This window comes from Bufo bufo, chromosome 5, assembly GCF_905171765.1.
Source record: "Bufo bufo chromosome 5, aBufBuf1.1, whole genome shotgun sequence".
Lineage (NCBI taxonomy): Eukaryota > Metazoa > Chordata > Amphibia > Anura > Bufonidae > Bufo > Bufo bufo.
Genome location: NC_053393.1, coordinates 553,314,251 through 553,386,339, shown reverse-complemented (window position 1 = coordinate 553,386,339; position 72,089 = coordinate 553,314,251). Strand labels below are relative to the sequence as shown.

The 72,089-nt window shown below is 43.9% G+C and overlaps 1 protein-coding gene across 1 annotated transcript; it reads left to right on the top strand.

Moving 5' to 3' along the window:
* Window positions 1-21,572: 21,572 nt before the first annotated feature.
* Window positions 21,573-70,080, top strand: MYL3 (myosin light chain 3). The gene is made up of 7 exons (XM_040433338.1): window positions 21,573-21,785; window positions 51,593-51,620; window positions 60,410-60,559; window positions 64,224-64,397; window positions 64,494-64,571; window positions 69,712-69,744; window positions 69,865-70,080. The coding sequence occupies exons 1-6, from the start codon at window positions 21,666-21,668 to the stop codon at window positions 69,738-69,740; spliced, it is 579 nt and encodes a 192-aa protein (XP_040289272.1). The 5' UTR covers window positions 21,573-21,665; the 3' UTR covers window positions 69,741-69,744; window positions 69,865-70,080.
* Window positions 70,081-72,089: the final 2,009 nt, after the last annotated feature.

Genomic DNA, 72,089 nt, shown 5'->3' with positions numbered 1-72,089 from the left:
ACCGACTGCAACACAATCCTAATACTACACACCGACTGCGACACAATCCTAATACAACACACCGACTGCAACACAATCCTAATACTACACACCGACTGCAACAAAATCCTAATACTACACACTGACTGCAACACATTCCTAATACTACACACCGACTGCGACACAATCCTAATACAGCACACCGACTGCGACACAATCCTAATACAGCACACCGACTGCGACACAATCCTAATACTACACACCGACTGCGATACAATCCTAATACTATACACCGACTGCAACACAATCCTAATACAGCACACCGACTGCAACACAATTCTAATACAACACACCGAATGCAACACAATCCTAATACTATACACCGACTGCAACACAATCCTAATACTACACACCGACTGCAACACAATCCTAATACTACACACCAACTGCAACACAATCCTAATACTACACACCGACTGCAACACATTCCTAATACTACACACCGACTGCAACACAATCCTAATACAACACACCGACTGCAACACAATCCTAATACAGCACAACGACTGCAACACAATCCTAATACTACACACCGACTGCAACACATCCCTAATACTACACACCGACTGCAACACATTCCTAATACTACACACCGACTGCAACACATTCCTAATACTACACACCGACTGCAACACAATCCTAATACTACACACCGACTGCGACACAATCCTAATACAGCACACCGACTGCGACACAATCCTAATACAGCACACCGACTGCGACACAATCCTAATACAGCACACCGACTGCAACACAATCCTAATACTGCACACCGACTGCAACATAATCCTAATACAGCACACCGACTGCGACACAATCCTAATACTACACACCGACTGCAACACAATCCTAATACTACACACCGACTGCAACACATTCCTAATACAGCACACCGACTGCAACACAATCCTAATACAACACACCGACTGCAACACATTCCTAATACTACACACCGACTGCAACACATTCCTAATACTACACACCGACTGCAACACATTCCTAATACTACACACCGACTGCAACACATCCCTAATACTACACACCGACTGCAACACATTCCTAATACTACACACCGACTGCAACACATTCCTAATACTACACACCGACTGCAACACAATCCTAATACTACACACCGACTGCGACACAATCCTAATACAGCACACCGACTGCGACACAATCCTAATACAGCACACCGACTGCGACACAATCCTAATACAGCACACCGACTGCAACACAATCCTAATACTGCACACCGACTGCAACATAATCCTAATACAGCACACCGACTGCGACACAATCCTAATACTACACACCGACTGCAACACAATCCTAATACTACACACCGACTGCAACACATTCCTAATACAGCACACCGACTGCAACACAATCCTAATACAACACACCGACTGCAACACATTCCTAATACTACACACCGACTGCAACACAATCCTAATACTACACACCGACTGCAACACAATCCTAATACTACACACCGACTGCAACACAATCCTAATACTACACACCGACTGCAACACAATCCTAATACTACACACCGACTGCAACACAATCCTAATACTACACACCGACTGCGACACAATCCTAATACAACACACCGACTGCAACACAATCCTAATACTACACACCGACTGCAACAAAATCCTAATACTACACACCGACTGCAACACATTCCTAATACTACACACCGACTGCGACACAATCCTAATACAGCACACCGACTGCGACACAATCCTAATACAGCACACCGACTGCGACACAATCCTAATACTACACACCGACTGCGATACAATCCTAATACTATACACCGACTGCAACACAATCCTAATACAGCACACCGACTGCAACACAATTCTAATACAACACACCGAATGCAACACAATCCTAATACTATACACCGACTGCAACACAATCCTAATACTACACACCGACTGCAACACAATCCTAATACTACACACCAACTGCAACACAATCCTAATACTACACACCGACTGCAACACATTCCTAATACTACACACCGACTGCAACACAATCCTAATACTACACACCGACTGCGACACAATCCTAATACTACACACTGACTGCAACACATCCCTAATACAACACACCGACTGCAACACAATCCTAATACAACACACCGACTGCGACACAATCCTAATACAACACACCGACTGCGACACAATCCTAATACTACACACCGACTGCAACACATTCCTAATACTACACACCGACTGCGACACAATCCTAATACTACACACCGACTGCAACAAAATCCTAATACTACACACTGACTGCAACACATTCCTAATACTACACACCGACTGCGACACAATCCTAATACAGCACACCGACTGCGACACAATCCTAATACAACACACCGACTGCGACACAATCCTAATACTACACACCGACTGCGATACAATCCTAATACTATACACCGACTGCAACACAATCCTAATACAGCACACCGACTGCAACACAATTCTAATACAACACACCGAATGCAACACAATCCTAATACTATACACCGACTGCAACACAATCCTAATACTACACACCGACTGCAACACAATCCTAATACTACACACCAACTGCAACACAATCCTAATACTACACACCGACTGCAACACATTCCTAATACTACACACCGACTGCAACACAATCCTAATACTACACACCGACTGCGACACAATCCTAATACTACACACTGACTGCAACACATCCCTAATACAACACACCGACTGCAACACAATCCTAATACAACACACCGACTGCGACACAATCCTAATACAACACACCGACTGCGACACAATCCTAATACTACACACCGACTGCAACACATTCCTAATACTACACACCGACTGCGACACAATCCTAATACTACACACCGACTGCAACACAATCCTAATACTACACACTGACTGCGACACAATCCTAATACAACACACCGACTGCAAGACAATCCTAATACTACACACCAACTGCGACACAATCCTAATACTACACACCGACTGTGACACATTCCTAATACAGCACACCGACTGCGACACATCCCTAATACAGTACACCGACTGCGACACAATCCTAATACAACACACCAACTGCAACACATTCCTAATACTACACACCGACTGCAACACAATCCTAATACTACACACCGACTGCAACAAAATCCTAATACTACACACCGACTGCAACACAATCCTAATACTACACACCGACTGCAACAAAATCCTAATACTACACACCGACTGCAACACAATCCTAATACTACACACCGACTGCGACACAATCCTAATACAACACACCGACTGCAACACAATCCTAATACTACACACCGACTGCAACAAAATCCTAATACTACACACCGACTGCAACACATTCCTAATACTACACACCGACTGCGACACAATCCTAATACAGCACACCGACTGCGACACAATCCTAATACTACACACCGACTGCGACACAATCCTAATACTACACACCGACTGCGATACAATCCTAATACTATACACCGACTGCAACACAATCCTAATACAGCACACCGACTGCAACACAATTCTAATACAACACACCGAATGCAACACAATCCTAATACTATACACCGACTGCAACACAATCCTAATACTACACACCGACTGCAACACAATCCTAATACTACACACCAACTGCAACACAATCCTAATACTACACACCGACTGCAACACATTCCTAATACTACACACCGACTGCAACACAATCCTAATACTACACACCGACTGCGACACAATCCTAATACTACACACTGACTGCAACACATCCCTAATACAACACACCGACTGCAACACAATCCTAATACAACACACCGACTGCGACACAATCCTAATACAACACACCGACTGCAACACAATCCTAATACTACACACCGACTGCAACACATTCCTAATACTACACACCGACTGCGACACAATCCTAATACTACACACCGACTGCAACACAATCCTAATACTACACACCGACTGCAACACAATCCTAATACAGCACACTGACTGCAACACATTCCTAATACAACACACCGACTGCAACACAATCCTAATACAACACACCGAATGCAACACATTCCTAATACAACACACCGACTGTGACACAATCCTAATACTACACACCAACTGCAACACATTCCTAATACTACACACCGACTGCAACACAATCCTAATACAACACACCGACTGCAACACAATCCTAATACAGCACACCGACTGCGACACAATCCTAATACAACACACCGACTGCGACACAATCCTAATACTACACACCGACTGCGACACAATCCTAATACAACACACCGACTGCGACACAATCCTAATACTACACACCGACTGCAACACAATCCTAATACTACACACCGACTGCAACACAATCCTAATACAACACACCGACTGCAACACATTCATAATACAACACACCGACTGTGACACAATCCAAATACTACACACCAACTGCGACATTATTCCTAATACTACACACCAACTGCGACACATTCCTAATACTACACACCGACTGCAACACAATCCTAATACAACACACTGACTGCAACACAATCCTTATACTACACACCGACTGCAACACAATCCTAATACAGCACACCGACTGTGACACATTCCTAATACTACACACCAACTGCGACACATTCCTAATACTACACACCGACTGCAACACATCCCTAATACTACACACCGACTGCAACACAATCCTAATACTACACACCGACTGCAACACAATCCTAATACAGCACACGGACTGCAACACAATTCTAATACAACACACCGAATGCAACACATTCCTAATACAACACACCGACTGTGACACAATCCTAATACTGCACACCGACTGCAACATAATCCTAATACAGCACACCGACTGCGACACAATCCTAATACTACACACCGACTGCAACACAATCCTAATACTACACACCGACTGCAACACATTCCTAATACAGCACACCGACTGCAACACAATCCTAATACAACACACCGACTGCAACACATTCCTAATACTACACACCGACTGCAACACAATCCTAATACTACACACCGACTGCAACAAAATCCTAATACTACACACCGACTGCAACACAATCCTAATACTACACACCGACTGCAACAAAATCCTAATACTACACACCGACTGCAACACAATCCTAATACTACACACCGACTGCGACACAATCCTAATACAACACACCGACTGCAACACAATCCTAATACTACACACCGACTGCAACAAAATCCTAATACTACACACCGACTGCAACACATTCCTAATACTACACACCGACTGCGACACAATCCTAATACAGCACACCGACTGCGACACAATCCTAATACAGCACACCGACTGCGACACAATCCTAATACTACACACCGACTGCGATACAATCCTAATACTACACACCGACTGCAACACAATTCTAATACAACACACCGAATGCAACACAATCCTAATACTATACACCGACTGCAACACAATCCTAATACTACACACCGACTGCAACACAATCCTAATACTACACACCAACTGCAACACAATCCTAATACTACACACCGACTGCAACACATTCCTAATACTACACACCGACTGCAACACAATCCTAATACTACACACCGACTGCGACACAATCCTAATACTACACACTGACTGCAACACATCCCTAATACAACACACCGACTGCAACACAATCCTAATACAACACACCGACTGCGACACAATCCTAATACAACACACCGACTGCGACACAATCCTAATACTACACACCGACTGCAACACATTCCTAATACTACACACCGACTGCGACACAATCCTAATACTACACACCGACTGCAACACAATCCTAATACTACACACTGACTGCGACACAATCCTAATACAACACACCGACTGCAAGACAATCCTAATACTACACACCAACTGCGACACAATCCTAATACTACACACCGACTGTGACACATTCCTAATACAGCACACCGACTGCGACACATCCCTAATACAGCACACCGACTGCGACACAATCCTAATACAACACACCAACTGCGACACATTCCTAATACTACACACCGACTGCAACACATCCCTAATACTACACACCGACTGCAACACAATCCTAATACAGCACACCGACTGCAACACAATCCTAATACTACACACCGACTGCAACACATCCCTAATACTACACACCGACTGCAACACATTCCTAATACTACACACCGACTGCAACACATTCCTAATACTACACACCGACTGCAACACAATCCTAATACTACACACCGACTGCGACACAATCCTAATACAGCACACCGACTGCGACACAATCCTAATACAGCACACCGACTGCGACACAATCCTAATACAGCACACCGACTGCAACACAATCCTAATACTGCACACCGACTGCAACACATTCCTAATTCTACACACCGACTGCAACATAATCCTAATACAGCACACCGACTGCGACACAATCCTAATACTACACACCGACTGCAACACAATCCTAATACTACACACCGACTGCAACACATTCCTAATTCTACACACCGACTGCAACATAATCCTAATACAGCACACCGACTGCGACACAATCCTAATACTACACACCGACTGCAACACAATCCTAATACTACACACCGACTGCAACACATTCCTAATACAGCACACCGACTGCAACACAATCCTAATACAACACACCGACTGCAACACATTCCTAATACTACACACCGACTGCAACACAATCCTAATACTACACACCGACTGCAACAAAATCCTAATACTACACACCGACTGCAACACAATCCTAATACTACACACCGACTGCAACAAAATCCTAATACTACACACCGACTGCAACACAATCCTAATACTACACACCGACTGCGACACAATCCTAATACAACACACCGACTGCAACACAATCCTAATACTACACACCGACTGCGACACAATCCTAATACTACACACTGACTGCAACACATCCCTAATACAACACACCGACTGCAACACAATCCTAATACTACACACCGACTGCAACACAATCCTAATACAACACACCGACTGCGACACAATCCTAATACTACACACCGACTGCAACACATTCCTAATACTACACACCGACTGCGACACAATCCTAATACTACACACCGACTGCAACACAATCCTAATACTACACACTGACTGCGACACAATCCTAATACAACACACCGACTGCAAGACAATCCTAATACAACACACCGACTGCAACACATTCCTAATACTACACACTGACTGCGACACATTCCTAATACTACACACCGACTGTGACACATTCCTAATACTACACACCGACTGCGACACATTCCTAATACTACACACTGACTGCGACACAATCCTAATACTACACACCGACTGCAACACATTCCTAATACTACACACTGACTGCGACACAATCCTAATACTACACACCGACTGCAACACAATCCTAATACTACACACCGACTGCAACACATTCCTAATACTACACACTGACTGCGACACAATCCTAATACTACACACCGACTGCGACACAATCCTAATACAACACACCTAGCAATAGAGATGGCCTTGCAGTTTGCTCGGTGGTTGTTTCACGGCGAACTTTGCGCGTTCGCGATTCGCACAACATGCGAACATAAGGCGATATTCGGGCCTGCCATATTTTTTTACAGTGTGAAGAACTTTGACCCATGACACATCCATCAGGTGGTACAGGACAGCCAATAGAGACGTTTCCGCACATGGACACACCCCCTACCTTATAATTAAACCTGATCTGGCCGCCATTTTACGTTCAGTGTTTTGCCAGTGTAGGGAGAGGTCGCTGTGTGGAGCAGGGACAGGCTGTTAGTGACACCAAACGCTGGGTAATAGGGCCACAAAAGTACTTTTAGGACTGGTATAGGTGTGCTATCGATATGTGTGATACACAGAGGGGTGCGATATACTTATAATATACTTTCTAACACAGAAAGTATATTATAATGGATTTGTATTGTGCGGTAGTCATGTGCGGTTCTGCTGCGATACTGCAGGTATATAGAGGGACAAGCGTTATTGGAACCAATCATTTCTACTGGTGTCATATGCGAGTTGCCCCCCCAAAAACCTGATTAAGGCAGGGGTGTTATATACCAGTAATATACTTTCTATATAGTGCAGCATTTGTCTGCGGTTTTGCTGCGTTACCTCAGATACACAGAGTGACAAACGCTATTGGAACAAATAAAGGGGGCTCGTGACCGATAAGCGCACTCGCCTAGCGCCCCGACAGTGTGGACTACCTCACATTTCTAAAAATGAATGAGGCATGGATCTCTGAGGAATTCAACACCTGTGACGACCACGTTTGATTGAATTTCCTCATGCCAGCCCACACATATCCGCCACCACCCAGAACAAATCATGGTCCCTGTCTTAGGTAAATACAGCGGCATAAAAGGCCTTTTATGTCCGTTGAATGCCTCATTTTTGGGGCCTGTACTGGACGACAGGTACATATTTATCCTGTGACCGCCTAATGTCCCTCCAGACACAGAATCCTACAAAGTTCTTTGCTGTCAGGTGAATGCCTGTTGGCTAATTTTTGGGGCCGGTACTGGCAAGTTCTCACAACAATACTAGTGCACCAATCACTAATATCTCATGAGACCTTATAAAATGTGAAGTTGTGTGTACCGCGGAAAAAAAAAATCGCATCATTAGGGATTTTTGCAATGTCACTTTTTTCTCGATCTGCACGTACAGCGATTGTTCTAACACGCATGTGACATGAAATCAAATACACGGCTTTAATGTCAAATTCTTCCTCAACGTAGCAAAAATTGTTGCCAACCATCTTTTCTGATCGCATCCAACTTCGTTCTGGGGGAAACCCAGTTGCTGTTGTAGGCCGCGCCTATTTTGCGCGTACGCAAAAAATTACATTGCCGATATTTCGCATTGAAAAAAATTATATGAATGGAGATCGCAAATTCGAATAATACATCTGGTGTGTCACCGTCCATGTCTTTGTCCACTTCTAGTAATTATTTGGTGGCTGCAAATATGAGCTGACGGTTTTTCAGGTTCGCCTGCCATTCAAGTCTATGGGGCCTGCTGTGAACACATGGTCCGCGAACATTTGAGCGCGAACATGCATTCGTGTTCGCGAGCCGTCCCGGGCAATGTATTCACATGCACAATCTCTCTCTCTCTCTATATATATATGTATACAGGGTGGGTCAAAAATCTCAGGGCACCCTTTTATTTCAGAAATTAGTACCCCAGCAAGTAATGGTTGAAGAGGCCTATCTTTTAGGCTATGTCTGGAACATGGCTGCCATCTTGAAAGCCGCCATGTTGGATCAAGGGCAAATTTTTCCAGTTGTAAGGGGGGCATGTATCATATAAAAAAATATCTCTTGTGGTTCAAAAGTTATCAACACAGAAAGTTCAAAACGTTTGTTCGTTACAGGTGACTGCGTTCTGCACCACGGACAACGCGTTGAACACGTCAAATAGCCGTACATCACGGGGAACGTTGCAACTTTCTGTGTTGATAACCAGGAGATATCAGTGGCACCAAACACTCAGACATCAGTACAGTCTCCCTGTCACACCGTCCTCCTGTCCATCAGAACAGACATTTTCCCCGACTGTCGCCAGAAACCATCGTCTTCTATTAAAAACCAATATGGCAAACTGGGCCCCTGCATAGGGCCTCATGGTCCACGCAGTTTAATATGTAGATGGGGGTGGATTTTCCTGTCTTTGTGGTTATTGACTTCTCCAAAGAGCTCATTCACGATGTGTTCACACACAAGGCCGGGGCAGCAGTCTTGGCTGGTTGGTATTTTTTGGTTTGGGAAGGTGGCGATCCCAGCGATATTGCGCCGCTTTCATAAATGTTACCCAATAAGACAAATGTGAAGACAAACTTGTGCCTTGTTCATAAATCGGGGCCTTAATGTTTCACCCGGAAGCCCAGCAGATCTCACGATTTAGGGCACGGCTGACTCCACGACTGGGGTGGGGACAGTTCTACACAATGTGGCCTGTGGGGCTCAGGAGTAATGCTACTTCTACAGTGACGGATATGCGATGTACACAGTGACACAGATAATACGTATTGAGGCTTTCACTACCCCCACATTTAGCCTCTAGTGCCCCCCTGAGTGCCAGCCATAGATGCCTCCATACACAGGTATGTGCTGTATCTCCAGGGCACAACCTGCCCTCAGCTTGGGCCCCCCAGACACCCGAGGAGTGTGATTGCTGCCAGTACGTCTGCCCCCATGCATTGCTCCAGATCATAGTGCCCACCAAAGATGCCCAAATACACATCCTCAGGCCTACGGTCTCCTGCTGCAGCCACAGAGAGGGGGCACGTCTGGACCCCCTGCTGCAGGGAAGCATCTACCCCCATTCCTGCCATAAAAGTCTGTGCCATGGAAGTCAACCCAGGAAGACTGTGGGACTACACATGCCAGCACGCCCTCTGCTGCAGATCCATCGTCCGTAGTGTTCTGTGCTTTCATATTTAGCGCTGCCATGTGTCTCTGGAGCAGGTGCTGTTACCAGCAGGAGGACAATACGAGCGTCTGTCAGCGCTGTCAGCAGATTGGTAGCCCAGCTGCCGGAGCCTCACGTGCAGACAGCGGCGCCTCGTAACAATGACGGCCACTGCCAGGAGCCGAGACAATGAGGTCGCGAGAAACTCCAGAAATAGCGCGTACAGTATAGTCTTTGATCAGTGATTCATGTATCTTTTTATTGGATATGCGGCTGTTATTGTAACGTTTCGACCAATCTTAGTCTTTGTCAAACTATAACAGAACAAAAGAAATATCGTAGATATCGTCTTCCAAGTGCATGATGGCAGCGGTCAGCGACACTAGACATATATTCCCTATCTTCAGGTACAACAGAATTATACACAAAATAACGAAATGAGGGTACAAAACACATAATACAATAAAATAAAAACATGCAAAGAATATATATTAGCATCGGAAATCAAAAATCAAGAAGAGGAAAAGAAGTAAATTCTTGCAGTGACATCTCCTCGTGTCAATATAGTTGGTATTTAGCCCTGAGTTATATATGTTCTGCATTAGGACTGTCAAGGAAACTCCCGTATCGTAGTGTAAATATATGTACATCAGCATATAAAAGCATTGATATCTAGATGCAGAACCCCTTATATCGACATAGGATAAATATAGGAGATAGATAATATCATGGGGTGATGTAGAAGGAGTAGTTGTCCGGTAGCATGATGTATATTAGGGGTTAACTTCTCCACAACGTTTCCACCAACTGAGTCATGAGGTCAGCCGACTACCTGAACATACTGAATGACCAGGTTATTCCATCAATGGAAATGTATAGGCATATCATAGGGATTAGTGTTGAGCACAAATATTCGAAAAGCAAACTTTTATCTCGAATATCTCCACTTCGAGAATTCGCAAATATTTCGAATATAGTGCTATATATTCGTTATATCGAATATTCAGAATTTTTTCCATCTGAACACATGATTCCTCCCTGCTTCTTGCTTGTGGGCAAATGAGTCATTGGCCCACAAGAAACTTAAGCAGGGAGGAATCCTGACTTCAGATGGAAAGAAATGACAAATATTCTAAAAACGAATATATAGCATTATATTCTATACTGCTATATATTCGTTTTTAACACACACACACATATTGTGCGATCATTACCTTGCCGATTTTCGAGTAAAAAAGAAAGACGAATATTTTAAAAAATATTTGCGAAATATCACAAATTTGAATATGACCCCTGCCGCTCATCACTAATAGGGATAGGGTAGCCAGGTATATAAGAGATACATAGTATCTACACTGCCTGTCCAAAAAAAAAGTCGCCTCCTGGATGTAACTAAGCAGATAGTTATGAGCCTCCTATTGGATAATTACTACATGGGCGATTATCTTTCAGCTGGCAATAAGTTATTTAACCCCAACTGGTGCAATGAGTTGCTTCTCATTTCTTAAACAACCATGTCGAAAGACACATCTCGTGGTCGTGGAAAAGATGTTATTCTGTTTGAGAAGGGTCAGATCATTGGCATGCATCGAACAGAGAAAACATCTAAGGAGATTGCAGAAACTACTAAAATTGGGTTAAGAACTGTCCAACGCATTATTAAAAACTGGAAGGATAGTGGAGACCCATCGTATTCGAGGAAGAAATGTGGCGGGAAAAAATCCTGAATGATCGTGATCGGCGATCACTTAAATGTTTGGTGAAATCAAATCGAAGAAAAACAACAGTAGAACTCAGGGCTATGTTTAATAGTGAAAGTAAGAGCATTTCCACACACACAATGCAAAGGGAACTCAAGGGATTGGGACTGAACAGTTGTGTAGCCGTAAGAAAACCACAAATCAGTGAGGCAAACCAGAAAAAAGGCTAGGGAGCATAAAGACTCTGGAGCAATGGAAGAAGGTCATGTGGTCTGATGAGTCCAGATTTACCCTGTTCCAGAGTGATGGGCGCATCAGGGTAAGAAGAGAGGCAGATGAAGTGATGCCCCCATCATGCCTAGTGCCTCCTGTATAAGCCTGTGGGGGCAGTGCTATGGTCTGGGGTTGCTGCAGTTGGTCAGGTCTAGGTTCAGCAACAGTATGTGCTCCAAGAATGAGGTCAGCGACCACCTGAACATACTGAGTGACCAGGTTATTCCAGCAATGGATTTGTTCTTCCCTGATGGCACGGGCATATTCCAAGATGACAATGCCAGGATTCATCGGGCTCAAATTGTGAAAGAGTGGTTCAGGGAGCAGGAGACATCATTGTCACACATAGATTGGCCACCATAGTCCAGAGACCTTAACCCCATTGAGAATCTTTGGGATGTGCTGAAGAAGACTTTGTGCAGACTCCACCATCATCAATGCAAGATCTTGGTGAAAAATTAATGCAACACTGGATGGAAATAAATCTTGTGACATTGCAGAAGCTTATCGAAACAATGCCACAGTGAATGCGTGCTGTAATCAAAGCTAAAGGCGGTCCAACGAAATATTAGAGTGTGTGGCCTTTTTTTTTGGTGGTGACTCTTTTTTGGGACAGGCAGTGTAGTATATATAGTATATATGTGGATATAGATATATGTAGGTATTGAGGGAGTAGGAGGAAGTACCCGGTGCCGCTTGTGTGACGGAAAATGGGAAGATCAGCTGCCGATGCTCAAATGGAGGAGCGTGCGTCCGCACTGTCTACTCTGTCTGTGCTCCATTCTAGTCCCCAGCCTGTCTACTCTGTCTGTGCTCCAGTCTAGTCCCAGCCTGTCTAATCTGTCTGTGCTCCAGTCTAGTCCCCAGCCTGTCTACTCTGTCTGTGCTCCAGTCTAAATCCCAGCCTGTCTACTCTGTCTGTGCTCCAGTCTAGTCCCCAGCCTGTCTACTCTGTCTGTGCTCCAGTCTAGTCCCAGCCTGTCTACTCTGTCTGTGCTCCAGTCTAGTCCCCAGCCTCTCTACTCTGTCTGTGCTCCAGTCTAAATCCCAGCCTGTCTACTCTGTCTGTGCTCCAGTCTAGTCCCCAGCCTGTCTACTCTGTCTGTGCTCCAGTCTAGTCCCCAGCCTGTCTACTCTGTCTGTTCTCCAGTCTAGTCCCCAGCCTGTCTAATCTGTCTGTGCTCCAGTCTAGTCCCCAGCCTGTCTACTCTGTCTGTGCTCCAGTCTAGTCCCCAGCCTGTCTACTCTGTCTGTGCTCCAGTCTAGTCCCCAGCCTGTCTACTCTGTCTGTTCTCCAGTCTAGTCCCCAGCCTGTCTAATCTGTCTGTGCTCCAGTCTAGTCCCCAGCTTGTCTACTCTGTCTGTGCTCCAGTCTAGTCCCCAGCCTGTCTGCTCTGTCTGTGCTCCAGTCTAAAATATAGTCTGTCTGCTCTGTCTGTGCTCCAGTCTAGTCCCCAGTATGTCTATACTGTCTGTGCTCCAGACAAGTCGCCACCCTGTCTACTCTGTCTGTGCTCCAGTCTAATCCCCAGCCTATCTACTCTGTGCTCTAGTCTAGCCCCCAGCCTGTCTACTCTATCTATGATCCAGTCTAGTCCCCAGCCTGTCTGCTCTGTCTGTGCCCCAGTCTAGTATCTAGTCTGTGTGCTCTGTCTGTGCTCCAGTCTAGTCCCCAGCCTGTCTATTTTGTCTGTGCCCCAGTCTAGTCCCCAAACTGTCTACTCTGTCTGTGATCCAGTCTAGTCCCCAGTATGTCTATTATGTCTGTGCTCCAGTCTAGTCGCCACCCTGTCTACTCTGTGCTCCAGTCTAGTCCCCAGCCTGTCTACTCTGTCTATGTTCCAGTCTAGTCCTCAGTCTGTCTACTCTGCATGTGCTCCAGTCTAGTCCCCAGCCTGTCTACTCTGTCTGTGCTCCAGTAAAGTCCCCAACCTCTCTACTCTGTCTGTGCTCCAGTCTAGTCCCCAGCCTGTCTACTCTGTCTGTGCTCCAGTCTAGTCCCCAGCCTGTCTACTCTGTCTGTGCTCCAGTCTAGTCCCCAGCCTGTCTACTCTGCCTGTGCTCCAGTCTAGTATCTAGTCTCTCTGCTCTGTCTATGCTCCAGTCTAGTCCCCAATCTGTATACTCTGTCTGTGCTCCAGTCTAGTCCCCAGCCTGTCTACTCTGTCTGTGCTCCAGTCTAGTCCCCAGCCTGTCTACTCTGCCTGTGCTCCAGTCTAGTATCTAGTCTCTCTGCTCTGTCTGTGCTCCGGTCTAGTCCCCAATCTGTATACTCTGTCTGTGCTCCAGTCTAGTCCCCAGCCTGTCTACTCTGTCTGTGCTCCAGTCTAGTCCCCAGCCTGTCTACTCTGTCTGTGCTCCAGTCTAGTCCCCAGCCTGTCTACTCTGTCTGTTCTCCAGTCTAGTCCCCAACCTGTCTACTCTGTCTGTGCTCCAGTCTAGTATCTAGTCTCTCTGCTCTGTCTATGCTCCAGTCTAGTCCCCAATCTGTATACTCTGTCTGTGCTCCAGTCTAGTCCCCAGCCTGTCTACTCTGTCTGTGCTCCAGTCTAGTCCCCAGCCTGTCTACTCTGTCTATGCTCCAGTCTAGTCCCCAGCCTGTTTACTCTGCCTGTGCTCCAGTCTAGTCCCCAGCCTGTTTACTCTGTCTGTGCTCCAGTCTAGTCCCCAGCCTGTCTACTCTGTCTGTGCTCCAGTCTAGTCCCCAGCCTGTCTACTCTGTCTGTTCTCCAGTCTAGTCCCCAGCCTGTCTACTCTGTCTGTTCTCCAGTCTAGTCCCCAGCCTGTCTACTCTGTCTGTGCTCCAGTCTAGTCCCCAGCCTGTCTACTCTGTCTGTTCTCCAGTCTAGTCCCCAGCCTGTCTACTCTGTCTGTGCTCCAGTCTAGTATCTAGTCTCTCTGCTCTGTCTATGCTCCAGTCTAGTCCCCAATCTGTATACTCTGTCTGTGCTCCAGTCTAGTCCCCAGCCTGTCTACTCTGTCTTTGCTCTAGTCTAGTCCCCAACCTGTCTACTCTGTTCTCCAGTCCAGTCCCCAGCCTGTCTACTCTGTTCTCCAGTCTAGTCCCCAGCCTGTCTATTTTTTCTGTGCTCCAGTTTGGTCCCCAGACTGTCTGTCTTGCGTTTGCTTCATTCCTACTCCACCCAAAAGTCTGTCCTGTGTCTGCATTAACTGTGCACTGCCCGAATTTCTAAAAAAAAAAAACATTCTAGTCTTTGTAACTGTTCAGACCATACCTGTATTTTCTTGCTTGCATCGGAGTCTCTGACATCCGTGGGCCGTACTGGCCCCCCTTCCTTTGCATTCTGCAGTCAGAGCTAAATAATTTTTCTTTATGAGGTAAAGGAGAAGTCATAGAAATGAAAGCTATGATTTTGGACTCTGAAATGAACCTGTAGTCCTGGGAGAGAAAAACAGAACCATGCATAGGGAAAAACCAAATCTACTCCATTCCAGGGCAGGAACAAGAGCAGAGCCCAGAAATCCAGTTCTTCATCTATCTCCTTTATAAGCCTGGCTGGAAGGCCGACACGTTTCAGACCATTTCCCTATAACTATGGTCTGGACTTGGAGTCCGAGTCGCGCCAGGATTAAAATTTATTTTAATCTTTGCTTCCTGTTATAAATCCTCATATACAGGTGAAACTCGAAAAATTAGAATATCACGCAAAGTTAATTTATTTCAGTAATGCAACTTAAAAGGTGGAACTAACATATGAGATAAACTCGTTACAGGCAAAGCGAGATATTTCAAGCCTTTATTTGTTATAATTTGGATGATTATGGCTTACAGTTTATGAAACCCCAAAGTCTCAATCTCAGGTCCCCTTTGCTCAAGGGGTATGGATTAATTAGCGGACTAGAGGGCGACACTTTGAGCCGAGAATATTCGACCTTTTCACAAAATTCTAATTTTAATTTGCATTACTGAAATAAATAAACTTTTGCACGATATTCCAATTTTTCGACTTTCACCTATACAACGTTCATGTGGAATATATGGCAGACCTTCTATGTGAGTGACCGTGACTCTCATCATCCTCTTACCCACAAGTGTCTCTGAGCGCAGGGGTCAGGGAGCGACTGCCAGCTATCTCATGTCAATTAATGGAGCCTGTCATATGAGCCCTGCAAATAGAAAGTGTCTGAGCTGCCGATGATAGGATCTGTCCAAACTCCGCACGTGGGACTTGCTAATGGACAAACACTGGGCAGGCGACACATTCCGGGAACGCCGCCTCGCGCGTTTCCTGATAATAAGGTTAGCGTCCCCCAGCCACTGTAGGATGTAATCAATAGACTGCGTCCTGCCGCGCCGGACCTGAACCTTGTGCTTTCAGCTCCGTCCACTGTATAGTTTCCGCTATCCAAAACAGCTGATCGGATGGGGGTGTCGGACCCCCACCAATCTGATACTAATAACCTACCCTGAGGAGAGGCCATCAATATCTAAGTACCAGATAATCACTTTAAAGTCTCTTAAAGGCACATTACGCATATTAGTTCTCCAGAGTCAGTAATGACAATATCACCACTAACATGGCGGGCCTCCCTGATCGAGGGGCAATGCTCAGCCTCTAGGCCTTAAGGCTTTAGCCTGGGGATTCTGCAACAAGGCCCTCTATCACGCGACCCAGGTGTAGGAATGCCGAGTGGTTTAGTGCAGCCAAAAATGTCTCCTTATGTGTGTCACGGTGCTCCTACCTGGATACGGCTGGACCCCAGGCTTTGGCTCCGAAGCAATAAATAGGGGGAATAATAATCGTTTCCACGCTGATACCATACTGTGGGATAATATTTATCTCACAGAATTAAAGTCGATTGGACAAAAAATTTGGGGGAAACATGGAATATATAAAATAGGCCAGGTATGGGAAGAAGGGGATATAATTCCCTACGAAAAACTTAAAGATAACTGTCAACGGAAAAATACAGAGTTGAGTTTTTTTTATATTTTCAACTAAAACAAGCACCGAATAAGACGCTAGGAAAAGGTACACAAATAATTGCCTTTAGTCAACATCATTAATTTAACACCAGGGAAGAAATTGGTTTCATTTAAGAATATATCAATGCTTGCTATACCAAAAGACCAAGAGAAGAGCAGTTGATAGTTTAAGGTGTAAATGGCGAAAGGACCTAGATTCTCAAGGGGAAGATTTTTGGGAATTGGCCATACAGGCCAAAAATAAGGTCTCAAGGAATTTTTCTCATAGAATTATTCAATTTAATATACTGTACCGCCTCTACTACTCCCCCAAGACGCTAGTGAAGTGTTATAAGTCTAAAGAGTTTAAGTGTCCAAAATGCGGTGAGGTAGGAGCGGATGATATACATGTATTATGGACATGTGTAAAGATCCAAGAGTACTGGGAAAAGGTTTATGAAAAAATAGAGGATTACCATCAGTTTAAAGTGCCAAGGCAATTAGAAAAATGTATTTTGGGGGTGATGGATGGAATGGATGTCCCCCAACACAGAGAGATAGCTTCCAAACTTTTATTCCAGGCCAGGAAATGCATTGTTGGACGCTGGGGTGGGGGGGGGGGAGTGCTGCTCCCACGGTTAAGGAGTGGGAGGGCTCCGTTGGTGTCTCGCTGGCCAGGGAGGAATTTCATTTGGTAGGAAAGAAAAAAAATCAATTCGCTAGGCTATGGCACAAATGGTTAAAAAAAAATTGAGTGGTCTTGGGGAGGAAGAGTAGGGACCAGGGGCCGTGGGGGAGTTGGTGGGGTGGCTGAGGATGGTGAAAAGAAGAGAAATTATTATTTATTTATTTATATTTATTTTTTCTCCTTCTTTGGGAGGAGCAAGCGGCGCGCAAAGGGAGGGGGGTGGTAATATATAAAAATGTAATAATTGAATATGAACAATTTTTGATATGGCTGTAAAAATGTTATTTATTGAAATTTTGCAAATGGTTGGAAAAAGGTAATAAAAATTTACTAAAAGAAAAAAAAAAAAAAAAAGATCTCGGATGGAAATTGTTAAAACGGATGCCAAATGTGCATAACTTATGCACTGGATCCGTTTCGTTTTTTTTTCTTTTCTTTTTTTTTTACATATCCGTTTTTGTTTTATTATTTTCAGTTTTTCTGATAGATAGCATCAGTTTTCCTGAAACCACCATGGCATCCGTGTGCCATCCGCATTTTTTTCACAACCATAGAAATGAAAGGGTCCACATCCAAATCACAAATAAAAAGCCAATTTAACCCAAATTATGGTGGTGTGCATGAGCCCTTAGACAGGACTAATACTTTAATGGATCTTTATCTTCTGTAAAGGTGCTTTCACACATGGCGGAATCCAGTTGTGGAAAAATCTGCATTGTAAATAGTTTGCCATGTATATTCCTACTGAAAGTAAACTTGTCTACTCGAAAAAAAAAAAAAAGGGGGAATAATTGAGGGATAAAAGAGTCTGGATAAAAGATAACTGGAGTCCAGGCCTTGAGATGAAGTTCAATGGCAGCTTTATTTTGCATAAACGTTCTGCAAAACGGTTTACAGGCTTTGTCTTGGTTCCAGCAGGCTTTAGCATGAAACTGGTAGGCAAACTCCACACTGCTATATCTGTTTCTCTCTGACTCTGCTGTACTGACAGGCTGGCTGTATAACTCCGCTTCTTCTGTATGCAGCACTTTGTAGTCTGACTCTAGGTTATGCCAGGGAACTTTCCTCCCGACTCCTGAGGCTTCAAGCTTTGGCCTTCATGGCCAGCAGAGCTTAGTGTGCTCTGGCTGGCGTGGGTACGTCCAGCAGAGACGTGCCCCTGCACACCCTTTCCCTATCTGGGGGTAAACTAGACTGACTAGAACTTCTCCCCCATCCTTACTGCAGAAAGTAGGACTCGCCCACCTCTCTCCAGAGAGGGGGGTGGGTTAGAATGGAATGAAAGGTTCCATTCTATCTAAGTATAGCTCAGCTCAGGTGATATCACAGCTTATGAGCTCCCTCCTGACCTCTGCACAGGTCATGCCATAGGAGTCAATGGGGTCAACTGCTGTCTATTGTGCCTATGACCCGTGTGGCTGCTCTCAAAAGACAGGAAGTGTTAACAGATTTTTGAACTAGTGGTCAGTGTGAAAACTGCAGGATCGTATACAATTTTTTTATATACAGTACAGACCAAAAGTTTGGACACACCTTCTCATTCAAAGAGTTTTCTTTATTTTCATGACTATGAAGGCATCAAAACTATGAATTAACACATGTGGAATTATATACATAACAAACAAGTGTGAAAGAACTGAAAATATGTCATATTCTAGGCTCTTCAAAGTAGCCACCTTTTGCTTTGATTACTGCTTTGCACACTCTTGGCATTCTCTTGATGAGCTTCAAGAGGTAGTCCCCTGAAATCGTCTTCCAACAGTCTTGAAGGAGTTCCCAGAGATGCTTAGCACTTGTTGGCCCTTTTGCCTTCACTCTGCGGTCCAGCTCACCCCAAACCATCTCGATTGGGTTCAGGTCCGATGACTGTGGAGGCCAGGTCATCTGGCGCAGCACCCCATCACTCTCCTTCATGGTCAAATAGCCCTTACTTTCAAAGTTTTCCCAATTTTTTCGGCTGACTGACTGACCTTCATTTCTTAAAGTAATGATGGCCACTCGTTTTTCTTTACTTAGCTGTTTTTTTCTTGCCATAATACAAATTCTAACAGTCTATTCAGTAGGACTATCAGCTGTGTATCCACCTGACTTCTCCTCAACGCCACTGATGGTCCCAACCCCATTTATAAGGCAAGAAATCCCACTTATTAAACCTGACAGGGCACACCTGTGAAGTGAAAACCATTTCAGGGGACTACCTCTTGAAACTCATCAAGAGAATGCCAAGAGTGTGCAAAGCAGTAATCAAAGCAAAAGGTGGCTACTTTGAAGAACCTAGAATATGACATATTTTCAGTTGTTTCACACTTGTTTGTTATGTATATAATTCCACATGTGTTAATTCATAGTTTTGATGCCTTCAGTGTGAATCTACAATTTTCATAGTCATGAAAATAAAGAAAACTCTTTGAATGAGAAGGTGTGTCCAAACTTTTGCTCTGTACTGTATATAGTGAAATGGAAAAATCTCAGAAAAACGCTAAAAATGCAAAAAAAAATGTTTAATGTAAAAATGTAATTCAAACAGTAGCTCATTTTCTGATGAAAAATTCCCTTTTAGAAGTTAGAGGGCGCGAGACAAACCCTGAAGTGTCCATCACGTAATCTGATCTAATTATATCCTTGCTACAGGACCCTGCTCTGTATGAAAAGCAAAGACATAAATCATGTATCCTGAAAGGGCGTTACGTGGTGTCATTAGAGGTGCATTGCAGAAAAAAGTATCTCTACACAAAATAACGGGGGTTCATATTTGACAATTTTGTATTAGGAAGAAAATTAAAAATTTGGCCAAAAAAAGTGTCAACTGTAAAAGAAAAAAAATAAGCATAACAAAAAATATAAAAACTTTTTTTTTTTTACAAGTATAAAATAATAATTAATAATCTAATAATGTAAGTTTTCATATTTTTCATATCTTTATATATTATTTTTTATATATGCTTTGTATCTTTCCTCATACTTTTTATTTTATGCACGTATTCTTTTCATGTTGTAAACTCGGAGACAGTTGAGCAGTTTTCTATTTTTATGTTGTCCATTTTTTTAACCCTTTCATTTGGGGGACACGGCTGGCAGGGAAAGCGTTAGCAAGACGCACATTGGAGCAGGTAAGGTTTATCAGCAGAACCAGGCTGTTCCAGGACCTGTGGACGGTAATGTTAGTCCTGATCTTCCTGGTGCAGGATGAGTTGATGCCATTCTTCCCGGGATCTGCAGTAGAAACTGATGCAGGAGGTGCCTTTGTCTTCTCCAAGGTGGAACAGGCCTCCCAGCTCTTCTGTAACAAAGCCCATTCCACCTGCTCCAAATAGCAATGAGTGAATGTTTTCTCCATATATAGCTACCACTACTCTCATCAGGAGGAGAGGGAGGGGTGGACGAGGTGACAGCCCCATAAAGACCTCTCTGGCCACATCAGTCCTCACAGTCCATTGTCCCCTCCATCCAGATCAAGGTCATCACACAACCCACCAGAATCATGCCACCCAGGAAACCAGAGCCCAAGAAAGAGGAACCCAAGGCTGCTGCTGCACCACCACCACCACCACCACCACCAGAACCTCCAAAGGAACCGGAGCTGGACCTGTCATCAATCACAGTAAGTTCCTCTACCTTCTCTTCCAAGACCTCCATAGATGCATTTGTTCTAGTTCCTTGTGTCCTCCCACAGTTCCATTCTCATCAGCGCTCACCTATCTAGTGTGTCCTGTGAATAGAATGCCAGAGCTACAGCGAACACTGACACCTACACAAAATTAAAAGCTGGGTTAGTAACTATGTAATTCTACGATGTCCTCCACTAGAGACTCTCTAGGTGTTAGGGCTCATGCCAACGAGCGTGAGGGCCGTGCCTGTACTGTGGACTGCGAATAGCTGTCCGCAATGCATGAGCGCTGGCCTTGTGGACTCCATGCTCAAGATGCAGACTCATTGACTTGAACAGGTCCGCGATTCGCAAGATACGGCAAAACATAGGACATGTCTTATCTATGCGGTGCAGATGCACGGACCTGAAAGCGCTTCCTAGTGTTTTCGTAGGCTTCCGATCCATGCCTCCACAACGCAAAAGATACGACAGGTCCCACAGGTTATCTTGCGGATTGCGGACCTATTCAAGTCAATGAGTCCGCAGCACGGAGTGCACGCGGCCGGTGCCCGTATATTGTGGACCCGCCATTTGTAAGGGCATGAGTCCTTGAGGAACTACATCTTCCAGAATTCCCTTTTGCCTTCTGGGAGTTGTAGTTACAAAGCGTCCTGGATCAGCTATTTTTCAGGGCGGGGTAGGGACAACCTTTGAGTAAGGATTCAGGAACGTTGACCTCTATGGTGGGGGGGAGACATCTCTGCGTATCCGTGTGTGTCCTCCGAATGCCAGTTTCCTACACCAGTCGTGATCCCCGTGCGTTGGAGTGAGATACGCCAAATTTTTAAGAGGCACATATCTCTTCATCAGTTAGGCACATCTCCTGCCAGCTGTGCGCCATAAAGCCAAATTCATGCCAACTCAAATCTACACTGCCAACCTTTTGGAAAACTGGTTGGAACAAACAAAATTTGCTAATTTTTGCACAAATGACTGCGCCAAAAGTTGCGACTTTTTAGAGGCCAGTAAAGCCCATGATAAATCCACACCTGGCAGTGCTGGCTGGTATTTATGCCTGGCAAAACCCGGGCCTGGAACATGGGGAGTAGTCACCCACCCAGCACTTTGACTACTCCCAGTAAGAGCCGTCCCAGATCAGCTATGACAGCCATGCTAAATCTCAAGGTGTCAATTAGCAATAGCTGCTGCTGACACATAAAATACCGGCTCTTACTTCACAGAGGCCAGGAACCTTGGTGGCACGTACCTTCCATCCACGATGATTCCAGGTACCGTCTTACAGTACGTAGCGATATCCACTGTCCCAAAATGTTTAGAGCATTTAAAAAAAAAAAATAGTAAAAGAAATAAAAGTTTAAAAAAAACTTTTCCCATTTAGCACATAAAAAAGTAAAAAATAAACCTAATTGGTGTCACCGTGAAGCCCAACCTGAAAAAAATATTTATTTATTGTGAACGCTGTCGAAAAGAAAACATACAAAGTGCTAAAACTGTGTCATTTTGGTCACTTCGCCCTGCTAAATAAAACTGAATAAAAATGTAAAAAATGTGATAAAAAATCTTATCCACCCCAAAATGATGACAATACAACCACAGCCCCCGAACAGATTTTTATCAACGGAGAAATAAAAATGTTACGCCGTGAGAATAGGCCGACAAAACCAATAGTTTTCATTTTTATTTTTTACAATATTTTTCATTTATTAAAATAAATGTTACTAAAAACGGCATAAATTTTGTGACTGCACCGTGTGATTGTACTGACCCGCGGAACAAAGTTATCGTGTCCGCTTTTCCGCTCAGTGAACGCTGTATAAATGGAAGCAAATTTTTTTGAAATGTATCTGATGCATTATATGCAGCATTAAACTGTGCCTTCTTTGGCTTTGTCTATGGGAAAATAAAAAAGTTAGGACCCTTGGAAGAGGAAGGAGAAAATGAAAAAAATAAATGAAAGCACGCTGTGTCCAGAGGGGGTTAAATGTAAAAATGTATATTTCCTGGTGATTGGTGGAGTTTGTTCATCGCTGAGGGTAGAATCGCCCCATCCCTATGACATATGCAGAGAGGACACATTTCTCACGTCACCATTTCATTTTCTGTTCTTCTGATCTGTCAGAAAAACAGAAGAAAAAAAAAAAGACTGGATCCTGTAAAAAGATATCCTTTAAAAAAAGGGATCCTGTAAAAAAAAACTGTGCATCACAATTGGCGTCAGTTTGAGCCATTTCCGTCAGAGATCGCTTTTTATTTTTTTTTAGACGGGAAAAAAGTACTGCAGGCGCAAAAATGTGCGCTGGCCATGCCGATGCACAACGCTTCCTGGATGCGAATCCGTTCACTTGAATGGATCCGCAATCTAGAAGATATATGGCATGGGCAGCACACAATCGTCTGCATGAGCCCAAATTGCACAGGATCCTTTTTTTTTTCTTTTTCTTAAGGATCAGAAGAACTGAAAATGAAATGCAGATGGAAACGGTCCCTAAACTTGGAAATTTTTGTTTAGAAAAAATAATTGCAACAAACTAACAAACAAATAGTAACATTGTATCATAATGACAGCAGTGAATCTCCCACCGTCTGATGATCGGGGTCAGTGTCTGGCGGCGATGTGTGTGGGTCCGGTATTTGCCGTCACTGTTTTGCACACAATAAAAGCCGATTACATTGTAAATTGTGATCACAAAAGAGGAAAAACCGCAACACTGAAAAACGGAGTCTTCTGTGACAATTCCTGAATATGTCAGTAGTGAGAACCTGTATGTGATATTCCCTGATATCAGCCATTACACTAAAGGATCTGCTGTTCTCTGGTATCAGCCACATCAAGCTGGGAAAAGGGCAAATACAGACTATTGTCCATTATTATCAGCCGCTCCTCTTATAACGCTCCAGTACTGATATACCCTCCAGAGACATTACATCACATGTGACTGATATCAGCCGCTCCTCTTATAACGTTCCAGCGCTGATATAACCTCCAGAGACATTACATCCTATGTGACTGATATCAGCCGCTCCTCTTAGGCCTCTTTCACACGAGCGTGTCCGGATAAGGTCCAGATGCGTTGCGGCAAACCCGCGCGAGTAGGTGCCCAATTGCAGTCAGTTTTGACTGCGAATGCATCCCGTTGTTCAGTTTTTATCACGCGGGTGCAATGTGTTTTGCACGTGCGTGATAGAAAAAAACTGAATGTGGTACCCAGACCCGAACTTCTTCACAGAAGTTCGGGCTTGGGATCGGTGTTGTGTAGATTGTATTATTTCCCCTTATAACATGGTTATAAGGGAAAATAATAGCATTCTGAATACAGAATGCATAGTACAATAGGGCTGGAGGGGTTAATACAGAATGCATAGTACAATAGCGCTGGAGGGGTTAAAAAAAATAAAAAATAATTTAACTCACTTTAATCCACTTGTTCGTGCAGCCGGCATCTCTTCTGTGAGGAAAAGGACCTTTGATGACGTCACTGCGCTCATCACATGGTCCGTCACATGATCCATCAACATGGTAAAAGATCATGTGATAGACCATGTGATGAGCTCAGTGACGTCATCAAAGGTTCTTTTCCTCACAGAAGAAGACAGAAGAGATGCCGGCTGCGCGAACAAGTGGATTAAGGTGAGTTAAATAATTTCTTATTTTTTTTAACCCCTCCAGCGCTATTGTACTATGCATTCTGTATTAACCCCTCCAGCCCTCTGTATTCAGAATGCTATTATTTTCCCTTATAACCATGTTATAAGGGAAAATAATATAATGATCGGGTCCCCATCCCGATCGTCTCCTAGCAACCGTGCGTGAAAATCGCACCGCATCCGCACTTGCTTGCGGATGCTTGCGATTTTCACGCAACCCCATTCATTTCTATGGGGCCTGCGTTACGTGAAAAACGCAGAATATAGAGCATGCTGCGATTTTCAAGCAACGCACAAGTGATGCGTGAAAATCACCGCTCGTGTGAACAGCCCCATAGAAATGAATGGGCCCGGATTCAGTGCGGGTGCAATACGTTCAACTCACGCATCACACCCGCGCGGATATCTCGCCCGTGTGAAAGGGGCCTTATAACCTTCAGAGACATTACATCCTATGTGACTGATATCAGCCGCTCCTCATATAACGCTCCAGCGCTGATATAACCTCCAGAGACATTACATCACATGTGACTGGTATCAGCCGCTCCTCATATAACGCTCCAGGTCTATTATAAGCTGTGAGGGCTGTTTGGCCGTTCGCTCTGCCGTCCATGTGATTGATGAAGTGATGATAACGTGGACACTCAGACAATGAAGTACAATGAGCTGATAATCTTTATATATTTCACGGATGGTTGATAGTCGCCTCCAGGATCGGGGCCAGCACCACAGACAGGACTGGGATCGATGTCACCACTGCTGGGTGATCGGGGTCTGAACTCTTCTATGGGAGTTACAGTATATCTCTGTATATTCGCTCCTCGGACCCCCTGTTATATCCCATTATATCTCCCTCCGCATCTCACTGTTGGCCGATTATAATGGACGCCTATAGATTTACCAGTTTCTGTATAAGATTGCAGCAGACGCCCCCTACCCCCCAGTATCAGACATGAACTTTGTGCCAGAAATGGTCCCTTTAAGCCTAAAAATATTATTATTTGGACCCCCACCATTCTCATCAGTCACAGGGTCCAGGCTAAGGAGAGCCGGTCATGTGTCTTTCTACTAGTATCAGTACTTCACTATTGTCAAGATCTCTGATTGCTGTGAAAGATCTGCATTTTCATTCAATAATTCCCATAGATGAGGTTTCGTCACAGTGTATCCGGTCTAGACATCGCTGTGTGCAGGAATCCCTACGCACACAGACGTAGTATGTTTTGTGGAACGCAAATTGTCTATGCGCAAAACGCGGATACTGGCCGCGTGTGTTCCGCATTTTGCAGAATGGAATGTCCTGCCGTCTATAAAATGGCCAAGTATAGGACACACGGACGCGGGCAGCACAGGGCGCGCCGTCCACATCGGATGCAGCCCCATTGAAGTGAATGGGTCACCAAGTGACCTGTAAAAATGGGGATCGGATGTGGACAAAATCACGGTCGTATCCTGATAGTTTCTATCACTGCGGATACAATGTATCGGTCTGGAGTCTGAAGTGTTTAGAGCATCATCCAGATTGGAGGCAATTGTCACAAACCCTCAGCTGTGAGAGACCTTAGGTCAGAGCAGGCAGAGAGCAGAAATCTTGACAATGTTGGGGAACCGACAGGTTGGGGAAGGACTAAAGGCGCTCGATTCGACTGAATACAGTAACTCGACATGAAAAAATCCCGAATGAAATTTTTTTGCATCAAGGATTCATTTGTGTCATGTGACCACGGGGCGGGAGTGAAGGCCAGGCTATTACTCACCGCTCCATGGTATCCCGCAGGCCGGCACTGCACCGGATCCTGACATACACACATTGTCAGTGCACGTGAGCGCGTACTATGACCTGACGCTGTGTGACGTCAGGAGGACAGTGCAGCGCCTGAAGAAGAGGATGGAGGAGCTGCGGAGTGTCGGTGGCGCCCCTAGCAGGGAAGGTACGTTTTTTATTTCACTGGTGCTGGGGACTGATGGCTAGGAGAGGGAGATGATGGCACGGGGGGCGGGGGGCTTATGGCAAGGGGGGGAACCTGATCGCACTGGGGGGAAGCCTGATGGCACGGGGGGGGATGATGGCACTGGGGGCGGGGGGCTGATGGCACTGGGGGGGAACCTGATGGCACTTGGGGGGGGGGCAGCCTGATGGTACACTGGGGGGGGGACCTGATAGCACAAGGGGGAGAGCCTGATGTCACGGCGGTGGGAGCCTGATGGTGCTGGGGGGGGGAACCTGATGGCAGGGGGGGCCTCATGGCACTGGGAGGGAGCCTGATGGCAGGGGGGGGCCTGATGGCATGGTGGGGGGAGCCTGATGGCACTGGGAGGGGGGGGGGGCAGATGGCACGAGGAGGGAGCCTGATGGCACTGAAAGGGAGCCAGATGGCAGGGGGGGGGGCCTGATGGCACTGGGAGGGAGCCTGATGGCAGGGGGGGGGGCCTGATGGCACTGGGAGGGGGGGGCAGATGGCACGAGGAGGGAGCCTGATGGCACTGGAAGGGAGCCTGATGGTGCTGGGGGGAGAACCTGATGGCACTGGAAGGGAGCCTGATGGTGCTGGGGGGAGAACCTGATGGCAATTAGGGGGGAACCTGATGTCACGGCGGTGGGAGCCTGATGGCACGAGGGGGGGAGCCTGATGGCACTGGGAGGGGGGGGCAGATGGCACGAGGAGGGAGCCTGATGGCACTGGAAGGGAGCCTGATGGTGCTGGGGGGAGAACCTGATGGCACTGGAAGGGAGCCTGATGGTGCTGGGGGGAGAACCTGATGGCAATTAGGGGGGAACCTGATGTCACGGCGGTGGGAGCCTGATGGCACGAGGGGGGAAGCATGATGGCACTGGGAGGAAGCCTGATTGCAGGGGGGGGGGGGCTGATGGCATGGTGGGGGGAGCCTGTGGGTGGCACTGGGAGGAGGGGGGAGCCTGATGGCACGAGGGGGGAGCCTGATGGCACTGGGAGGGGGGGAGCCTGATGGCACTGGGAGGGGGGGAGCCTGATGGCAGGGGGGGGGGGCCTGATGGCACTGGGAGGGGGGGGCAGATGGCACGAGGAGGGAGCCTGATGGCACTGGAAGGGAGCCTGATGGTGCTGGGGGGAGAACCTGATGGCACTGGAAGGGAGCCTGATGGTGCTGGGGGGAGAACCTGATGGCAATTAGGGGGGAACCTGATGTCACGGCGGTGGGAGCCTGATGGCACGAGGGGGGAAGCATGATGGCACTGGGAGGAAGCCTGATTGCAGGGGGGGGGGCTGATGGCATGGTGGGGGGAGCCTGTGGGTGGCACTGGGAGGAGGGGGGAGCCTGATGGCACGAGGGGGGAGCCTGATGGCACTGGGAGGGGGGGAGCCTGATGGCACTGGGAGGGGGGGAGCCTGATGGCGGGGGGGGGGGGCGATGGCACTGGGAGGGAGCCTGATGGCAGGGGGGGGGGGCCTGATGGCATGGTGGGGGAAGCCTGATGGCACTGGGGGGGGCCTGTTGTTGGCATGGGGGGAAAACTGATGGTGCTGGGGGGGAACCTGATGGCAATTGGGGGGGCAGCCTGATGGCACTGGGGGGGGGGACCTGATAGCACGAGGGGGGGAGCCTGATGTCACGGCGGTGGGAGCCTGATGGCACACGAGGGGGGGAGCCTGATGGTGCAGGGGGGAGCCTGATGGTGCAGGGGGGGGCCTGATGGCATGGTGGGGGGAGCCTGATGGCATGGTGGCGGGAGCCTGATGGCACTGGGGGGGGGGGGAGCTGATGGCCCTGGGGGGTGGAGGGGGAGTTTTTATAAAGGAAACCATTCTTTTAATTAGTTTTTTCCGTTTTTTCTTATTAGAGTACTCGATTAATCGTTAGAATACTTGATTACATGGATACTGGATAGCTGCAGGCCCTTACCCCGGGCGGCTCTGCATCATTACAGGTCAGTGAACATGTAAATGGCAGGCAAGCAATGCATCAAATTTAACATTAACACAAAAACTCCGGCGCCAGTTTCAGTATTTCAGTATAAATATGTAGTACGGAGGAGTTTGTCATATGGCAGTATAAGTTATCTCCGAGGCTGTAAGTAAACTCCCTGCATTATCTTTACTTAGTGAACAATTTCAGCTCTGCTACATCTGCATATGACTATTATAAAACGGGTCATCACTTTTCTGCTTGTTAACTCCTTGTTCCTGACCCAGGGTGTAAGTCACACTTTATACTATAATTCCCCGGGCCCCTGTTCCTGTCCTCAGGGGCCACAGCTCGGGGCAGCTGGCCTCCTCTTCCTGGACCCATCACATTGAGTGACACTCGTCATTGTGAAGGAATCGGCGCGGGGTTAGAAGCTACTTTCTGCTTTCATCAGCATTTCCGGCTCCTGATTGACGCTGAGGATTGACTTGTCGCCTGTGATGTGCCGGGGACCCGACGAGGCGCCCCTGGATCTCCATCAATAATTCACGGTGCACCCAACAGACGATGAAGCCACGGCCGGCCTCTTATCACGCAGCTGCCCCCGCCATGTAATATTTAATACCCACCTGAGGGTTCTCTTAGGTTTTTGGCTTCAATCACTTAAAGAATTTCACAAGAGAAACTGTAAAATGAGGCTCAAGACGACCAATTACAGGCAAAATCCAGAGTGACAGGACCCGGCCCCAAAGCTCCGAGACCCCAGGGGACGCGAAGTTATCACGGTGACAAAACTTCTCCAACAGAAGCACAAGAACTGTTCTATTCCGCAAAATGCGAAACGCACATGGCCCTTATTCCTGTTTTGCGGAATGCAAAAAACGGCTACGGTCTTGTGCACGAGCCCTTGAAGAGGTCCTAACATATCAGTAGTAACGACCTGCATTCCCCATGTAATAACAAATCGGGAGTATCTGTTCTTATGACCCCATGATGTGCCATTCCTCTATTATGCCTGCTAGAAGAGATGAATTGCTAGCAGTTTGCATTGAAGGTCCAGATGGGTGTTACCAGTTAAGGGTGTGTCCCTGGCGGCACTGACTGGATAGTGTCAGACTGTGCAGGGACAGACCCTCCAGCTGGACCTTCATTGCAAGCTGCTAACAATTCAGTAATAACTTCTAGCAGGAATAATAGAGGAATGGCGCAACACAGAGAGATGAGAATAGATGGTCCAGAATTACATGTGGAAGCAGAGATGGCAGGAGAGGCGACAGCTCCTTCTTAAATTGGTTGTCTCATCTCAGACAATGGGGGCATATCGCTAGGATATGTCCCCATTGTCTTATAGGTGCAGGTCCCACCGCTAGGACCTATATCGAGAATGGAGCCCTGAAAGTGTTGGAGGGTGCACTGCGCATGCGCAGCCGGCCTCCATTCATTTTCTATGGGGATGCTAAAAATAGCCGAGCGCTGACTCAGCTATTTCCGTCGGGCCCATAGAAGTGAATAGGATCGGTGGCTGGTCATGCGCAGTACGCTCCCATCCGCTTCTATGGGGACCGCGCCTGGTGGTGGCCGGACCGGAGTCCTCCAGCCACCACTGTGACGGGCTCCGTTCCTGATATACAGTACAGACCAAAAGTTTGAACACACCTTCTCATTCAAAGAGTTTTCTTTATTTTCATGACTATGGAAATTGTAGATTCACACTGAAGGCATCAAAACTATGAATTAACACATGTGGAATTATATACATAACAAACAAGTGTGAAACAGCTGAAAATATGTCATATTCTTGGTTCTTCAAAGTAGCCACCTTTTGCTTTGATTACTGCTTTGCACACTCTTGGCATTCTCTTGATGAGCTTCAAGAGGTAGTCCCCTGAAATGGTTTTCACTTCACAGGTGTGCCCTGTCAGGTTTAATACGTGGGATTTCTTGCCTTATAAATGGGGTTGGGACCATCAGTTGCGTTGAGGAGAAGTCAGGTGGATACACAGCTGATAGTCCTACTGAATAGACTGTTAGAATTTGTATTATGGCAAGAAAAAAGCAGCTAAGTAAAGAAAAACGAGTGGCTATCATTACTTTAAGAAATGAAGGCCAGTCAGTCAGCCGAAAAATTGGGAAAACTTTGAAAGTAAGGGCTATTTGACCATGAAGGAGAGTGATGGGGTGCTGCGCCAGATGACCTGGCCTCCACAGTCACCGGACCTGAACCCAATCGAGATGGTTTGGGGTGAGCTGGACCGCAGAGTGAAGGCAAAAGGGCCAACAAGTGCTAAGCATCTCTGGGAACTCCTTCAAGACTGTTGGAAGACCATTTCAGGGGACTACCTCTTGAAGCTCATCAAGAGAATGCCAAGAGTGTGCAAAGCAGTAATCAAAGCAAAAGGTGGCTACTTTGAAGAACCTAGAATATGACATATTTTCAGTTGTTTCACACTTGTTTGTTATGTATATAATTCCACATGTGTTAATTCATAGTTTTGATGCCTTCATAGTCATGAAAATAAAGAAAACTCTTTGAATGAGAAGGTGTGTCCAAACTTTTGGTCTGTACTGTAGGTGAGGGTCCCCATTTCCCCCATTGTCTTATAGGTCTGGGTCCCACCGCTAGGACCCGCACCTATATCGAGAATGTAGCCCTGCCCATGCGCAGCCGCCCTCCATTCATTTCTATGGGGCTGCGAAATATAGCCGAGCGCTGGCTCAGCTATTTCCGTCGGGGCCATAGAAGTGAATAGGATCGGTGCTCGGTCATGCGCGGTATGCTCCCATTCACTTCTATGGGGATCGCGCTTGGTGGTGGCCGGACCGGAGTCCTCCAGCCACCACCTTGCGGGGCTCCGTTCCCGATATAGGTGAGGGTCCCCATTGCCCCCAATGTCTGTGATAAGAAAAAAACTTTAAGTTCTGTAAACTAAACTAAATAAAAAATAAAGCAACAAAGTAACAAATGTCAAAGTTTCCAGTTACTGTAAATAGATAAATGCCTAGATGCAGAGTCTCAGACCCCCGCCCCGCTCTCAGCCCCCTCTTCTCTGCCGCTGCTGAGTGTATGAATATTCATTCTGCACCTGGAGCTCCGGCACCGAACACAAATCCTCTGGTTTTTTTATGAAGCAGAGAATGAAATAATGCAGCAAAGAAAAGGCAATATCTCCTGAGTGCAGAACGTGTTCCGGGCCCCTAAGTCCTAGGGACCAGGGTCACCTGACTGACCTCAGGACACTCTCTTTACACCTGATAGAAGAGTAGGATCAGTGCGGGTCTGACATGATCATTCTGACAGCTGAGGGTTTGTTACAATTCAGGCCTATGTACAGGTTCTTCTCAACAAATTAGCATATTGTGATAAAGTTCATTATTTTCTGTAATGTACTGATAAACATTAGACTTTCATATATTTTAGATTCATTACACACAACTGAAGTAGTTCAAGCCTTTTCTTGTTTTAATATTGATGATTTTGGCATACAGCTCATGAAAACCCAAAATTCCTATCAAAAAAAATTAGCATATTTCATCCGACCAATAAAAGAAAAGTGTTTTTAATACAAAAAAGTCAACCTTCAAATAATTAGGTTCAGTTCTGCACTCAATACTTGGTCGGGAATCCTTTTGCAGAAATGACTGCTTCAATGCGGCGTGGCATGGAGGCAATCAGCCTGTGGCACTGCTGAGGTGTTATGGAGGCCCAGGATGCTTCGATAGCGGCCTTAAGCTCATCCAGAGTGTTGGGTCTTGCATCTCTCAACTTTCTCTTCCCAATATCCCACAGGTTCTCTATGGGGTTCAGGTCAGGAGAGTTGGCAGGCCAATTGAGCACAGTAATACTATGGTCAGTAAACAATTTACCAGTGGTTTTGGCACTGTGAGCAGGTGCCAGGTCGTGCTGAAAAATGAAATCTTCATCTCCATAAAGCTTTTCAGCAGATGGAAGCATGAAGTGCTCCAAAATCTCCTGATAGCTAGCTGCATTGACCCTGCCCTTGATAAAACACAGTGGACCAACACCAGCAGCTGACATGGCACCCCAGACCATCACTGACTGTGGCATTTTGGCATTTCCCTCTCCCCAGTCTTCCTCCAGACTCTGGCACCTTGATTTCCGAATGACATGCAAAATTTGCTTTCATCCGAAAAAAGTACTTTGGACCACTGAGCAACAGTCCAGTGCTGCTTCTCTGTAGCCCAGGTCAGGCGCTTATGCCGCTGTTTCTGGTTCAAAAGTGGCTTGACCTGGGGAATGCGGCACCTGTAGCCCATTTCCTGCACACGCCTGTACACGGTGGCTCTGGATGTTTCTACTCCAGACTCAGTCCACTGCTTCCGCAGGTCCCCCAAGGTCTGGAATCGGTCCTTCTCCACAATCTTCCTCAGGGTCCGGTCACCTCTTCTCATTGTGCAGCGTTTTCTGCCACACTTTTTCCTTCCCACAGACTTCCCACTGAGGTGCCTTGATACAGCACTCTGGGAACAGCCTATTCGTTCAGAAATTTCTTTCTGTGTCTTACCCTCTTGCTTGAGGGTGTCAATGATGGCCTTCTGGACAGCAGTCAGGTCGGCAGTCTTACCCATGATTGCGGTTTTGAGTAATGAACCAGGCTGGGAGTTTTTAAAAGCCTCAGGAATCTTTTGCAGGTGTTTAGAGTTAATTAGTTGATTCAGATGATTAGGTTAATAGCTCGTTTAGAGAACCTTTTCATGATATGCTAATTTTTGGAGATAGGAATTTGGGGTTTTCATGAGCTGTATGCCAAAATCATCAATATTAAAACAAGAAAAGGCTTGAACTACTTCAGTTGTGTGTAATGAATCTAAAATATATGAAAGTCTAATGTTTATCAGTACATTACAGAAAATAATGAACTTTATCACAATATGCAAATTTTTTGAGAACAACCTGTATATTCCCAATAATTCCCGCTGCTCAAAATGAATTCCATAAATCTAAATGAAGTGTTTCTGCAGACGGCGCGCGGATCCTTATTCCGACTGATGAAACTCGTGATATAATCCGTTATCTTCTGACACAAGGAAGATGGATTGACTCGCACATCCAAGCGCTCTGCACTGAGCCGTCAGTTCTCGGAGTCATTTAAAAGCTGTGCATGAGGTATTTTGTATACTTTTTGATCAAAATGCATGAGCACGCACCATGTCAAGGTTCCTACTCTAAACTGACGCAACGCCACATGCAACGCCAGACCCTAGAGATCTGTTCACATGGGGCAGTGATGGCGACGCATAAGGCTACTTTCACACTGGCGTTTTGGCTTTCCGTTTGTGAGATCCGTTCAGGGCTCTCAGTAGCGGTCCAAAACGGATCAGTTTGCATTCTGAATGGAAAAGGATCCGCTCAGAACGCATCACTTTGCCTCCGTTCCGTCTCCATTCCACTCTGGAGGCCGCTTGCAGCGTTTTGGTGTTTCCGTCTGATGAAACTGAGCCAAACGTATCCGTCCCCATTGCCTTACATTGTGTGCCAGGACGGATCCGTTTGGCTCAGTTTCATCAGACCGAAACACCAAAACGCTGCAAGCGGCCTCCAGAGCGGAATGGAGACGGAACGGAGGCAAAGTGATGCACTCTGGCACAATAGAAAACGGATCCGTCCTCCATTGACTTTCAATGGTGTTCAAGAAGGATCCGTCATGGCTCTAGAAGACATAATACAACCGCATCCGTTCATGATGGATGCATGCGGTTGTATTATTGTAACGGAAGCGTTTTTTGCAGATCCATGACGGATCCGCCCCCAAAAAGCGAGTGTGAAAGTAGCCTTAGCCTGACCGCAGGGGTGTTGTTGGGCTGCTGGGCTGCGCCGCCTGTGGATGTGGTGAAGATAATGAATTCTCCCCTGGATCTAACAGAAAATTGCAGAAATCTTTAGTACATGTAGACGAAAGGACCTGTCATTTTACGACAACCCTCGATGGAAGCCGGTCTGACTCCTCTGCTCTCTCTACAAAGGCCATTTCTGACCACATAGTTCTCCGAGACTGGAAGAGACATTTACAACTAAAAGGCAAAAGCACGCCATTCCCTTCCCCCAACCCATCACCATCCAGTCCTCTCAGCAGAAACTTCTCTTTCTTTTATAAAACTCTAAAATGAGAAATTACAAAATGATAGAAATGACTGACACAAGCCGAAGATCGATGAGAGAATGGAGTAAACACTCCGATGCATTGTTGCTTTCTCCCCAGATAAGTTTATCTCATGGTAACAATGTATCTCCTTTTTGTGACACAATCTAAAACTTTTCAATATTAAAGTGTAAGGCCTCTTGCACACGACCGTATGGCTTTTTCAGTATTTTGTGATCCGCAAAAAACGGATCCGCAAAGAATACGGATGATGTCCGCGTGCATTCCGTTTTTTGCGGAACGGAACAGCTGGCCCCTGATAGAACAGTACTATCCTTGTCCGTTAGGCCTTTTGCACACAAATGTTTTTTTTTTCCATTCACGTTCCGTTTTTTTAGCGCTCCATATACGGACCGTATACAGAACCATTCATTTCAATGGATCCGCAAAAGAAAACGGAAGGTACTCCGTATGTCTTCCGTTTCCGTATTTCCGTGCCGTTCAAAGATAGAACATGTCCAATTATTGTCAGCATAACGGATAAGGATAGTACTGTTCTATCAGGGGCCAGCTGTTTCGTTCCGCAAAAAACGGAATGCACACGGACGTCATCCGTATTTTTTGCGGATCCATTTTTTGCAGACCGCAAAATACTGAAAAAGCCATAGGGCAGTGCGCAAGAGGCTGTATTATGCCGACAATAATAGGACATGTTCTATCTTTGAACGGAACGGAAAAATGGAAATATGGAAGGCATATGAAGTACCTTCTGTTTTTTATGCGGAACCATTGAAATGAATGGTTCCGTATACGGAATGGAAACGGAAAAGAAAACGTTCCTGTGCAAGAGGCTTAAGGGCTCGTTCACACGACTGCATGGCTTTTCCAGTGTTTTGCGGGCCGTTTTTAACGGATCCATTTTTCTGTATGCCATATACATTATACAGTAATTACATAGAATAAATTGGGCTGGGCATAAAATTTTCAATAGATGGTTCCGCAAAAACGGAACGGATACGGAAGAGATACAGATGCATTTCCATATGTGTTCCGTTTTTTTTGCGGACCCATTGACTTGAATGTAGCCACGGAATGTGATTTGTGGGCAATAATAGGACATGTTCTATCTTTGAACAGAACGGAAAAACGGAAATACGGAAACTAAATGCATACGGAGTACATTCCGTTTTGTTTTTTTTCGGAACTATTGAAATGAATGGTTCTGTATACGGACCGTATGCGGAACGCAAAAAACATTTGTGTGAATGAGCCCTAACACTCATGTTTTCATAAAAATATAAAAAATCTATGTTGGCATATGTTACTGCTGCAGCCTTATGCATAGTTTCTTCGCATACACTGTTGTCTTTGAGCATCTCCCTTAGTTATGACTGTTTTGAACCCTACAATATGGGGATCTTCTCAAGAGGTCTTACTGAGAGACACACCCAGGGGTGCACCTAGCCTTTCTGCTGCCTGAAGCGAAAACTGAAACGCGCCTGTAACGGATCTCCTGGCACCACGACCGGGTACCTCCGTTGATAAATGCTCCCAGTGCCTCCCGAGGGCTCCAAGCACTCCACTCGACACCGATACCACCACAGGAACCAGGAACAGCTCTTACAAGAGCTAGGAGTAATAGCCAGGGGAGTATACACGTATAGCAATCCCCACACACATGAGACGAGGCTCTATGTTGAGTGTAAAACAGGAACTCTTTATTGAGGGCTACCCGCCCATATTTATGCAGGTCCCCATCTGGTGGACACGCCCCTAGGGGACCAGATGGAAGAATGTGACACAGGACAGATATGCAGCAATTCAGGATACACAGACACAATACATCCCCACAATGCATCATGGTTTCCTCCTCTCTGCCCTGGAGACACCCGAGGAGTAATTCAATTATCTCTCAGGACAAAGGGAAATCGCCAATACACATGGACAGAAATCACCACCCAAACACACAATGTCACACCCCCACAGCAAACACAGACATTTAACATATACCCAGATAGCTCAAATCTGAGTGCATATCATTAGGTGAATGGCACTCAGACTACATGAATACAATAAAATTAGCTATCTGGGTACCCTCACATAACATAAAATACAATTCAACAGACAGATGGTTCTGTCACACACCTCAAAACCCCACATATCCCCATAATGTATAAATCCATGGATAGCTCTGATCTGGGTGAACAACATATCCAAAAATCACCCAGATCCGAGCAGGGGTTCCCGAATTCCATGGAAGTCACATTTGGCCGACCGCAAGCATGGCTTTCCTGCCCAAAACAGTTCCACAGATTTAAGCTGTGCGCGGCCGGTCTTTCTTCTCCTTTAAAGTTAGTATGGGCCATAATCCTGAGACAAGAGGCTGGCAAACAGACCCCTCCAAAACCCAGTGGCAAGGTTATTTTCACCACACATCTCCCCCTCCCAGGGAAGACTAACCTCACGCCGGTCGGTACCTGAGTTAGTCTGGAAGCCCACCCACAACCAAATACTGGACCTGTTGAATTTGGTAGCCTGTCTCTGTCCAGTGAGTCCACCAAGGTTATGTTGGTAGCTGGTACTCCCGGTCTCTGTGTTGCTCCCTGGCTTGGAGTAGAGGTTGCTTAGTGGGCAGGGATCAGCGGTACTCTGCCCTGGTGCCAGCGCTACCACGGAAGAAGATTGGTTGGAGTCTGGTTGTTGGAGGGGGAGACCGACTGTCTCCCCTTTGGCTAAACATCCCTGTTGCTGGGGGACAGGACCGACTGTCCCTACCCCCTGTGCTGTAAGTGCAGAAACCACGATCCCATCTGCACTGTTGTGGGGCTTACTGTCTCCCCCTGGTGCGTTAAGCTGCCGCTGGGGAGAGGGGGTAACGAGCTCCTCTCCCATACATACTTCCAGCCGCTGGGGAGGGCGACCGACCGTCTCCGCTCCCAATACAGTGTCCTGCTGCTGGGGAAAGGAGACTGGGCTCTCTATTCCCTGATGGACACTCTGCCGCTGGGGGACAGGACCGACTGTCTCTGCCCCCTGTAACTCCGCCTGCCGCTGGGGAATTGAGACTGGGCTCCCAATTCCCTGCAATTCACACTGCCAATAGGGAGAGGGGGTAACAAGCTCCTCTCCCATACATACTTCCAGCCTCTGGGGAGGGAGACCGACTGTTTCCGCTCCCAATACAGTGTCCTGTTGCTGGGGAAAGGAGACTGGGCTCTTTGTTTCCTGTAGGACACTCTGCCGCTGGGGGACAGGACTGACTGTCTCTGCCCCCTGTAACTCAGCCTGCCGCTGAGGAATGGAGACTGGGCTCCCAATTCCCTGCAGGAGCAGTGGAGAGACCTCGGTCTCCACCGGCCACCTGGGGTTCTTCCCAGTAAACATCCACAATATCCTCCCAGCTGAAGGGCTCTGGACCTGGGTCTGACACTCTGCTCTCCTGCTGAGCCTTCTCACTGGAGTGGAACAGCTGCTGGTAGCCCTGTTCCAGCTCCATCTCCCGGGTCACCAGGTGGACCAGGTCCTGCTCAATCTCATGAGTGTCGTCCCAGTCATACCTGCTCTCCCTCCATTCCAAGAGATCATGGAACCGGACTTGTGTAGGGCTCCCAAACTCCATCTCTGAAAAAGTCTCCCATAACAAACCAGGACCATCAAACTCCTCTCTCTCCGGCTTGTCATGCTCAGCTGTCCTGGGTAGGTACTGTGCCCCATACCACCAGAGAGCCTGGTAGGCATCTTCCAGCCACAGCTCCTGCCATGCTAGGAGTTCCAATTCCTTTACCCATTCCTCCCGGGGGCTGCTCTCCCAGGAAGGGCATCTGCAGGGCTACTCGCTTCTGCAACCGCTGGTCTTCCGTGGGGAGTCTCTTGTCCCACATATACTCCACAATACCCAGTACCTGGTACCAGATGCCTTTGCGGACTGCATCTCGGTCATCCATGACACCCTCATCGTACTCCACTGCTGTTTCCATTCTGGTGCTGTCAGGGTCGCTGTACTAGGACATGCGTTGCCCTCAAATTGTAAAATCCATGGTGTCTCCTGTAGCTGTCCTTCTGGCTGTGGGAACGATCCCGCCGCTTCCCACCAATGTAACGGATCTCTTGGCACCCCAACCGGGTACCTCCGTTGATAAATGCTCCCAGTGCCTCCCGAGGACTCCAAGCACTCCACTCGACACCGATACCACCACAGGAACCAGGAACAGCTCTTACAAGAGCTAGGAGTAATAGCCAGGGGAGTATACACGTATAGCAATCCCCACACACATGAGATGAGGCTCTATGTTGAGTGTAAAACAGGAACTCTTTATTGAGGGCTACCCGCCCATATTTATGCAGGTCCCCATCTGGTGGACACGCCCCTAGGGGACCAGATGGAAGACTGTGACACAGGACAGATATGCAGCAATTCAGGATACACAGACACAATACATCCCCACAATGCATCATGGTTTCCTCCTCTCTGCCCTGGAGACACCCGAGGAGCAATTCAATTATCTCTCAGGACAAAGGGAAATCGCCAATACACATGTGGGGAGAACAGGATAGAAATCACCATTTAAACATACAATGTCACAACCCTTACAGTAAACACAGACATTTAACATATCCCCAGATAGCTCAAGTCTGAGTGCATATTATTAGGTGAATTGCACTCAGACTACATGAATACAATAAAATTAGCTATCTGGGTACCCTCACATAACATACAATCCAATTCCACAGACAGATGGTTCTGTCACACACCTCAAAACCCCACATATCCCCATAATGTATACATCCATGGATAGCTCTGATCTGGGTGAACAACATATCCAAAAATCACCCAGATCCGATCAGGGGTTCCCGAATTCCATGGAAGTCACATTTGGCCGACCGCAAGCATGGCTTTCCTGCCCAAAACAGTTCCACAGATTTAAGCTGTGCGGCTGGTCTTTCTTCTCCTCTAAAGTTAGTATGGGCCATAATCCTGAGGCAAGAGGCTGGCAAACAGGCCCCTCCAAAACCCAGTGGCGAGGTTATTTTCACCACAGCGCCCCCCCCATGCCAATTTCTTAACCTAACCCCTTTGCTACAATGAAATCGCTCATTCCCCATGGTCCTTCCGCTGCCCCTCCTCTTGCTCGCCTGGTGCTGCTTGCCTCACCTGGCCTCATTGGTGGTGCGCCCCTGTACACGCCTCCTTACTCTGGAGCCTGATGCAGGCAGTGTGCACATTCTGTCTTCTGTTTACACTAAAGGGAAGACAGACAAGCCCCAGCAAAGTTCTTTTAAGGGACCCGTGGAAAGGGACAGGGGACATTAATGAAAGCTGTTATTGACAGACTAACTACATGCCTAGCTTTAATAAACTAGCAAATAAAAAAAATGACAGTTACACTTTAATCTAAAACTGTATTTCTTACAGTAAAGACTGTATGACACCTGGGGAGAAGCATTCCATCCCGCAATCGCCTATTCGTCAATGGAGGAGACCTCTGCTATTACATTATATACATGGGAGGAGTGATCACTAATGCCATTGCTTGTCCCCGTATTGAATCATTGTTTGCCGGCAAAAGACGATGATTATACTGCATGATCTGCGCAAGTGACAAGCAACAAGCATGATGCTCATTCGTCAGATAGTCGAAGGCAGTATCACACAGGCAGATCATCACTCACTTGTCAGCGATGTTCTGTCCTACACCCGACTTGTGTAATACAGCCTTAACAGTATCACCAATATATTAAGTCAATGAGCCTACAAGAGGAGAAAACGAAATATAGAAGATGAGAAAAGTGACTGAAATATCTACCTTGTATAATGTCTATTATATCCACACACATGAGAAAGAATAACAGCCTACAATATATGGAGAAAAGAACAGGATTATAACAACTTCTTACCATATCACCTGCATCAAGATAGTCAGAGCTCAATGCCACAAGATGATAGACCTGGAAAAATGTTTAAGTTTCTCATAAAGCCTGAGAGAGTAAAGCATTTATTTTTTTAAAAGCAGGTTATATTGCACAAGTTCTCTCACAATGATTTAGAAATAGACGAAAAGGTAAAGAGGAAAACGTCTGTGTTGCTCCCTATGTACAAGAATATAACTACTATAATACTGCTCCTATGCACAAGAATATAACTACTATAATACTGCCTCCTGTGCACAAGAATATAACTACTATAATACTGCTCCTACTGTATGTACAAGAATATAACTACTATAATACTGCCTCCTATGTACAAGAATATAACTACTATAATACTGCTCCTATGTACAAGAATATAACTACTATAATACTGCTCCTATGTACAAGAATATAACTACTATAATACTGCTCCTATGTTCAAGAATATAACTACTATAACACTGCCTCCTATGCACAAGAATATAACTACTATAATACTGCTCCTATGTACAAGAATATAACTACTATAATACTGCCTCCTATGTACAAGAATATAACTACTATAATACTGCTCCTATGTACAAGACTATAACTACTATAATACTGCCTCCTATGCACAAGAATATAACTACTATAATACTGCTCCTATGTACAAGAATATAACTACTATAATACTGCCTCCTATGTACAAAAATATAACTACTATAATACTGCTCCTATGTACAAGAATATAACTACTATAATACTGCTCCTATGTACAAGAATATAACTACTATAATACTGCTCCTATGTTCAAGAATATAACTACTATAATACTGCCTCCTATGTACAAGAATATCACTACTATAACACTGCCTCCTATGTACAAGAATATAACTACTATAATACTGCCTCCTATGTACAATAATATTACTACTATAATACTGCTCCTATGTACAAGAATATAACTACTATAATACTGCTCCTATGTACAAGAGTATAACTACTATAATACTGCTCCTATGTTCAAGAATATAACTACTATAACACTGCCTCCTATGCACAAGAATATAACTACTATAATACTGCTCCTATGTACAAGAATATAACTACTATAATACTGCCTCCTATGTACAAGAATATAACTACTATAATACTGCTCCTATGTACAAGACTATAACTACTATAATACTGCCTCCTATGCACAAGAATATAACTACTATAATACTGCTCCTATGTACAAGACTATAACTACTATAATACTGCCTCCTATGTACAAAAATATAACTACTATAATACTGCTCCTATGTACAAGAATATAACTACTATAATACTGCTCCTATGTACAAGAATATAACTACTATAATACTGCTCCTATGTTCAAGAATATAACTACTATAATACTGCCTCCTATGTACAAGAATATCACTACTATAACACTGCCTCCTATGTACAAGAATATAACTACTATAATACTGCCTCCTATGTACAATAATATTACTACTATAATACTGCTCCTATGTACAAGAATATAACTACTATAATACTGCTCCTATGTACAAGAGTATAACTACTATAATACTGCTCCTATGGACAAGAATATAACTATTATAATACTGCTTCTATGTACAAGAATATAACAACTATAATACTGCTCCTATGTACAAGAATATAACTACTATAATACTGCTCCTATGCACAAGAATATAACTACTATAATACTGCCTCCTGTGCACAAGAATATAACTACTATAATACTGCTCCTACTGTATGTACAAGAATATAACTACTATAATACTGCCTCCTATGTACAAGAATATAACTACTATAATACTGCTCCTATGTACAAGAATATAACTACTATAATACTGCTCCTATGTACAAGAATATAACTACTATAATACTGCTCCTATGTTCAAGAATATAACTACTATAACACTGCCTCCTATGCACAAGAATATAACTACTATAATACTGCTCCTATGTACAAGAATATAACTACTATAATACTGCCTCCTATGTACAAGAATATAACTACTATAATACTGCTCCTATGTACAAGACTATAACTACTATAATACTGCCTCCTATGCACAAGAATATAACTACTATAATACTGCTCCTATGTACAAGAATATAACTACTATAATACTGCCTCCTATGTACAAGAATATAACTACTATAATACTGCTCCTATGTACAAGAATATAACTACTATAATACTGCTCCTATGTACAAGAATATAACTACTATAATACTGCTCCTATGTTCAAGAATATAACTACTATAATACTGCCTCCTATGTACAAGAATATCACTACTATAACACTGCCTCCTATGTACAAGAATATAACTACTATAATACTGCCTCCTATGTACAATAATATTACTACTATAATACTGCTCCTATGTACAAGAATATAACTACTATAATACTGCTCCTATGTACAAGAGTATAACTACTATAATACTGCTCCTATGTTCAAGAATATAACTACTATAACACTGCCTCCTATGCACAAGAATATAACTACTATAATACTGCTCCTATGTACAAGAATATAACTACTATAATACTGCCTCCTATGTACAAGAATATAACTACTATAATACTGCTCCTATGTACAAGACTATAACTACTATAATACTGCCTCCTATGCACAAGAATATAACTACTATAATACTGCTCCTATGTACAAGAATATAACTACTATAATACTGCCTCCTATGTACAAAAATATAACTACTATAATACTGCTCCTATGTACAAGAATATAACTACTATAATACTGCTCCTATGTACAAGAATATAACTACTATAATACTGCTCCTATGTTCAAGAATATAACTACTATAATACTGCCTCCTATGTACAAGAATATCACTACTATAACACTGCCTCCTATGTACAAGAATATAACTACTATAATACTGCCTCCTATGTACAATAATATTACTACTATAATACTGCTCCTATGTACAAGAATATAACTACTATAATACTGCTCCTATGTACAAGAGTATAACTACTATAATACTGCTCCTATGGACAAGAATATAACTATTATAATACTGCTTCTATGTACAAGAATATAACAACTATAATACTGCTCCTATGTACAAGAATATAACTACTATAATACTGCCTCCTATGTGCAAGAATATAACTACTATAATACTGCTCCTATGTACAAGAATATAACTATAATAATACTGCTCCTATGGACAAGAATATAACTAGTATAATACTGCTCCTATGTATAAGAATATAACTACTATAATACTGCTCCTATGTACAAGAATATAACTACTATAATACTGCTCCTATGTACAAGAATATAACTTCTATAATACAGCCGCCTATGTACAAGAGTATAACTACTATAATACTGCTCCTATGTACAAGAATATATCTACTATAATACTGCTCCTATGTACAAGAGTATAACTACTATAATACTGCCTCCTATGTACAAGAATATAACTACTATATTACTGCTCCTATGTACAAGAATATAACTACTATATTACTGCTCCTATGTAGAAGAATATAACTACTATAATACTGCTCCTATGTACAAGAAAATAACTACTATAATACTGCCCCCTATGTACAAGAATATAACTACTATAATACTGCACCTATGTACAAGAATACAACTACTATAATACTGCTCCTATGTACAAGAATATAACTACTATAATACTGCTTCTATGTACAAGAATATAACTACTATAATACTGCCTCCTATGTACAAGAATATAACTACTATAATACTGCCTCCTATGTACAAGAATATAACTACTATAATACTCCTCCTATGTACAAGAATATAACTACTATAATACTGCTCCTATGTACAAGAATATAACTACTATAATACTGCCTCCTATGTACAAGAATATAACTACTATAATACTGCTCCTATGTACAAGAATATAACTACTATAATACTGCCTCCTATGTACAAGAATATAACTACTATAATGCTGCTCCTATGTACAAGAATATAACTACTATAATACTGCTTCTATGTACAAGAATATAACTACTATAATACTGCTCCTATGTACAAGAATATAACTACTATAATACTGCTCCTATGTACAAGAATATAAGTACTATAATACTGCTCCTATGTACAAGAATATAACTACTATAATACTGCTCCTATGTACAAGAATATAACTATTATAATACTGCCCCTATGTACAAGAATATAACTACTATAATACTGCTCCTATGTACAAGAATATAACTACTATAATACTGCTCCTATGTACAAGAATATAATTACTATAATACTGCTCCTATGTACAAGAATATAACTACTATAATACTGCTCCTATGTACAAGAATATAACTACTATAATACTGCTCCTATGTACAAGAATATAACTACTATAATACTGTCTCCTATGTACAAGAATATAACTACTATAATACTGCTCCTATGTACAGGAATATAACTACTATAATACTGCTCCTATGTACTAGAATATAACTACTATAATACTGCCCCTATGTACAAGAATATAACTACTATAATACTGCTCCTATGTACAAGAATATAACTACTATAATACTGCTCCTATGTGCAAGAATATAACTACTATAATACTGCTCCTATGTACAAGAATATAACTACTATAATACTGCTCCTATGTGCAAGAATATAACTACTATAATACTGCTCCTATGTACAAGAATATAACTACTATAATACTGCCTACTATGTACAAGAATATAACTATTATAATACTTCTCCTATGGACAAGAATATAACTATTATAATACTGCCTCCTATGGATAAGAATATAACTATTATAATACTTCTCCTATGGACAAGAATATAACTACTATAATACTGCTTCTATGTACAAGAATATAACTACTATAATACTGCCCCTATGTACAAGAATATAACTACTATAATACTGCTCCTATGTACAAGAATATAACTACTATAATACTGCTCCTATGTACAAGAATATAATTACTATAATACTGCTCCTATGTACAAGAATATAACTACTATAATACTGCTCCTATGTACAAGAATATAACTACTATAATACTGCTCCTATGTACAGGAATATAACTACTATAATACTGCTCCTATGTACTAGAATATAACTACTATAATACTGCCCCTATGTACAAGAATATAACTACTATAATACTGCTCCTATGTACAAGAATATAACTACTATAATACTGCCTCCTATGTACAAGAATATAACTACTATAATACTGCCTCCTATGTACAAGAATATAACTACTATAATACTGCCTCCTATGTACAAGAATATAACTACTATAATACTGCTCCTATGTACAAGAATATAACTACTATAATACTGCTCCTATGTGCAAGAATATAACTACTATAATACTGCTCCTATGTACAAGAATATAACTACTATAATACTGCTCCTATGTGCAAGAATATAACTACTATAATACTGCTCCTATGTACAAGAATATAACTACTATAATACTGCCTCCTATGTACAAGAATATAACTATTATAATACTTCTCCTATGGACAAGAATATAACTATTATAATACTGCCTCCTATGGATAAGAATATAACTATTATAATACTTCTCCTATGGACAAGAATATAACTACTATAATACTGCTCCTATGGACAAGAATATAACTATTATAATACTGCTCCTATGTACAAGTATATAACTACTATAATACTGCTCCTATGGACAAGAATATAACTACTATAATACTACACAAATGTAACTGATATATTGGTACAGTAGAATTTCAATGGTTGGTGTTTTTTTCCTGGCAGTGATCAGGATTTTCTGTAGAATGTTCTGGACTCTCCTCTAGACATTGTCCTGCAGTTCCTCCTGTGGTTTGGCTGGTATCCTGGGGGTTGTAGTGCAGCGTGTAATCTGCGGTTCCTACGATAATGGCCGCTCTCCTTGTCCCGGGTAACATTATGTCGAATATTTTTCTGCTACCCATGGAAACATTCTTTGTTTTATGTGTTATTTGCAGCACTCTCTCCCCTCCGTGCTCGGTTCGGGAGGATGTGGTCTCCCCCTTTATGTGAGTCATTGTGAGGTCTCTGCCGTCATGGCTGTTGTCGGTCACTTTTTGTTATTACATTTCTGAAGTTCCTCATAATGAGGAGGTCTCATTAGTGCGAGTCTTATGGGTGTCAGGGGAGTCACATACAGAACACTGCGCTCTCGCTGCGACGTCTGGAGCCCGGCCCAGCCTCTGAGGTTGAGGTTGATTGTTCCTTGGGCACCAAAAACTGAAATAACAATTTTGCTCTTGCGGGAAGAGAGCTTGTAAAACTGGAGCGGCCAGAAAGTGGGCGATGGTCCCTTATGTAAACAAAGCTTAATGATACAATGATAGGAGTCCTGATGGCAGTAGTACGGCACGTGAACACTGGTAAACAAGGACCCAGTGGACAGCTGGATCACTGGGGACTGTAGAGGGGAGGATGTTTTTCTTTTTATAAAGGTCGGCCCTCACCTTTTTTGCTGCCCTGAGGAGGAGGTTCAGGAGGAGAATGCGGACCCCATGCACAGCTGTATTGGTGGTGGTAATAGCTGCACCTGTGGTGGTGGGACAGTGGCAGGTGAGGCAAATGCACAGCAGAGGAGGTGGCCAAGGAGCCCACCATGATATCTCACACTATGATACAGGCAGCAGGTGAGGACTCCAATGATGATTGCGTGCTGGACAGGACCTGGGAGCCGGATCGGGGTAACAGCCAGGGCCACGTCTGCTTCAGGACCTGGTGATGGCGTGGACACTGTGGATGGGTGAAGCCTACAATGAGGCAGAGCTAAGCCAAGCTCGGCTGCCTGTAGCCATGTATGAGCAACTGTCCTATGGCGCTTTTTCTCCACAAGGCCGACACAGAAAACCACAGCCATGTGCAAGATGTGCAGGATTAAAATAAGCCGTGGCGGTTCAAACACAATCATAGCTGTCTGAGCTTTTTTGCAGAACATGAGGTGGCATCACCATTAGGGAAAATACAACTGGCCAGCATTCCCAATCAGAAGAAGTCTGTCCTCCTTCTTCTGGTCCTCTTTGTGGCAGCCAACCCGCATCCTCGAGCAATACGCAATCTTTGTCATCATCACCTTCTTCTTCTCCTTGTCCTTGACTCTATAATGGAATGTTTGGCCGTGAAAAAAACGCTTCTCTACCAGCAATTAGCCTGTCTACAAGCTGAGCCCCCACCTGGCAAGTGTTCCTTGTACTCTCACCTGGCAGAGAACGCTCACCACTCCCTGCGATTCTCACTGGAGCAGCTGTTACGAGGAGGGACAATACATGAAACGTCTCTCATGACCCACTGGATCAATGTTTTTTATGGGACCGGAGACGCAGCACCCTAGCAATATTGTAAAGACAGGACCTTTTGACCCCCAAAGCCCCCTTACCCACTCATTCTTCGGTATGGCTCCTACTGCAGGCAGCTCCATGCACGGACTCTTTGCCCATCTCCAACAGCAGCACCTGGCAAGGCAGCACCAGCAACATCCTCCAGTGTCATCTCGAAGAGGGTTTCACCACTACTACTACTACTACTACTACTACTATTCAGGGGCGGACTGACCGGTCGGGCACTTCGGACATTGTCCGAGGGCCCGGCCGGGATGGGGGCCCGCCGCAGAATAACATTATGTGTTAATGTTATGCTAGCCTGGTAATGGCAGCGCGCCCTGCTCACTGTAATATGTGAACAACTTGAAATCGTACTATTAATACTATTAATACCATCACTACTACTATTACTACTACTAGTACTAGTACTACTATCACTACTACTATTACTACTATTAATACTATTACAACTACTATTACTACCACTACTATCACCGCTACTACTACTATTACTTCCATCACCACTACTGCCACTACTACTACTCGTACTACTATCACCACTAGTACTACTACCACTACTACTATCACTACTACTACAGTTACTACCATCACTACTACTAGTACTACCACTACTATTAATACTATCACCACTACTACTACCATCACCACTACTTCTACTATTAGTACTATTACAACTACTATTACTACCACTACTATCGCCACTACTACTACTTTTACTACTATCACCACTACTACTACTAGAACTACTATTACCACTAGTACTACTACCACTACTACTACTACCACTGCTATTACTACTAGTACTACTACTATTACTACTATCACTACTACTACTACTACTATTAGTACTATTATAACTACTATTAATACCACTACTATCACCACCACCACCACTACTACTACTATTACTACCATCACCACCACTACTATTAGTACTAAAACTACCACTACCACCACCCATTGACAGCTGACCTACTGCCTTGTATGTTCCATGCTATACTGCTTCTGCTGCTGCTACTATTGCCCCAACGTGCTTCTTAATACCCTCCCCTCTCCACAGTGCACTGATGCTACTACTACTACTACCACTACTACTACTATTATTACTACTACTACTTCTACCACTACTTCTACTCCCATCTTCCCTCTCCACATCCACACTGCTGCTGCTACTACTACTTTTATTACTACTACCCCTACTACTACTCCAATATTCCCTCTCCACATCCACACTGCACTGCTGCTGCTACTACTACTTTTATTACTACTACTACTACTACTCCCATCTTCCCTCTCCACATCCACACTGCACTGCTGCTGCTACTACTACTTTTATTACTACTACTACTACTCCCATCTTCCCTCTCCACATCCACACTGCACTGCTGCTACTACTACTTTTATTACTACTACTACTACTCCCATCTTCCCTCTCCACATCCACACTGCACTGCTGCATCTACTACTACTTTTATTACTACTACTACTCCCATCTTCCCTCTCCACATCCACACTGCACTGCTGCTACTACTACTTTTATTACTACTACTACTACTCCCATCTTCCCTCTCCACATCCACACTGCACTGCTGCATCTACTACTACTTTTATTACTACTACTACTCCCATCTTCCCTCTCCACATTCACACTGCACTGCTGCAGCTACTACTACTTTTATTACTACTACTACTACTCCCATCTTCCCTCTCCACATCCACACTGCACTGCACTGCTGCTGCTACTACTTTTATTACTACTACTACTACTCCCATCTTCCCTCTCCACATCCACATTGCACTGCTGCAGCTACTACTACTTTTATTACTACTACTACTACTCCCATCTTCCCTCTCCACATCCACACTGCACTGCACTGCTGCTGCTACTACTTTTATTACTACTACTACTACTCCCATCTTCCCTCTCCACATCCACACTGCACTGCTGCTGCTCCCAATTAAAAGGGAGATTTTTTTAGGCTCGTTCACAATGAGACACTTTTCCTTCTGACCGTCAGCACTTGTGCGCATCGTGCGGGCAGCGTTCTGACCCTGTCAAGGCAGACTTTTTGGCCACTTGGTCCCCCGAGCCTCTTTACTTTTATCCCATAACACTGTGTGCGGTTAAACATCATCTGCTCCCGATTAGGGACAATTTTTGGAATCTTTGGAACATGAAGAAGCAGAAGACTTGTGCCGGCGCGGTGTGATATTAAACACGCTGTATGTTACCGCCATCATACGTGCTTTTCCCTATAGCTATGTATGTCAGCTTCACTCAGACATCATTTACTATTGTTATCATTGCATTCCAGAGTTTGGGGGGGGAGGGAAAAACTTAATAAAAAATTGTCTTCCTCTAATCAGATGTATATATATCGCTATATGCGCCATAAAACTGCTATAGAGTCCCAGGAGAGAAGCCCCCGGCTCCAGGTCCTGCACCATCACCAGAAATCTATAGCTTCAAAGCGCATCAGAGGCCTCTCTACTATGGCCAATAGTGTGGTTTGGACTGGTGGAAGATTCCTGGCTGACACAGAGGTGTTAATGGAAATAAGGGTTACTCCAGGATGATGGGGGTTGGAGTTAACCATGTTAGCGGGTCTTCACAGTACGACCTCAGGCAGAGCAGAATTCCTAGGTTGTAGATGGGTTTGGCATAGGTTCAGGTGAGTACTTTGTGGAGATAATGGGAAGGTGGCTCCAACTGCTGGTCTCCAGACTGTGACCGTTCGGACCTGCTGGGAGTTGTAGTATAATCAGATGTAGAGTCGATGCCTTAGGTAGACATATTTCTCCCACCCCAACCCCGGACATGACTCCCGCCGTCAGGTTGACCGGACCATTTGCTAATCTTTATTTTTCTGTTTTTCCACAGATTGAATTCTCGTCGGATCAGATAGAAGGTAAGAAACAAACACAATCAGAAGATACAAGTATAATGCTTATTTATACATATACATATAGGCGCAGTATTAGAGTAACTACAATACTCACAAAAAGTCAGGGATATTTGGCTTTCGGGTGGAAAATGTAAGAAGTTCCTGCTCCAGTGATATTATATCATGAGAGTCGGGCATTTAAGTAGAAGCAGCAATGGTGATTTCCTCATCTCAAACCATTTATTGAAACAAAAGCCGACACCAGTGCTGGGTAGACCGCCACAAAATGTCAGTGTCCCAGGAACTTGTCATGTGGCCTTCAGTAGTGTTGATCGCGAATATTCTAATTGCTAATTTTTATGGCAAATATCGGCACTTTGAGAATTCGCAAAGATTTAGAATATAGTGCTATATCTTCGTAATCGCGAATATTCTATTTTTTTTTCATCAGTGACCTCCCTTCTTGCTTGTGGGCCAATGAGAAGGCTGCAATGTCTTTGTCTGAGCTTAGCAACATCCCTAGCAACCAATAGGAAAGTTGCCCACCCCTTACTATATAAGAACCTCCCCAGCAGCCATTGTATGCAGTTCTGAGAGAGAGCAGTGACATTGCTGAGCTCTGCGCTTTCATCTGGATCCTATTCCTTATACAATTACATTAGTTAGCTCATATATATAATACAGATAGTCAGTGCAGGTTATATCCTGATATAGCTAGTCAGTGTAGGTTATATCCTGATATAGATAGTCAGTGTAGGTTATATCCTGATATAGATAGTCAGTGTAGGTTATATCCTGATATAGATAGTCAGTGTAGGTTATATCCTGATATAGATAGTCAGTGTAGGTTATATCCTGATATAGATAGTCAGTGTAGGTTATATCCTGATATAGATAGTCAGTGTAGGTTATATCCCGATATAGTGGAGCTGAGAGGTTCCAGTGCAGGGTGTTAGGTAGTGTGATAGGGATTACTGTTTCTCTGCTGTCCATACATACATACAGACATAGCGCTGTGATGTCACAACAATACTTAGTGCACCAATCAGTAATATCTACTCAGACCTGATATACGCATCATTAGTGCCGATTAGCGCAATCGCGAATATATTGGAGCACTCTATCTGCATATAAAGCCATTTTTAATGTTCTGCCGTGCCGACCATTTTCTCCAGTCTCAGGAAACTTCTAGCAGCTTGAAAAATTTAGCAAAAGTGACCCACGCCTGTATTGCGCGCTCATTACGTGAATATTACATTGCCGATTTCCTCAATCAAGAAAATAATGACTGGAGATCACGAATTCTAGCAGTTATATTCCTGTACATAGGAGCAGTATTATAGTAGTTATAGTCTTGTACATAGGAGGCAGTATTATAGTAGTTATATTCCTGTACATAGGAGCAGTATTATAGTAGTTATATTGTTGTACATAGGAGGCAGTATTATAGTAGTTATATCCTTGTACATAGGAGAAGTATTATAGTAGTTATATTCTTGTACATAGGAGGCAGTATTATAGTAGTTATATTGTTGTACATAGGAGCAGTATTATAGTAGTTATATTCTTGTACATAGGAGGCAGTATTATAGTAGTTATATCCTTGTACATAGGAGCAGTATTATAGTAGTTATATTCTTGTACATAGAAGGCAGTATTATAGTAGTTATATTCTTGTACATAGGAGGCAGTATTATAGTAGTTATATTCCTGTACATAGGAGCAGTATTATAGTAGCTATATTCTTGTACATAGGAGCAGTATTATAGTAGTTATATTCTTGTACATAGGAGGCAGTATTATAATAGTTATATTCTTGTACATAGGAGCAGTATTATAGTAGTTATATTCTTGTACATAGAAGTCAGTATTATAGTAGTTATATTCTTGTACATAGGAGCAGTATTATAGTAGTTATATTCTTGTACATAGGAGCAGTATTATAGTAGTTATATTCTTGTACATAGGAGGCAGTATTATAGTAGTTATATTCTTGTACATAGGAGGCAGTATTATAATAGTTATATTCTTGTACATAGGAGCAGTATTATAGTAGTTATATTCTTGTACATAGGAGGCAGTATTATAGTAGTTATAGTCTTCTACATAGGAGCAGTATTATAGTAGTTATATTCTTGTACATAGGAGCAGTATTATAGTAGTTATATTCTTGTACATAGGAGCAGAATTATAGTAGTTATATTCTTGTACATAGGAGCAGTATTATAGTAGTTATATTCTTGTACATAGGAGGCAGTATTATAGTAGTTATATTCTTGTACATAGGAGGCAGTATTATAGTAGTTATATTCTTGTACATAGGAGCAGTAATATAGTAGTTATATTCTTGTACATAGGAGCAGTATTATAGTAGTTATATTCTTGTATATAGGAGGCAGTATTATAGTAGTTATATTCTTGTACATAGGAGGCAGTATTATAGTAGTTATATTCTTTTACATAGTTTCATTATTATAGTAGTTATATTCTTGTACATAGGAGCAGAATTATAGTAGTTATATTCTGTACATAGGAGCAGTATTATAGTAGTTATATTCTTGTACATAGGAGGCAGTATTATAATAGTTATATTCTTGTACATAGGAGCAGTATTATAGTAGTTATATTATTGTACATAGGAGCAGTATTATAGTAGTTATATTCTTGTACATAGGAGCAGTATTATAGTAGTTATATTCTTGTACATAGGAGCAGTATTATAGTAGTTATATTCTTGTACATAGGAGGCAGTATTATAGTATTATATTCTTGTACATAGGAGCAGTATTATAGTAGTTATATTCTTGTACATAGGAGCAGTATTATAGTAGTTATATTCCTGTACATAGGAGCAGTATTATAGTAGTTATATTCTTGTACATAGGAGCAGTATTATAGTAGTTATATTATTGTACATAGGAGCAGTATTATAGTAGTTATATTCTTGTACATAGGAGCAGTATTATAGTAGTTATATTCTTGTACATAGGAGCAGTATTATAGTAGTTATATTCTTGTACATAGGAGCAGTATTATAGTAGTTATATTCCTGTACATAGGAGCAGTATTATAGTAGTTATATTCTTGTACATAGGAGGCAGTATTATAGTAGTTATATTCTTGTACATAGGAGGCAGTATTATAGTAGTTATATTCTTGTACATAGGAACAGTATTATAGTAGTTATATTCTTGTACATAGGAGCAGTATTATAGTAGTTATATTCTTGTACATAGGAGCAGTATTATAGTAGTTATATTCTTGTACATAGGAGGCAGTATTATAGTAGTTATATTCTTTTACATAGTTTCAGTATTATAGTAGTTATATACTTCTGTGGGCAGTAGTATGGTAGAGTATTGTGGATAGCTCATCTTAATTATGATTGTGTCCTCCATCTTCTCACACTCAGGACAATGGTTTCCTTGTTTAGTACAATTAATTCTTCCCTGATGCTGCTCGTTGCACTTATTGAAGTGAATTATTTTTAATTAATTTTATCCTTTATTCTTACTTTAGTGAACATTAGATATTTTGAGAATTTGAGTTTGTTTCGTTCGATTCCCCGCAGCCCTGATTCCAGCCACATGTTATTTTCACCCACTGGCTCATATAATTTTGAAAAGTCTAGAAACATCAAATTGAGGCATAATGACTTGCAGCTCCGGAGGCTTCTCTCCAAGAGAGTCCTGCGTCCAAACCTCCCACAAAATAGTGGAAATGAAAGGGAAGCAAAAACAAAGAATGGTGTTAAATGAAGACAGATGGCACGGGATGCCACACATCGGCGCTGGCATCAGCTCGGCATTCCTGGGCCTGAATGCAGTGGAGAGAGGAGCCGCTCGGCGGTGCAGTGATATCAGACCATTGGAACCCGAATTCATCAAAGCATGCTTATAATAAAGGTCACCCAATCCCTGGCCGCCATATTGTTTTATTCCTAATGCACGCAACACCTTGTCCTATGCACTAACATTATCCAAACTGGAGTAAAGGAAAATGAGCTTAGTTGTCCAATGCCCACAGCAACCAATCAGATTCCACCTTTCATCCTTCAAAGCAGCTTTTTAAAATCTACGGTGGAAGCTGATTGGTTGGCAGTTTTCCTTTACGCCAGATTTGATAAATCCACCCCTGAATGTTCACGCGTTCAGGGCTTGGTCAGGATAATGCACCTGTATCCTGACAGCAAGGGCCCAAGCCCCAATGAATATTGCCCAATTCTCTAAGTCAACCAATCGCCCCCCCCCCCCCCCCTGAACACTAGCACTGAAGACATTTTCCTGTACTCACTATACAGCAGCACGTACCTCTCACATCCAGGGCCTCCAGGTGACGTCTCCTCTGATGTAGATCTTCTCTGTCATCATCTTCTCCATTCGGTCCGGACACTTCTCTCAGCCGCCTCGTCTCTGCAGAGTGTGACACGCAGACATCTTAGCTTCCTTACTTTTCTGTACCCCCAAATACTATCCTGAAGAAACATGAGTGCCCCACATAGTAACAGTACTCCTCATAGTCCCACTAACAGTATTTCCCTTCTAGAATGCCCTCATTAGTAATACTGCCCCCTACAGTGCCCCCAACAGTGATAGTGCTCCCCAGGAGTGCCTCCATTAGTAGAAGAGCCCTCCAGTATTAATAATGTCCTTAAAGAGCCCCTAGTAGAAATAATGTTCCCCTATTGTTATCCCACTGGTAATAATGCTCTCTACAGACCCCTCAGTAGTAATAAGGCCCCCCATAGTGTTCTTAATAGAAATAATGTGGATCTATAAGTCCCTCCTATAGAGCCCCTAGTAGTAATAAGAACGCTTAATGTCCCCTGGATTTAAAATGTCCCGACAGTGCCCCCAGTATTTATAATGCCCCCTACTATTATAATGCTCGCCTTGAAGCGCCCCCAGTATTTATATCGCCCCATGCAGTGCCCCCTGTAGTTATATTCCTCCGTTTACTGTCATCAGAAATTAGAATTCCTCAGCACCTCCACCATACAGTCCCATGTAAATAACATTATTTTCCTCCTCCGCCATACAGTCCCATGTAAATACCATCACACCATCTCTCCAGCCCCCTCCAGTATACAGTCCCAAGTAAATAACATCCCTCTCTATCTACAGCCCCCTCCAAAATGCAGTCCCATGTAAATAACATCACCCCCTCCCCAGCCACCTTCAACATACAGTCCCATGTAAATAACATCACCCCTCAATATTCAGTCCCATGTAAATAACATCATTCCACCCCACTGTCCCATGTAAATAACTTCAGCCCTAACATAAAGTCCCAGTTAAATAACTACAACTCCCAACATTGCTCTGCCTCTCACACTGAGTAATCTACCCCTTCACTTACCTCTCCTCATGTAGCAGACCTCACCACAGGTTCTTCCCAGGACTTCTCTTCACTGCTGAGCCGTCCTCTCCTGCACTGGTCACATGATGGTGACATCATCACAGGTCCTTTTCAGCTACTGCATTTAGAACTAATCACATGGACTGTGATGTCATCACAGGTCCTTCAGCTCTTGCCAGGCATTAGATTCAATTGTATTGCCGTCCTGAAGATGGCAATACAGTTGGATCTATCTGGCAGACAGTACTTTCGGGGCCTGGGACAAAACATCAGGGGCCCAGGCCCCAAATGTTTTAACCTAGCAACGCCCCTGCCTGACAGAATCCTCCGACATTTCACAGCTCATGTAAGTCGAGTATTTTAGTACTTATCCACATGCAACAGAAAAATCCATGCATTTCCCTACTGAATGATGAAGGATGTACAACACGTGCAAATCTTCTGCCACATCTGAAGCAGAAAGGCTTCTCTCAGTCTTGTACTTCTGCCATGAATTCTTTGGAAAACACATGTTGAACATATGAGCAGTGTGGAGGGAAGAGAAGCATTCGAAGCGGAATTTGGTTTGAAGTTTAGGAAAACTTCGATTCTCAAGAATTTCCAAAGTGTGAATTTCCTAACAAATCAGTTTTTCCAAAAACGGTGGCTGCACGCTTTAAGTAAAAGTAAGAAGCCCCGGAGCACGATATTGACCCATAATGCTGTGCAGCCAGCCAATCAGCAGGTAGCGATCCCCTGTGATGTCACAGCCCTAGAAAACCCTCATCCTGCGCGGTCACCACCTTCGTCCTGTGAGCTCAGCATAGGGAAGAGACGTGACAAGCGCTCATGCACTAGTGTTGCTGCAATAATTTTTGATCCATCCACCATGTTCGATCATCTGGTCTTAACCTTAATAATTTTAAAAGCGAAATACCGTCCGGTTCATAGTAGGGAAGGATCTCTGACCTTTTGTAGGGATTCCAGACCTTGTGGAGAGATCCCGGACCTTGTGGAGGGATCCTGAACTTTGTGGAGGGATCCCAGACCTTATGGAGGGATCCACATTGGATTATGGTCATCCTTGTTGTGGATCCCTCAATGTTATTGCTTTGAGGAAGGTTTTCCCGCCTCAATGCTGTGTCCCATCTCTAGTACCATCACACTGGAGGACAGGGGCTGCTGCATACACGCTCCAGCTCCCCCGATCCCCGGAGCACACCTGGATGACCACGGCATCTGAAGAGTTAAAAATCTGTGACTGGGATTGGCGCCAGTTGCGAACATTAGTGCCAGAAGTCTGCTGTCGGGAAAGGGTTAACTTCCAAGCCTTCACACTGAGACTGGGAATGAATATGATTAGGGATGAGCGAACCGAACCCGAGTTCGAGAAATGTTTTTTTACAGTACAAATTAATTTATGAAGTTATTGCGCAAAGTCTCACGAGACTTCAGAAGCAATAACTTTGGGTCATCGGAGCCAAAACATTCTAATACTTAGAATGATGTTTTTTGCGAATCAACTTCGGATGTTTCATCCGAAGTCGGTTCGCTCATCCCTAAATTTGATTAGGCAGAGTGGGTATACCTGATTCGTGACAAAATTATTCGGAACGAATCAAATTTCTTGGTAAAATTCGGCGAAGCTGCCAAATCGAATTTTTCAAAACTGCGCTCATCTCTAGATATGAACATAAACTCCGGAACATGCTGCAAGGTAAGTTACATGTCATCTACTTAGTTTAACGGGAACCGGTCACGTCATTTTCACCTATATAACTAACGGCATTGCCGAACAGAAGATTGCACATTCCAAACATACCGTGTGCACTTTGTGTCTTTATTCTATGTTCAGAATTTTTTTTTTACTTTTATTCTGCTAAAAAACAGCTCCCAAGTGCCCGACAGCGTGGGGTTTACTGTTCTCTGTGACCAAAGCAAACCAGACATAAGATGGGAGGGCTGCTTTAGCTGCTCATATCTTGGGCCTGGTCGTGTTTGAAAGCTGGCATTCCAAGCTTTCAGACCATACCATGATCACAGCATTATATCCATTACATCTGAAGAGGTAGCAGTGAGAAATCCCGGCAGGAGTGAAATCAGTGAAACCTGTTTTTACTTTCACTTTCAACTGCATTCTCTGAAATCCCCATTTCTAACAGCTATATCTTCCGATAGAATGGATATAATGCTGTGATACTGGTATGGTCTGAAAGCATGGAATGGCAGCTTTCAAACATGACCATATCTCTAGCTGCTACCGATCCCAAGATATCATCAGCTAAGGCAGCTAAAGCCCTCCCGTCCTCTTAAGTCTGGTTTGCTTTAGGCACAGGGAATAGTAAATCCTGCCCAGCCGGGAACTTCGGAGCCATTTCCATCAGAATAAAAGCATTTTTTTGGGCCATGGAATAAAGACACAAAGTGCACACGGTATGTTTGGAAGGTGTTTATAATCTTCTGCGGGGCAATGATGTTAGTTTTATAGGTGAAAATGATGTCTCTGGTTTCCTTTAAGAGCTGCACTCATTATTCTGCTGGTGCAGTCACTGTGTACATACATTACACTAACCATGCTCCATTCATGGTGCCCTTTATATGGCAGAGGTGTCACCATAGCCCTGGTTTGAATGCTCACTCTGCACCCTGTTTACCTATGTCCATGTCGGCGTTAGGGTGGTCTATACATTAGACTCATGTTGGCCGAACCTGATGGTTTCTGCCTGACCGACCATCTACTATGTACGGGGCTTCCAGACTGTCCCCAGAGGGAAGATGCTGAGGGAGATAAATTCCAAAATTCTCAATCTGTTTCATTTCAGGGAATGAGTTGTGTCCTAACCTCTCCCCATTCAGAACACATGCATGCTCAGCATGTGTACGTGCATGGTGGAGGAGATTGTGGCTTGGGTCCCCAGGCAATAGTGGTCATGTGTCAAGATAAAACTTCTTAGTCAGGTATCCTTCCCACTTTAGCCCTTAGGCATTGGCATTATGCTTAGATGATACGTCCACCTCAGGCTGGAGAGCCTGGTGTAATGGTAGCTTCTCTGAAGTTGGAGAGGTCCTCATTGGAAGACCTTCAGCACAGCTGATGTTGAGCCCCTCATAGAATTTATGTTGAGCCCCTCATGTTTAATGATTTTCTGAATAGTTCTACTCTCAGCAGGTGACTTCTCAAGTCTCTCTTATTGTAACCGTCATGTCAAAATAGTTTTTCTGCACTGTCTCCAAAACCAACCATGATGCCGTGGCTTGGAAGAGAAGACAAGCCTGCTGTCATATAACCCTGCAGATGGCTAACCACACAAGCAATGGGTACGCGATTCCAGGAAACCCAGCTAATAATATAAACTCATGCGGCCGGGCGGCCGTGTCAAGTTCCACCAAACCAAATATTTGTCAAGATTTAACATAATAACCAAAAAATTCACCATTGAATGTGCACAGGCTGAGCTCTCTCTTTTCTTTGGCAGAATTTAAGGAAGCCTTCTCACTCTTTGATCGAACCCCTAACTGCGAGATGAAAATTACCTACGGACAATGTGGTGATGTGATGAGGGCGCTGGGACAGAACCCGACCAACGCTGAAGTATTAAAAGTTCTTGGCAGACCCAAGCCCGAAGGTTCGTATTTGTAATGTCGCTGATCCAGCACTGGGATGTTCTGCAAACAGTCTGCTAGTCCAGAGTCAATGTATAGTCCTCTGCGAGCAGAGAAGTGAAAGGAGAATTATCTGCAGGTAGTAATTACCACTAGTTATGGCTGCCAGAATCTAACCATGAAAACGTCAAGAAAAAACACAACGTTTTATTTAAAAATTGCAGCGTTTCTAGAAGAACAAAGTTGATTATACGTCTGTAACCCAACGATAATCTGTATTTTTTGGTGGCCTCTATGCTTCCTCAGTTGTCTGAAGCTATCTGTCTATGAGACATCCTGGCATAGAGAAGGCAGTAAGTGAATGACCCCAGGGAAAAAACGTTTGTAAACGAGGTCTTGGTTATGTCCTCTCAGCCAGCCAATTTAACCCAGAGGTCTATGTCTGCAGCCACCACAAGGTGTAGTTAGGGCAACTGCAACATGCCGGAACACAAGGGGTAGTAAGTGTAGTGGTGGTGAGCCGGTGAGTGTAGTAGTTCATTTACTCACAGTTAGGTTGTCCCCTGGGCCGGCGTGCAGTGGATGGGAAGACAGCACTAAATCCTTCGGGGCACTCTCGGTTGCAGGGAACACCAGCCAGATGGAAGTTGAGGTGCCCTTGATGGTGGTGTTTAGGGTGCTTTGGTGGCTGGGCCCCTGTGTTCGTGACACCATCACCGTAAGGTGCAATTAAGAGATGGAGCAGAAGAATGAGAAATAAGGCAGTAGTTAAACCAAATAGTAACTTTATTGTCAGATGTAGTAAGGCATCCAATATCATCACTTTGTCTTGCATACAGATGGCAAAAAATTATAAAGCTGCAAATCAAAATTAGCAGTCTCCTTGAGGTGAAGAGGTTAGCTCCAGCTCACTTTAGTAGAGGTGATATTCTTACTTGTACTTGGTTCCTGATCTTGCTTTTGTTACTCAGCCTTTCAATAGTAGTTTAGATCCTCTGTAAGTAAGTATTCTGACAGATGGCCTTTCTGTCCTTGGTTATGGTGGGCAGCCTGTAGCTTAGAAACTCTACACCTTATGCAAAAGTGACTAAAACCTGATAAACTGCAGTTCTTTTCCTTTGCCAATAGTCTATAGTTCAGTAATCCAGCAACCCAAGGGCAATCTCCCTCACGGCAGGCAAACTCTCTGCTTCATTATTTTAAAAGTTTGCTCTCCTCAAAGTGATAATTCACTTTATACCCCAGAAGGGAAATCTACAGTGTAGGATCAGATAGTCCTAATCTTGGACTCAAAGGTTGAGGCAAATTGGTTCCCTGGGCTAGGCCCAGGAGAACAAAGACAAGCCTGTCTCCTCTCCTTCCTCCCAACTCCTAATCTCCCCCTAACTTCCTGTGGCTGCACTATATAAATGGTGTGATGGTGGCCTCTAGTGGTGGAAGTATGTAATGCATGTTACCAGCCTGTAATATGGATTCAGCAGCATAGACAAAGGAATAGTGAAAAATGACATCAATAACAATTTGGAGTGGACCATACACACATACAGTACAGACCAAAAGTTTGGCCACACCTTCTCATTCAAAGAGTTTTCTTTATTTTCATGACTATGAAAATTGTAGATTCACACTGAAGGCATCAAAACTCTGAATTAACACATGTGGAATTATATACATAACAAACAAGTGTGAAACAGCTGAAAATATGTCATATTCTAGGTTCTTCAAAGTAGCCACCTTTTGCTTTGATTACTGCTTTGCACACTCTTGGCATTCTCTTGATAAGCTTCAAGAGGTAGTCCCCTGAAATGGTTTTCACTTCACAGGTGTGCCCTGTCAGTTTTAATAAGTGGTATTTCTTGCCTTATAAATGGGGTTGGGGCCATCAGTGGCGTTGAGGAGAAGTCAGGTGGATACACAGCTGATAGTCCTACTGAATAGACTGTTAGAATTTGTATTATGGCAAGAAAAAAGCAGCTAAGTAAAGAAAAACGAGTGGCCATCATTACTTTAAGAAATGAAGGTCAGTCAGTCAGCCGAAAAATTGGGAAAACTTTGAAATTAAGGGCTATTTGACCATGAAGGAGAGTGATGGGGTGCTGCGCCAGATGACCTGGCCTCCACAGTCACCAGACCTGAACCCAATCGAGATGGTGTGGGGTGAGCTGGACCGCAGAGTGAAGGCAAAAGGGCCAACAAGTGCTAAGCATCTCTGGGAACTCCTTCAAGACTGTTGGAAGACCATTTCAGGGGACTACCTCTTGAAGCTCATCAAGAGAACGCCAAGAGTGTGCAAAGCAGTAATCAAAGCAAAAGGTGGCTACTTTGAAGAACCTAGAATATGACATATTTTCATTTGTTTCACACTTGTTTGTTATGTATATAATTCCACATGTGTTAATTCATAGTTTTGATGCCTTCATAGTCATGAAAATAAAGAAAACTCTTTGAATGAGAAGGTGTGTCCAAACTTTTGGTCTGTACTGTATGTGGGACACTACACAACCATCACCACAGCCAAGAACAATACTGCCCTCTGCTTTCTCCAACAGTTCCATACAGAATGAATGGAGCAGCACCAGACATGCATGACCTGCTGCTGCATTGACATGGGACCACTGTTCTCATGATTGGTGGACATCCCAGTGGTTGCTTACCGATCAGATATTTTTTCCTTATCATGTGGATAGGGGAGTCTTTTCTAAAGTGGTGCAAGCCCTTCAGACACTTAGGCCCCTTTCACACGAGCAAGTTTTTTTTCCGCATGGGTGCGATGCGTGACGTGAACACATAGCACCCGCACTGAATACTGACCCATTCATTTTTTATTAGGTCTGTGTACATGAGCGTTCTTTTTCTGAGCATGTTCTATATTCAGCGTTTTTCACACAGCCCTGGCCCGTAGAAGTGATTGGGGCTTCAGTGAAAAACACATTGCAGCCGGAAGCAAGTGCGGATGCAATGCGTTTTTCACTGATGGTTGCTAAGAGATGTTGTTTGTAAACCTTCCGTTTTTTTATCACGTGAAAAAACGCATCAAAACGCATTGCACACGAGCGGAAAAAAGTAAACAACTGAATGCAATCGCAGACAAAACTGACTGAACTTGCTTGCAAAATGGTGCGAGTTTCACTGAACGCACCATGAACGCATCCGGACCTAATCCGTCACGCTCGTGTGAAAGGGGCCTTAGGATATATTCACAGTCGTCAGATTTTACTTGTAGATGTGTATCAGAAATATAAGACTTACTGTCAGATTTCTGCTGTGGATCTGTTGCACATGTTCAGCAGATGCACATGAGAAGAAGACCTCTTTGGCTTTTCCGCATGAAATCAGTAGCATGTGTTTTGAAATTTTCCATGGTATGTGAACAGGGTTGTGGAAACCCCATTTACATGCAGACTCTCGTCAAATTTTATGTGGATGTTGGAGCATCAAGAAATGTCTTGAGTGACCTGAAGACCATCCATGTACATTCTCAAGAGGAAGTAGTTAATCCCAACTAGACCTTGAGATTCTCATTCTCTTTTGTTGAGCTAAAAATCATCTCAAGAGGACATAGAACAGAGGAGAGAGAACGTAGCCATGGATAACTCTATAAATTCTAAGACAAGAAATTCTTGTAGCTGTGCGATATTTGATATGTGGGGTCACATACGTACTGACCCTTCTCAATGTTATTCACAGAACTTAACACAAAACTGATGGATTTCGACACCTTTCTGCCAATGCTACAACATATATCCAAGTCTAAGGAGAAGGGCACCTATGAGGACTTTGTGGAGGGTCTCCGAGTCTTTGACAAGGAAGGAAATGGCACTGTCATGGGGGCAGAAATACGCCACGTTTTGGCTACTCTTGGTATTTTTAAATATTTACTCTTTTTTTTTATTAATATATAATAATCTTATAGCATCTAATGATGTCTCACAATAATAATGTCTCCCTGATGCCTAGGGGAACGGATGACAGAAGATGAAGTGGACAAATTGATGTCTGGGCAGGAAGATGCCAATGGGTGCATCAACTATGAAGGTAATTAATGAGCAATCCAAGGAGGTTACAAGTATCAAGACCATAAAATTGGTGTCAGTCAAGCAAAAGTGCCACCCTCAAGATCTCAGCAGGTCCATACATACTTGAGGTCTACTGGTGAATGTACTGTACATTGACAATTATGGTACATACTATGTTTATAAGAATGACAAACACATACTTTACCATGGCTTCAGAGTTGCACCAATCGTGACCCAATTCTAAGAAGATTTTTAGGTAAGTTACAGTAAACAATGCCAGGTCTGATCTAATGTTATATTCAGCCCAAGGTTCATCAAGAAGCTGAGCTGAGGAATCAGGGGCACACTGAATGGGGAGAGATAGTGTACACCAGTATTAATTCCATTGAGCTTAGATGCTCATCTCATGTAACTAGTAAAATCCTGTATCATGTGTTGTCACAGACCAATGGTTACAGAGGCCTCCTGTATGTACCCATGGCGGTACCCTGAGCATTTCACAATGATATCTGGTAAAATGTTACTCAGGTCCCAGGCTTTTGCAGTGAAGACTGTAGATGTTTTGCAGATTTCCTACGATCGGCCATCACTGCATTAAATTCACCATATGGTATATCAGCACAGATATATGCTGGAATTTGGCATCAATGGATGTACCCATTGCAGTTCCTAAAGCAGGGGTTGGCAACCTGCGGCATGCATGCCAGAGGTGGCACACAGACTGCTTTCTGCTGGCATGCCAGCTGTTGCCAAATTTGTTGGATGACCTGCCGCCACGCTGTACCTCTGAAAAAATCATGTACAATGCGTCTGCTAGGCCCACCCCTCATGCTTCCCACCCGAGCCTCCACAGAGGAGCAATAGCAGAGAGTGGTACTCTGCAATGCTACTGGCTGCCTAATACTATACCTCGCTGCAGCTACCTGGCTGCTGCTACGCGTCTCCTACTACTCGGGACTGTCACAAATAAAGAAAGGTATTTTAATGTACTGGGGGTTGGGAAAAGGAGGGTGAGCTTGGGGAGATGAGGTAATGAGCATGTAACCAGATTGAGTGTTGGGGGAGGAAGGTAAGCTTGGGAGATGGGGAACGGGCATGTGACCAGATTGGGGTGTAGGCAGAATATTGAGCTTGGGGAGATGGGGGAATGAGCATGTAACCAGATTTTGGGTGGGGGAGGAAGGTAAGCTTGGGGAGATGGGGGAACAAGCAGGTGACCAGATTGTGACCAGATTGGGGCAGGATGGTGAGCTTCGGAGGATGGGGGAATCAGCATGTGACCAGATTGGGGGTGGGGGAGTATAGTGAGCTTGGCACATGGGGGAACGAGCACTGTGACCAGTATTTGGGGTGGGGGGAGGTGAGCTTGGGAGAATGGGGGAATGAGCATGTGACCAGATTGGGGATTGGGCAGGATGGTGAGCTTGGGGAGATGGGGGAACGAGCATGTGACCAGATTGGGGTAGGGGAGGATGGTGAGCATAAATGTGATTGCTGGGGGATAGGGCAGACTGGTTATGAAGGGAAGCCATCTTCCTGACTACTTTGGGAGATCTGGGAAAGGAATGGTGAGCCTGAAAATGATTGCTGGGGGGATGCGGAACAAACTTTCTGACTACATTGGGGGGTGCGGTGGGGATGGTGACTTGGAATGTGATTAGTCTGGGGGGGGGGGGAATCTAGGTGTGACTGGTGCAGCTCTGATTGTTATTGTATGGTTAACCAGTTTATGGGGCACCAATGTATTTCAGACAGTGTGTGGGGGGGGGGGGGGCAGCACTCGGTCACGTAAAATGAGTGAGGCTGCTCTACCTCACTGTCAGTAAGTGTATGGTTGGTCTGGGGGTCCCCCATATACTGGTCCCCCATATATCAGTCCCATAGTCAGATTCCGAGGAGCAGTGACAAGCTTTACTCTTCGTATATTTGCCAGAAGGCAATATTTCTGAAAAGTTGGAAACCTCTCTAAGCCGTGCAGATCAGGCAGTGGGACGTGGCAGGTAAGTACCTGGTTATGTCACATATTTGTTATATGACTGTCCTGTATGGCTCCGCACACTGAGCGCTTCAGCTCAGCCGACCCCTGTCCTAGAGAGTCCTCAAACAAAGAGAATATAATGATAATACCCCATGTTCCTCCACATTGGAGGTGTAGATGATACACATGGAGGTAGCTGAGCAGGGGCCCCACATGTCCACAAAACATCTAGTAGAGCATGCAGCCCCTTTAACCTTCTCAGAACGTAGCTTTCCTCACCCCTGTCATGGTTTTCGTCTTCGAGGTCACTTATTTTAGCTTCAGTGAAAGTAAAGTTGTTGAAAACACATTGGGGTAGACATAGCGGAGGTTCCCCTCCTTAACCCTCCCGGGGGCGCAGGCGTGTTTGCATTGGCCGCACTGGTACGTTTGTTTCTCTGAAGTAAAAAGTTCAGGGCTGGAATGTGATCGGTCATCGGACAAAATGCAGGTCCAAAAATATAAAATCAACATTGTTAACAGAAGAGAAAAACTCTCATTACTTAAAAAAAGAAAATCTGGCGTCCAAAGGATGCAACGTCTGATGTTTGTAAAACTTGGACATTTTCTGAAATTCTCATTAAGGAAATTGGCAAAAACATCAACAGTGAAATTCCTGTCATCGGCCGCAGAGGCCGCGTCATAACGTAAGATCCGGACGGGAATGATTCCTAGACGAGAACAGTACTAGTTACCGACTGGAAGTGGGCGGGACTTCTATATAGTGATGTCATTGATACGATATCTGTACTCAGAGAGTTATCACTGTGTTATCTGTGGTGTTACATAGGACTGCAGGTGACATCTACTACATTATCTGTACTCAGAGAGTTATCACTGTGTTATCTGTGGTGTTACATAGGACTGCAGGTACCATCTACTACATTATCTGTACTCAGAGAGTTATCACTGTGTTATCTGTGGTGTTACATAGGACTGCAGGTGACATCTACTACAGTATCTGTACCCAGAGAGTTATCACTGTGTTATCTGTGGTGTTACATAGGACTGCAGGTACCATCTACTACATTATCTGTACTCAGAGAGTTATCACTGTGTTATCTGTGGTGTTACATAGGACTGCAGGTGACATCTACTTCATTATCTGTACTCAGAGAGTTATCACTGTGTTATCTGTGGTGTTACATAGGACTGCAGGTGACATCTACTACATTATCTGTACCCAGAGAGTTATCACTGTGTTATCTGTGGTGTTACATAGGACTGCAGGTGACATCTACTACATTATCTGTACTCAGAGAGTTATCACTGTGTTATCTGTGGTGTTACATAGGACTGCAGGTGACATCTACTACAGTATCTGTACCCAGAGAGTTATCACTGTGTTATCTGTGGTGTTACATAGGACTGCATGTGACATCTACTACAGTATCTGTACCCAGAGAGTTATCACTGTGTTATCTGTGGTGTTACATAGGACTGCAGGTGACATCTACTACATTATCTGTACCCAGAGAGTTATCACTGTGTTATCTGTGGTGTTACATAGGACTGCAGGTGACATCTACTACATTATCTGTACTCAGAGAGTTATCACTGTGTTATCTGTGGTGTTACATAGGACTGCAGGTGACATCTACTACATTATCTGTACTCAGAGAGTGATCACTGTGTTACCTGTGCTGTTACATAGGACTGCAGGTGACATCTCATACGTTATCTGTACTCAGAGAGTTATCACTGTGTTATCTGTGGTGTTACATAGGACTGCAGGTGACATCTACTACATTATCTGTACTCAGAGAGTTATCACTGTTATATGTTGTGTTACATAGGACTGCAGGTGACATCTACTACATTATCTGTACTCAGAGGGTTATCACTGTGTTATCTGTGGTGTTACATAGGACTGCAGGTGACATCTACTACATTATCTGTACTCAGAGAGTTATCACTGTTATATGTTGTGTTACATAGGACTGCAGGTGACATCTACTACATTATATGTACTCAGAGAGTTATCACTGTGTTATCTGTAGTGTTACATAGGACTGCAGGTGACATCTACTACATTATCTGTACTCAGATAGTTATCACTGTGTTACCTGTGGTGTTACATAGGACTGCAGGTGACATCTACTACATTATATGTACTCAGATAGTTATCACTGTGATATCTGTTGTGTTACATAGGACTGCAGGTGACATCTACTGCATTATCTGTACTCGGAGAGTTATCACTGTGTTATCTGTGGTGTTACATAGGACTGCAGGTGACATCTACTACATTATCTGTGCTCAGAGAGATATCACTGTGTTATCTGTGGTGTTACATAGGACTGCAGGTGACATCTCATACGTTATCTGTACTCAGAGAGTTATCACTGTGTTACCTGTGCTGTTACATAGGACTGCAGGTGACATCTCATACGTTATCTGTACTTAGAGAGTTATCTCTGTTATATGTTGTGTTACATAGGACTGCAGGTGACATCTACTACATTATCTGTACTCAGAGAGTTATCACTGTGTTACCTGTGGTGTTGCATAGGACTGCAGGTGACATCTACTACATTGTATGTACTCAGATAGTTATCACTGTGATATCTGTGGTGTTACATAGGACTGCAGGTGAGATCTCATACGTTATCTGTACTCAGAGATTTATCACTGTGTTATCTGTGGTGTTACATAGGACTGCAGGTGACATCTACTACATTGTCTGCACTCAGTGTTATCACTGTGTTATCTGTGGTGTTACATAGGACTGCAGGTACCATCTACTACATTATCTGTACTCAGAGAGTTATCACTGTGTTATCTGTGGTGTTACATAGGACTGCATGCTACATCTACTATATTATTTGTACTCAGAGAGTTATCACTGTGTTATGTGTGGTGTTACATAGGACTGCAGGTGACCTCTACTACATTATCTGCACTCATAGAGTTAACACTGTGTTACCTGTGGTGTTACATAGGACTGCAGGTAACATCTACTACATTATCTGCACTCAGTATTATCACTGTGTTATCTGTGGTGTTACATAGGACTGCAGATGTTTGATGAGAGTGAATCCTGCTCTGATGAATCCAGGGATTCTCTATATATGATTGTACACGTTTCAGGCTTCGTATTTTTTATGACTCTTACATGTTTCTTCTTGTTTCCTTCCTGCAGCTTTTGTGAAGCACATCATGGCCAGCTGAGCAGGTACTACCACCCCCATTAGTACTGTGACCTGTCCTGGTGACTTTAATAGGCCTCCTCCTAATGCAGCATCTTGTTAGAAAACCTGCATTTGGTGATTGTTTATTTGTTACTTTGTTGCAGAAATGTCCGAGTGTCTCCTTGGAACCTTGAGAAGTGAATCCTCTGTCTCCAGGCTGGAATCCCCCTCCATCTCACTGGTCTTGGTAGAGAAGACCCCAATATTCACATCCCCAAGGAAGGAAAGTGATGAAATCCCATGAAAAAATCCATCATTAGTTCGTGTCTTATTTAATCCTGCAGATCGGGGTCTTGTCCCCCAAATAAAAGAATTCCCAGTGAACATGAATGAATGAGCGATTGTGTCGTTTCTTGGCAAGTTGATTAAAATTGATTTGTTGTATTATCTATTCCTCGGAAAGCTGAATAATGATCAAGATGGCTGCCATCAGGGTTGTCACACAACTTTCCCAGGATTCTACTTCCAGCCATGGCTCCTGCTGCCTGTAGATGGTGTTGCACAGGGCTGAGGTTGTGGTGGTTGAGGTTTGCATGGTTAGACATTGCTCTTTCATAGGATTTAACTCAGAAAAAAGCAAAACCTTAAGAATAACAAGGGAGGAAGGGATGGGTCTTGTCTGCCCTTTAATTTCCACTTTCCTTTCGAGTTCTGCCAGGTGGATGTAGTCATCCTGGAATTAGATTACGATCCTGGGATTCGTCCTCAGTAACCTCAGAATGGTGAGGAGCATTTGACTTCCACTTTTCCATATAAAATATAATGAGGAATCAGAGGTGGGATCAGGAATATCAGAGAACACTGTGAGGATCCAGTTCCACCTTTAGATCATGCAGGGCTGTAGCTGCGGTCACCCCATGCCTGGCTGCGTATGAAAGCCCAAATGCCCCTCTTCCAAACAGGACACCGCTATGAAAAAATGGCGCATTTTTAGTTACGGGCCCTGCTACAGATTTTGCACTGGGGCTCCAGGAGCCTCATGTTTTGCTTCTGCTCTGGGTTCTTCACCATTGAGAAAAGTGTGATCTTCTCCAAAACCACTTAGCTTCGCCTTCTGAAGATCCTTCCACCACCGTCACCTTCCTGCTTGTTGTTTCCATGTATTCTGGTCTGGATATGAAGTCACATGATGTCTTATAACATGAGGATATGATTGGACTGCAATGGTGGCAACAAGATCCGTGCAGAAAACGACTGAGTTGAGGGCTCATGCACACAACCGTGCAAAACACGGATACCGACCCGAATAGGACAGTCCGTAATGTGGACAATAGGATATGTTCTATGTAGGTAGGGAGAAACACAAAAGTCCATACATGCATGCAGACTGGCCGGCGTGGTCTTCACTATATGATAACTGACAGGAAGTTCTCAGTGATATAGAATTATTTGTGCCGTCATAAAGTGCTTAAATATTATCACAATAAACAGCCCAAATATTACAGAACAGTACCTCGGCAATGATAGTTAGAGATGTCCCGAATAGTTCGCCGGTGAACAGTTCCCGGCGAACATAGCTTGTTCGCGTTCGCCGCGGCGGGCGAACATGTGCGATGTTCGGTCCGCCCCCTATACATCATCATTGAGTAAACTTTGACCCTGTACCTCACAGTCAGCAGACACATTCCAGCCAATCAGCAGCAGACCCTCCCTCCCAGACCCTCCCACCTCCCGGACAGCATCCATTTTAGATTCATTCGGAATCTGCAGTCTCAGTGAGAGGAGGGACAGTGCTGCTGCTGCTGCTGCTGCTGATTCAATAGGGAAAGCGTTAGCTAGGGCAGTGTTCTGTGTGCACAGACTCATCTGCTGTAAGGACAGCGTCCTGACAGCACCCCAAAAAGCCCTTTTCAGGGCTGGTACATCAGTCTGCTTTATTTTATATATATATTGCAGTTGCCTGCCTGTGTGTGAGAGGCTGCAGGCTCAGTCACAGACAGTACTGTGTGCACACCATTCATACAGGGTGTGACAGAAAATACCTCGCAGATAAAAAAAATTCTATTTAATATTTTTCTGTGATCTAATCACAGTTGCAAGCCCGTGTGTGTCAGGCCCACAGACTGTATTGTGGCCACTGGCTAGTGGCTAGGCCTCCACTTATACCATTACAGGGTGTCACTCACTCACAAATACCTCGCAGATAAATAAAAATTCTATTTAATATTTTTCTGTGATATAATCACAGTTTTTTTTTTTAAGTTGTATGGGTGGGTTTTTAATACATAAAATAAAAAAATCATAATAAAGTCTCTTAATAGTTTATTAGAAATAATGCAGACAATTTAAAAAATCCCCATCAATTCCAATACAAAGCAAGTACAAAGCT

Excerpts from the sequence above, each read along its gene's own strand:
- MYL3 (XM_040433338.1), top strand. The coding sequence starts at position 21,666 with ATGCCACCCAGGAAACCAGAGCCCAAGAAAGAGGAACCCAAGGCTGCT. Across the intron at positions 21,786-51,592 it reads TGGACCTGTCATCAATCACA|ATTGAATTCTCGTCGGATCA; the intron begins GTAAGTTCCTCT and ends GTTTTTCCACAG. Across the intron at positions 51,621-60,409 it reads CTCGTCGGATCAGATAGAAG|AATTTAAGGAAGCCTTCTCA; the intron begins GTAAGAAACAAA and ends TTTCTTTGGCAG.